Here is a 72,089-nt window from a genome sequence, read left to right as displayed (position 1 = left end):
CAAGGCAATTCACGATAAATGATGAAGTCTATTTTTTCTTCTCCATCAGATGGAGGACTTGATCTAACCAAAGTTTCTGTATGCTCCGACTGACTTGGAGACACATTCTTCAGATGATTGAACATCTATTGACTGACAGAATTCATGGCTAACAGAACAGAAAAATGAACAGATGCCATGGAAGGACATGTGGATTAGTGAATTGTTACTACTGCAAAGTGATAAAATCATGAAAAACTGATAGGTGAGGGTGGTTTAACAGAGTGAACACTGCTTGGTTCACGCCGGGTGTTTCCAAAGCTTACTGCAAATTCAAATCCTCCTCAGGGAAAATACGTCCTCTTGTAGACGGAGTCCTAAGCCAACATCTTCCCAGATGTGTGAAACTCTCCAAGGGCAAGGAAACCCAAAGGTGAAGAGAAAGCCGCACTCCACCCTCACATCCCCAAGCTGCCACAGGTGGCTGAAAGTCTTTTAAAATGTGGGATTCGTGATTCAGGGAGAACTAACATTCCCCAAGCCGTTCCGTTTGACCCTTGACTACACTCGTGTGCTCCCTCACATTTTTCACCAGCACCAAGCAATCCAGAGAGTCTAACAGAGTTCGCCCAGTGAGTTTGCCTGTATGGCCCTGGCTGAAGTTCAGGTGGCCACTCTTTGTTTGCTCATAAGCCTTATAATAATATTATTATTATTATATATAATAATTTATATATTATAATATATAATATACATTTTATATAATAATAGAGAATATATATTTTCTATAATAATAATTATATGTCTTTCAACAAATTAGTAAATAAATCTAAAAAATTATAAAATATAAAAATATAAAGATATGCATTTATAGTCATTTATTTATATTTTTATTATAAACCTATTTTATTTATTACATTTTCCATTATAAACTAACATTCGTTAGTTATCTGTGACTATGAGTAATCCTGCCCCAATTACAATCTGAATGATGGAATTCAGCATGAACACGAAATATATCTTCATTATACCTCTAGAAGGAGCCATAGAGAAGAGTTTTGCAGTACAGGTGCCCTATATATAAATCCACAATAAGTGGCAAGTGGTAGTGTAGTCTGCTTTTCTGTATCTTGGCAATTTGACAGAAGTTGAAACTTGTATGTGATTTTAAATGTTTCTCCTTGAATGACAGTGCAAATCATCTATAAAACGAACTCACAGCGTCCGAGTCTACATAGTTTTTACACATGAAAAGAAAGTTGAGTCAAACCTTTTTAAAAAAGGAAAATATTTTTAAAATAGTTATATATATAACAATCTGAACTCAAGGCTTGGTTTACTGAGAAAAATAAAGATCACAGCCAAGTCTGTGTTTGCAAACAATGTTGACATTTTTAACCAGTCCATCTAAGAGCACAGGGCTTTGTCTTACTAGAAGCTAATTCTTAAGGCCCTTCAAATAAAGCTGTGCACCTCCCCAAAACAGGGGGGAAAGTGATGGTGAGGGTCTGAGAGACGGTTTGACGAGTGAGATCCACAGTCTGGGCTACATCCCATGATGGCAACTCGGACTCCTTTCCCCCTTTTGGAAAAACATAAACCAGCTGTGGGTTCAGAAGGTCAGGATTTGACTCAGTCTCTAGTTTACTACATAAACCTCATCAAATCTATTAGCCTCCAAGTTTATTCATCTGAAATAGGAGTAATCATTGCGGCTTCATCATGATGTATGAGGATTCAGGACCAATCTCAGTTTCATGGCCTCTGTGATTGTTAAAGTCTTATGCAAATATTAATTATCATAATTATTTATATTTACATAATTAAATATATCCTCCTTCCTTACCCCTGGATGAAAAGCCAAAACTTAATTCTTATCAAACTAATTTTTAATAAGTGCTAACCTAATTAAAGCAGCTGCCATAACATTGAGAATGATTTGTAACCCTCAGGAAAGCACATTGACCTGAATAAATGCCAGTTGGTAGGTGGGTAGGAAAAAATACTTTTGTTGCAAGAGGTCTACTGGTTCTCACCTTGTGATGAGAGACCATGACGGAGCCACATTTCCCTCCCTCACTCTTAACTCTCATTCACCAGCACTCCAAATACACCCAACACTCCAAATACACCCAACAAAAAATTTGGCCACCAGGTCCATCAGGAGACGAAATACAAGAAACTAGGAAATTTCCAGCAGCACTCCATCCCTCTGTCCCTGTGCCTACAGGTTTACACTTACCACCTGCAAATGCTTTTATTGATGAAATCAACAGGTTCTGCTACAAAGTCATTAATGGGAGAGAGGAGAATGCCGATATATCAGTTATTTAATATTTTTAAGGTTAATGTGTGTGTGTGGACACCCAAAAATAGAACAATAGCTTGGAATGGTCCTTAGAGTCATGGATTTATTTCCCCCTCTAGCTGGTCAGATGATACAATACATTAGATGGCAGCAGACATATTTTATTATTTTGGCTTCTTCAATATCATAATTCCCACCACAATAACTTAATATATACTCGAGACGTTAACAAAACAGTCATTTTTACCCTTAATATAGTAGGGATGAAAGAAATCCAGAGAGAATAAGTGATTTGCCAAACATAATACCACGAGTAGGATTCTGAACAAAAACCAAACTGCTCCAAGTAGATCTGCTTTACATCACATGTAGTACTTGCAATATGTCACATAATAGTTAAAACATGAAAGGAAGCATGAGAAGAACAGCCAATACGCATGGAGTGCAGGCTATGTGCAGTAGGTACTTCAACCCCAAAGCTTCTTGCATCCCAAAATAAGAGGGACAACATTGGTTCAAAAACGAACAATGAATTAACTGCGCCAGCTTCTTTCAGTAGCTTCAAATGAACTGAGGTCTGAGAGTTAACTTTGGACTTAGTGATGAGGGAGGCTGCCAGTGACCTCGTCAGGATCTGTTTGCTGGAGTTGAGTCTTGGAGAAGGAAGCCTGGTCCAGGGGGACCCAGGAGGTCATTGACTGAGGGGGGTCACATGAGAGGCACAAGAGCATTGAAGACAGTCTGTGAAGACAAACGTTGACTGGACATATCAAAGATAGGAAGGCTGATGTGACTAAGGCAGGTGACATCCCATTTGCTTCATTCTAAGAGGAATTAATCAGTAGAGCAAGAGAGCAGGACAGAGAGGAGACATGAGCTGCAGGCTTATACCTGAGTAGACCAAGACGGAAGCCCCAGGGGCAGGACGGGACTTAGACAGGAAGACAGTTCATCCATTGGGTCAAGAGAGAAGCCCTTGTGTATGGCACAAATCCAGGTAGGTTAGGGGATGTGATAGGCACATGGGTGCAGGTGGAAAGTCTCTGCAGATTGCTTGTAAATTTACAAGAATGAGGAGGAGGGAGGTGGTATCTGAGGCTTTAGGAGAGGGGAGGACAGGTGGGAAGTAGTCTCTAAGAGCCTAGAAAGTGACTGGATTGGCCAGCCATTCTCCGTGGTCTGCAGACCCCTGGGTGCCAAGACAGCTACAGGATATCAGCAAGGTCAAAACCGTTTTCCTCAAAAAATTAATATGCTACTTGCTTTTTTCACTATGCTTAAATTTGCACTGAAGATGCAAAAGCAACGGTGGGCAAAAAGACTGGCCAAGCAGAATGCAAAGCAGAAGCATCAAAACGCTCTAGCAGCCACGGCGTTCTCTGTGCCGTGCGCTTGCAGCTCAGTGTGTGTGTGTGTGTGTGTGTGTGTGTGTGTGTGTGTGTGTGTGTGTGCACGCACGCATGTGCCAGCTGCACCTAAGAGTGCCCTCAATAAGGATGTAGATACGGTTAACATTATTAAGTTTCAGGCTTTATGTCTGTGTCTCCTTCCTCTTCTGTGTGGTAAGCAGAGTGCACACATAAGGCACTTCTACTGGATACCATCTCATGGTGCTTATCACACTTGTGTCAAGGAAAAGAACTTGTCGCGCATTTCAGCTGCTGGCTGAATTAGCGGCTTTTTTCATAGGACAGCATTTTTATTTGAAAGAATGACTGACAGACAAACTGGTCACTCAGACTGAGGTGTTTGGCAGACATTTCCTGGAAAATAAATGAAGTGAGACTGTCACTACAAGAAAAACAGCGGACTGTATTTGTTGCCAATGATAATATGAGAACTTTTCAGTTGAAAATTAGAAATATGGCAAACTTGTATCCATTACTCTGAGCTTGACAGCTTCTCAATACATAAAGACATTTCTAATGAGCGAGGTGGTGATAATAACAAATGTGATTTTCTTTCCTATTATATAATGATGTGTTGACATGTGGAAAATCTGGATAATTCTGAGAACTGAAATTTTCCAAACAAAGCAATGCGTAATGTTAAAAAATCCTGCATCAGTGAAAGATCCCAAGTACAAGATAGATCAGCGCAACAGAGTCCAAAACGTTCACTGATGTGGGTCCAAATTCCACACTGCCACTAACATTTAAGAAACAAACACTGTTCAAGTTATGATGTGCTATCAGAGGAAAATATGCACAATCACCTGAGAAGGCTATTAAAACACTGATCTCTGTCTGAACCTACTTTAACCTAACAATTTACTGCAACAAATTGATGCAGAAGGAGAGATGAGAATCCAGCTACTTTCTATTAAACCTGACATTGACATGATTTGCAAAAATAGTTGCCACTCTTCTCAATAAGTTTCATAAGAATATGTTATCCACACCGTGAACTTTTATTATTTATAAAATTAATAACTATTCTAAAATTTCTATCTTTTAATTACTAACAGAGTACATATCAATAGATATAACCCACATAAACACACACTCTTCGCTGTCCTCAATAACATTTAAGGGCACAAGGAATTCTGAGATCTAAATTGTTGAGAATTGATAGATCATGGAAAGAACCAGACAGGGATTGATGTCTTGTTCCCAGGGTTGATGAGTTGGTCATATTTTCAAGTGTAGGTGGAACGTAAATAGAATTCACTTCATTCATAGACCCCATACTTAATGTCTGTATCCATCATGGTGTTTAGTTGCAAGACACAAAATTAACATCCACTAATTTGAGTCTAAAAGAAATTTAGTTAGGTCACAGAATACCCCAAGATTCTGTAGAGCCAGACCTTGAAGGACAGAGACGACAAGAGGTAAGGTGTCCAGAGATGCAGGCAGGAGCCCCAGGGCTGGAATGGGCAGGAGAGGGCATCTCGGCCTCTGCCATAAGCTGTCACTGCTGGTGCCTGGGCTTCAATGGAGACAGATCAGCCCAGTTCCCGGGTCCTGATTGCTCTGGGTGACAAGTCCTAGACCAGAGCATGGGATTCATGAAGCAGGAGTCATGTACCCCGGTACTGCTGACTGGAAAGTCAGAAAAGTGTTTATGCTGCCCTTTTTTATGGTGTGGTAGGAAATAGGCCCTGCGTCCTACTAAGAAGCAGGACCTCTTCAACACAGGGAAGGTTCAGATTTTACGCTAAAAACTATGCCCCCTGTTCCTGCAAATCCCTTTCTCTGTCATCTTCACCTTCTCCCCACACTCTCTACCTTCCCCTAAGGTCTTGGGACTTTGTAATATTCACACCAAAAAGAAGTCCAGTACTTCTGCTATTGGCTCTGAGATAATATAATTCATAACCAGCTTCCTGGTTAAATTCTGGGGAAAATCCAAGGAAAAGGGAAAGGCAAGGCAGAATACAGGGGAAACTGACACCCTAAGTTAACATTAATTATTACCTTGGGACCCTTTCTGTTCTTGTGACCCACTGTGGCCAAGCCAACCTGGGGTCACAGCCACAGCCATTTGTCCTTGGATCTAATACATACGGAAGCATTCTTTGGTTTACTTTAACGTCCAAGTTCCAAAAGAACCAGGATCATTCATTTGTTTGTTCGTTTTTTGTTTGGTTTTCATAATAAAGTGTGAGAATGTGTGGCCAGCGAATGTGACTTTAAGGCTGAGTTCTGCTGTGGCTTTAATCTACCCACCTAGGAAGATACCAAGATGGTATGTATTTTTTTTTAAGGGGCCAAATTTATAGGAAGCTTCTCCTTTAATGGAAAGGACAAAAATGATTCTGAATGGGTTATGAAGCCCTATTTATGTATGGTATATGTTCTATAGTTTGAATTATCCAAAACTCTATCCCAAAGAATGACAAAATTAATAAGTTAACATTTAGCATCTGAGATTTATATGACCTTTCAGCCGCAAGAGATTTTCTGTACAACACAGACATAAACACAGACATAATTCTGGAAAGATCTTTTCATCTTTAGAACCATATCTTATTAGTTTTCTTCATTTTTTAAAGGTGCATTCTTTTTAAGAAATAATGAAAATGGCCAGCAATAAACCGCCCAGAATCATGCCTTTTTTCTTAGCACCAAATCTCCGCTGAAAGATTGGGTCTCTGTTGATCGGTGTCTTGCTGTAGAGGGAAAGGCAAAGATATGTTATTCTGGGGGAGTTTGAGGCCTCCAGACACTCACACCTGTTCACATAGTAAATCATGCCTGCCTTTTCCTAACATCTTCCTAGCACTGTAGTAAAAACTTGATCTTAACACACACAGTTAGTGTTTGGGGACAATTATGATGGTAGGAAACAAGAATGATCAAAGCTTAAGATCTCCTGTGAACAGATGAAGCAAGGGGAAATCATTTGTCTTTTTATAGAAGATGATAGTGATGGTGACACATAGATGGATGATGGATACATAGATGGATAGAGAGATGATAGATGGGTAGACAATTTAGATAGATAGACAGATGGATAGATAGACATGTGGATAATAGATGATAAATAAATAATAATATAAAAATAGACAATAGATAGATAGATAGATGATAGATAGATAGATAGACAGATGACAGATAACTTACTAGGCAATATCTATGTGCTAGAAGGTAGACCACCATTGGGACAACATGCTACTTGTCTCGAAAGGAACAGAGAAGTCCTGCAATTATACAACAACATTAATTTTCACAGATCCATTAAGTTTGAGCTTTGGAAGGAATATGACAAAACCGTCTGGTCCAACCCCTTTATAGTGGGAAAATGAAGATTCAAAAGTTTTAAGCCAAAGCCAAAAATAAATCCAACTCTTCTTTTTCTTTGCCATTAGATCATTCCCTTATGCCCTCACACACACACAGACACACACACACACACACACACATACACACACAAGCACACACCATACATACTCACACGCTAAGACCACAGCTGGCTAAAAAAGGCAGGAGAAAATGTGTCTCAGGCAATTGGATAGTGTGTAAGGGGGTAATAGATCTAAATCACAGAAGCTGAAGAAAAAAGAAAGACAGAAAGTCTATCTAAATTTCTTATAATGTTTATTTTTTATCATTTTTAAAAGCAGCATCTTGGTTTCATATTAATTGGACACCAAAATTAAAAAATAAACTTCCTCTTATCAAAATCTAAACTTTCTAAACTAAGCTCTGTGTGTTATCCTGATAAACTGAGGCTTAGATTCTCTGTTAACTTATTTGACATTAAGCATGAACCATGCTTAAGACATTTGGTAGGGGAGAGGGGGCAGAGCACAAATCATTACTGGAAAAACTAGTGCTTTAAAGCAACAAACAAACTAGACCTTTTCCTAACAGTACTTAAATGCTTATTTTAACTCTTTATAACAGCCATTGATGGGAAAAGCTTTTTTTTAAAAGCACAACAATGTTGGGATTGAGAAATGCATTGTTCATTTATGTGCCTTCAAAACTGCTTTTCTGTCTCAGCCATTTCATATCAAAATATGCACTGATCTTAGCCCACAAGCCATGTAGAATATTCATTTTTCTTTGTATCATATAAATCTTTCATTATAAACAAAAATTGTGGAAAATCACAGTGTTTTTATGATTCCAAATTTAGAATCTGCAGGCTTGAGAGTGGCATTAAATTTGACTGTATTCTTTTTCATAATCATGACCAAATGTTATCATTAAAAAGATTTTAAAAGCCAGGATCGTTATGTACTGTCCACTGGCATGTGCTCATTTGATGGACTTTTCTGGAAAAAATAGCTGACAAGAAATGTTCAAGATTGAACACTTCTTTTAGCCAGAGTCTTATCTACTTTCTAGACCTCTTTAAGTTAATGAAGCTTAATATAAGCATATACAAAATATTACAATGGATTGATTTTATTACTATTTGTACAGGCAACAATTTTTAAAGCAAAGTGTTGTATTTTTACTCTTTAAAAATGTGATTCTCTTGACATACCAAAATAATGTCATTGTAGAAAGATTATGGGGTTCCTTACTAAGGCCAATATCTTCCATTGGGCTGTTTACAATCAAGTGGTTTAGAGCAGCTGCACCCTCTGCTTTCAGTGGGGCTGAGCACCCCCTGGTGGATTTGTAGAAGCGGTCTTGAACAATTTAGTGGTAAGCCTGTAAGGAGGAGAAGGGAGCTTTTTCCTACTCTGCATTTAGTAAACCCCTCTAACTTGCCTACATTTTTATACTTATCTCTGTAGATGCGAGTTGTATGACAAGACCACATAGCAATTCTCCTAAATCTGAAATCACTGGTCTCCAAAATGAAAACTACAGACTTTTAATTGGGATTCGAGCCAATGTAATTTATTGGCTCACCGGTGTGAAAAACTAGCAAATTTTGTGGGCTTTGTGACACGGAGTTTGGAGGGAAGGTGATGAGACATGACTCCGAACTTCTTCAGACTGTAAAGAAACCCATCCCTGAGGCCTCTTTGTTCTGTCCCACCCTGAGAGAGTCACAGGTGAGGGTACAGAGGACACAGCCCTTCACCACCATTCTCCGGTATAGCAGAAAGTTTAATATTTTTAAAACGACGGATTTCCATCTGCAGATGATGAAGTGATTTATGAACTTAGATTTTTACCTCGTCTACCCTATTTCATAGGTGAGAAAATCCAAAGCCCAGACAGAATACAAGATATTTCTGGTTTAGACAACCAGACAGAATATGAAAAAAGTGCTCAGAGCCCTAGAACGACAACATGATTATGGGTTCCTTGCTGGATTTATCTTGATTTTATTTTCTTTTGAAAAAAAAAAAAAATCCACAGAAGTTTCTTTGAGAATCTATAACCCACATTTCTCATGTCTCTCTAGAGAAGAAAGCTGATGGATTCATGTCCACTGCAACAGAGGGGAAAAAAACAAAAAAGTCTGCTTTGGCTTTACAATTTGGAGAAAAAGCAGATCAAACACTGAAATAAGCTCATTGAAATGGTGTCCTTCGCCCCCAAAAGACCACATTTCGTAAACATCAAATGGGAACACATGGTTTGCCGAGGGGACGCTGCACCTGGGATCAGGGTGTTCTGTGAAATCCAGGACTCTGAATGCCCCGCCCTCAGAGTCACCAGCCACCGTCCCAGGGAGGCGTTTCGTCGGGACAAGAAGAAGCTTGCTCTTCAGTAAATGGCGGGGAGGGGGGAGGGGGCCAGATGAGCAAGGATTAAACAGGAGAGTCCATAAAGCTTCAGGAGGAATGCAGAGGGCTCCTCCTCCCGAGGAAACAATCAGCTGAATTCTCAGAAGCCCCGAGGCTAGGATTTGGAAGTGGGCAAGGGCGCTGCTCTGCTCTGTCTCATAAAATGCGTTTCCAAGTTCGTTTGCTTTCGTCTGCTGAGCTTTCGTCAGGTGTTATTTATTCTGAGAGAAAAAGTAAAGACTGCTGAGCTAAAAGAAGTTTGTATTAAGCAAAGACATATACTTTGCTCTTAGAGTCTATATTCCACATTGTCCAACGAAAAAGGAAAATTGGATATCTGAAAATACAGTGGTATATTCCCTTTGAATAGCAACTGAATGTGTGATATAACAGTCAGTGCTGAACTGAATAGGACACTGAAGAATTTTTTTTTAATCTGTAATTTTATTATATCCCTTGGGGAAAAAGGATCACGAACATTCTAATTTGTTAATATGAAAATATGAGAATGTGGCAGTGTTTAAGGAATAGATGCCCTCACTGTATTTCTAAAATACTAAAAGTCAGAAATATAGAGAGTGCAAAGAAATGAAGGATGGATAAATATGTTTGAGGAAATTAAAATACATGGATTATTTCAAAATATTATTTATGAAGATATCACGAAATAATAGAATGCAAGTTGGAAAATAAATAAAAGAAACAAAGAGTAGTTCTTAGTAAGGTGTTGCGATCTTTAAAATGTGTCTTCAACGTATAAGGGTCTTAAAGACCAAGCCCTAAGACAGACAGGAAAGAGGGCTGTGGGTCTCTGCTGAGCCTGACCTGTGCTGAGTCAGCAGAAACTGGGGGACCACCTGGCATTCTGAGTATCCCTGCCCTTCTCAGGGATGCTCAGTCACAGCACAGGGTGACTGCTGCCGTATTCCGTTTCTATCCCTTTTCCTTGCAGACCTTTGGAGACTTCTGAATACCTGAGGTCTATCTCCTCCTTTAGGGTCTCACATTTCTCCAAATAACCTGCAAATCTGTCCGCTAAAGAAAAATTCCAACTTACATTTTTGCTTCTTCAGCTATGCCTGGATTACACGTCCTTACATGCTCACCTATTGTTTGGGGAAGAGACATTTTCTGATACTTTCAAAAGCAGCCTAAAGAAGGATATATTTATAAGGTGTATTTATAAAGAAACATGTCTTTATGAGAAAGAAAGCCCTTTATTACTTTGCAATAAAGAAGGACTAAAGCCTCTGTTGAAGCAAAAGTAAAATACATCACAGTAACTTGATCCCCGGCTGCACAAACATTGGCATTGCATCTCATAAGGAAATATTGCAGCATTCTGCATCAGGCCCCGCAAAGAGATTTTTGAGAGCTCGTTTTGCTTGCTAAGTCTGACCCTACAGTGCCAAGGTGTAAGAATACATTCCTTGGTGCTTTTCACAAAAGACTTCAGATTCAGGGTGAACTAACAATTCATTAGGAGGCCTCGGCTCTCTCTGTCTCTCTGACATGTGACCATCTTGTAGATGGGACATAGTAGAAATGGTCTGATGGAGGTGCTGTGCTAGTGAGATGCGGCTTATCTTCAGTGAGGGAGACATGCACGGTACAAAGCCTTCTACTAGGAATCAAAGAAATCATTCTGGAAAACATTTGCCTTTTCAGAATGAGATGCCAAGTTTATGCAGAAATATAGTTCTCTCAGGCTCCAGAAGAGCGCAGGGGCTGAGGCAGGCCCTCAGTAGGAGGTGACGAGGAACAGAGAAGAGTGCAGGAGAGAGAAGGCGGGTGGAAGGTGGAGCAGATGAAGAGGGCAGGGTACAAACCCCTAGAACCTACAACAGGCAGAGTGAATGCCAGTGCAGACTGTGGGCTTCAGGGGATGAGGTGTCTGCATAGGTTCATCCATTGGAACTGATGTCCCGCTCTGGTGCAGGGGGAGGGTGGTAATGGGGGAGGATGTGCGGGACAGTGGACAGGGGTTGTACAGGAAATATCTGTACCTTCCTCTCAACTTTGCTCCAAAAGATGCAATCTTTTTAAAAAATAAAGGAAAGGGGAGATATGGGGAAACAAAGGAGATGGCAAAGTAGAAGCTGGAAGAAACTGTAGAGAGAACATAAATTAAATATGTCAGGGTACAGGTCTCCTAGTTCTAAAACACAGCATGGAATAGAAGTCCGGGGCCCTCCCCCAAACTTCCGTCTGTCACTGACGAAAATGTCAACTGACACCAGCTTGAACTTGGGTCGGTGACCTAGTCTCCAAACAGCGCCGCAGGACTCAGCGCTCTGGTTCCTTGGAGATGAAGTTTTTCTTCATCCCCACCATGTCCAACACACTGACAGCTTGCCCAGCAGCTGCTCTCAGTGGGTCATTCATGATTACTGACCAGTGAGTGGACACACAGAGGTTCCTGGGTGGGAAGGAAGTGGCAGACTTTCTCAGACTATCAAACCTTTGAGAGTTCCAACAGGAAGACCAGCTAGCTTCTTTAATTTTTTCCTGATTTTTTATTTGAAGCGTAGGTGATTTACAGTACCACCTTAGTTTCAGGTATACAGTACAGTGATTCAGTTATACATATATATATTCTTTTTCAGGTGTTTTCCCTTATAAGTTATTACAAAATGTAGGTAGTTCCCTGTGCTATACAGTAGGTCCTTGTTGGTTATCTGGTTTATTTATAGTGATATGTATATGCCTTCTAGCTTCTTATCATGGCATTTCCCCATTCTTTGGGTAGTTCAGGTCATAGCATAAAATAAAATAATATATAACATTATAATGAGAATATATGACAACATTATTATAATATATGACAATAGGTAATATTATTATAATACAAATACAATATCCAATGTCATAATAAAATGTGAGAGCAGCAGAGAGCAGAAGGCCCTCTCTGAGCAAACATGGATCTTGTCAAACCTCTAACTAAGTGGGTCCCTTAGAAAGGAGTGCCTGTACCTCTCACAGCCTCGGATGCTCTGTAGCTTGGCACCTGTTCAGAGCTGTGATCCTTACAGCTGTGACGTGATGATGTGTGTTAGGATGATTGCTATGGGTATTATGACTGGTCTTCCCTGGTGCCAAACTCAGTGGGAAGAATTTTAATACTCTGGGATAGAAGGTTGGCTCCTGTGGCTGCTTGAAGAAAACTGATCCAGAGTAATAAATCTGGAATCATCCCAATTCTCATTCTGTCCACAGACCCCTGCTGGAGCTCATCTGCATGTGTCAGACACGCCCCTTTTGATCGCTGCCGTCTTGTCACCCTGGAGCTGGAAGGAATGCTGATGAGTTGGACTTCTCTGCACTCTGGTTAGCAGAGCTACTTGAGAATATGCAGACAGCAGTGTGTTTTCTTCTCTGTCCCCATCCCCCTTAGGTGAGCGACCTGTGCACAGTGGCCTGAGGCTTGCTTTTCTGCATCCAGGCAGGGGACAGCTTTATGCATGAGCCAAGAAGGCAGCTTCATAGAAGTTGTGAGGTAGCACCTGACACTCCAGGCAGAAAGCTCTTCTATGACATCCCCAGATCAAAGCTTTTCTTGCCTTTCAAAACCTTAAAGATGTCAAATTCATGGTTTCATCGGGAAGCTCATTTGGTTTTTACAAAAATTTAAATACTAGAAAAATCTTCCTTATATTAAACTAAAATCGGCCTCTCTCTACCTGTGCCTCTTCATACCTGCACAAGGTAAGTCTTCTAAAACTTTACTCCTTCAAATGTACAGAGATGACCAAACCACTGTATGTGCTATAGTTCAAGTTCACTCATCGTGCTGTGTCCCTCAGTGGTTTATACATATCACAGAGACGTACAATGATCCCTTGTAGGCAGTCCAGCCCTGAAGCAAATAGGATCGCCAAGCCTTCTGCTGGACCCCATTCTTGTTCTATCTCAATATCTAAATATGATTTGATGATTACCATGAGGCAGTAATTACCTCAACTTCCTAGTAGAAAGGGCAGCCACAGTGCTGCTTACACACCCACACACACACACACACACACACACACACACACACACACTTCCATTACCTCAGTAGACGGGTGGGATGGGGGTGGGTGGGAGGGAGGTCCAAGAGGGAGGGGATATATGCATACGTGTAGCTGATTCACTTCGTTGTACAGCAGAAAGTAACACGTTGTAACGTTGTAAAGCAACTGTACCCCACTAAAAAAAAGAAAAGAAAAAACCCCACCTTTAGCATATCATAGGATTGAACCACAAAACTGGAGACTGTTGTCTGGTTGAAATGTACATCTTATTCAAACGACAAAATCTCCCTTTTCTAATCTACCTGTCTACCATCTTATTATTTTATACTTTAGAATCTAATGGAAACGTTTGTTAACTCAAAAGCTTTCTAGAGACAGAAAACCCCAGAGGGGAAGGTATACAATAACGACAGTATTGATTAGGACAAGTTAGTGATTAATGAAAAGAAGTATAATGAAAAAAGCACTGGCTTTGCAAATGATTTCCTTTGTGAAGCTCAAAAATCACTTCTTTCTCTGGGCCTCATTTTCCTCTTAATAAAATCAGAATATTGAACCCATGAACTGAGCTATTCCTTTCAGTTTTTAAATACTCTGGTTACTACAATAGCCTATATTTCAGTGGGGATGGTAAAGAACCACAGAAGAAAAAGTAACATATGTAAGCGCTTAAAAAAATACTTGCTGGCTGGATCCATGAAGACAGTGGTAGACTTCAAAGTTGCATTGAAAGTTAACCTTCCTTTAATTATATATAAGGTATGAGGTAATCCAGTCCCTCTAGGACAATTCTCTGCATCCCTAAAATGCCATTCCTTTAATATCAATTGCCAATTGTTTAATCACTTTGGAAATTTCCTTTTATGTCTTGGTCATAGTTTTATAAATACCCTCTCTGGTAGCAAATGGCATCCCATGCGGATTTGACTGGGCAGGAAGGAGAACTTACGGAGCAAGACTGTGGATATAAATTATGTTTTGCTATTTGGCTGTCATTATTTAATAGAGTCTAAATAAGAAACATTTTTTACATGGTTTTAAGCAATGATGATGGCAGAGTTGAAACAAGTGTTTTACTCTTTAAGGGCAGGGACCGCATCTCAAACTGTACTTCTCTACATGACGTCGAGTCTCATCTCAAAACACCCAGCTGCCAAAGACATGATATTTGAGAAGTTGTCCTGAATGTTAGACATTTGAATGAATACCTTTATTGGCCACCTTCAGAAAACCTCAATTGATATACGGATCGTGACAACATTTCCTTAACTAAAAGTTGTGAATACTTTGGCAATCACAAATGAAAGCATTTGCAAAGAGAATATTTGAGTCTAGAGCTCTCTGGAATCTATGATTGCTACAATTATAAGATTATTTTTATTAGTAAACGTACTTCTATTAGTATGTTTTCTACAGAGTACTATGGATGCATCTGAAGTTTTTGCAAATGATTTTACAAGCTACATGAGCAGAAGAAAGTGTCCGGGAGAGGGTTGGAGGGCAGAGTTTGCAGATGTGATATCTTCCTGGCATTTATGTATCTTATTAGTATGTATGTGCTGAACAACAAGTTCTCACATGAGATCGATGTTAGCAAGTGTATGAGACTATTTTTATCAATAGCAACGTGTATAGTTAATAACATTTAAAAGAATGTTTTCTGCATAATATTGTGTTTCAGGTAAAGTTATAATAAAAAAAAAAAGCAAAATGCCCCCCCTCAATAAAGGAAAACCCCACATGTTTAATCTCTAGCATTCACACAACAAAGTCAGTAGGGGAATAGAAAATGCTGACAAGCAAAGATGTTAAAATGCCAAGAACAAAAACAAAAAAATCATGTCTGTGATGGAGTGGCCTTAGAGGAAGTTGTGAGCTGTGTGCTTGTGTCCATAGGAGGAGAAAGGGGCCCTGGAAACACCACCTTTCTCCATCTCCCCCCAGACAACCTTCACAACCAGAAGTTCCTGAGTGTGACACTTACCACAAGCCCCTAATGACTATTTTGTTAAGGCACTGTAAAGATCTTCCCAGAACCCTGGAGCGGGGCTGAAAAGGTACCCTTCCCTGCCATTCAGCCATTGGGATGGAAGGCCCCTATTGGAGCCCACAGGGCAACATCAGAGCCATCAAGTCTCCACCAAACCTCCCTTGGGAGACAAGGCACCAGCCTTTGTGCCCCAAAGCCTCCTGCAAGGGCCAGGCCCCCCGCCAAATCCTGGCCTGGATCTGTATGTCTGAATGTGACAGGGCTGGAGCTCATTTAGACACCTGTTTCAGGAACCCTAGCTAATATTTCCAAACACTAAACCAAAAGACCACCCTGCCCTTCTGTCTGTAGCCCAAGTTATAGAGACACATGCTAACCCAGGTGAGAAACCCAGTTCATCTAAACTTCCTGACTTCATTGTGGAAAGGACAACAGTACACAGGGCACAGGAAAGAGAGGGGGTGACAAGGTGTATCTTTTAGTTGCAGCAAAATAACTTAGTAAATAAATAAATGAAAGCACAGCGATTCTTTTCCCTTAAAATTGTTTTTAAAGAGAAGATCATACTTACACAGTTTCATGGAAATCACACTTGGGATTTTAAAGCTAAATAAAGTTGTATATTGCTTCTCAAATGTGGGAAAAAGATGGATAGAAATAAAATTTCCAAATCTTGCTACACCAAGACAATTTATCACATCCAAGTAGAAGACAAATGTGAATATAAGAAAAGCTAAAAAAATTCTCATTTGGAAATTTGTTTGAATTTATCTACTTTAAGAATATTATAAGATCTCTGACTTTTTAAGATAAGATTCTTTCTTTAGGCTATCTGTTTTGCAAACATTTTTTAAGCTTAACCTATTAAAACTATAGGACATTATTTTGTCTTGAGTTCTGCTGAAATTAAATGTAACTGCCCCCTATTTGAAATCAGTAAAAGCCAAAAAAGTAATGGGCTTCAGAAATGCCAGATTTCAGAACATAATGGGATTGAAATTGTAACACTCATTCCCTCCTAAAAATTATTTCTGGGAAGAGCTGGATTTCTCAAGTGTTTCTTAGAAAAAAGCTGTCGATGGTAGGCCGGTTCTTTAAGGAGTTTGAGGACCATACCGTCCCTGAGGTGAACATGTAAATTTCTAGAAGATGTTCCATGATTCCGCTCATATGTGCCTTAGCGGGGACTTACCTGAGTGCCTTTGCAGGGCACTGGCACAGACACCCTAGGAACCCAGAGGGGATGGTAAGTCCCCCTGCCTTATAGACCTTCAAATACTAGGGGTAGAAATATACACAGAGCAACCCTTGAAGAGGCATAGTTCACTTTTTTTAAAAAAACAATTTTTAAAACACTTTTAAAAATGTTTTCTTCTTCTTTGTGTCTCCAGGTAGCCCTGCAGAACAGGCCAGGAAATTATTTTTTAAGGCCACTTGACAGATGAAGGGACTGAGCCAAAGCCATTATGTGCCTAAAGTCAGAGAATAAATGCTGATAAACTTGGGATCCAGACAGTGTGGCCACAGTTACAGGTCCCTTCCGTGCCGCGGGCTGCCTTTGAGAAGTAACAGTAAAACTCCTGACTTCTGGAGGTAAGACAGCCCTTTCCTCTGCAGGGCGAGCCTCCCATGATCTCTAGAAGCTAACACCCTACCAGAAGAGGCTGCTTCTCCCTTTCCCACGGTGCCACCAGCTTTCACAGCCCTGTGATAGGTCAACTCTCCAGTAAAGACACTGGTGTAGAAAACAAAACTTTCCAACAGCTTCCAACTCAAAGTGGAAGAAAAAATAACCCATCCTTGCTCACCCCCCAACCCCCTCCGAGGGGCTTCCACTGAGACCCCGGCTGGGACCCGTTCAGCTCCTCCTGCCCTGTGGTTACCACGCTGGGCTCGTGCACATATGTGTGTGTGTGTGTGTGTTTGCACGCTTGGGGACACATCTGTGACCTCCCACATGTCAGCCACCAAACGCTTCCTTCCCCCCACTGAGGGACCTTTGCAAATTCTGATTCAAGCAGGAAGCTTACTGGCCAGGCCACCCAGACGAGACTTTCTATTTTTGCTCAACTTTGTTTTTACACTGGACCCTAGGACCCACTTCTCCTTCCACAGCCATGTCCCTCAGGCCCCATAAGGAAGGCTGGGAGCAGTCATCAGATATCGGTTAGGGAATCAGTGACAAGTTCAAATGCAAAAGATCTCAGTTTAAATTTCAGATGCATGTGTCTGGATGGGTGTGTATGTGGGTGTATACATAATGTGTGTATATGTAATATATATAAAATGTGTGTACAGAATATATAAAATATTATATATAATATAGAATTCGAGTATTATCAAAGTATAATGATAAATAATGTAAATGCAATAACATTATGTATTACCTATAATTATAAAGATATAATATAAATGTATTATATAGTATATAAGTATAGTACATATTAGATATTAGACAATTGTATTATATATTAGATACAGGATAGTTATGTGTACACGTTATAAATATATACACATATATACACACACATATATATTTTAAATATATGCACATTATATATACACATCATCTGAAATTTTAACTGAGATCCTTTGCATTTGGCTTGTTACTCTGATAATCCCATAACAGTTATAAATTACAAATACCATGGCAGCTGTCCAGTGCAAGGGTCACCTCTCTGCAGTATCTACAGCTTACTTGGTAGTCAGCAGATGTTGCTTTGTCGTTCTTGGCAGCTTGCTGTGGAGTGAATTGAAACTAGCTTTAAACTATGAAAAACTGGCTGCTTAAAGCCATCATGCATCAGGAACACTAGAGAATAGATCAGGCGATCTACGCAGTTTAGGAATAATCGCTGGTTTGGTTGATTTTACGCTCTATGGCAATATTCGGTCAACGTGTTTTTAGTGAGCACCTACTGCATCTCATCTGCCCCGCCGCCTGCTGCAGATCCAGACTAACATTCGGCACCTGGCTCCAGTGGTCATGCTCTAAAGGCACAGAAGGAGACATGATTGCAACCCAAGGAGAAAGCCCTGAGATAGCTGTATCGATGACATGTTATAAGACATTGAAGATCAGCCTTCTTGGTTATTAAATACACATAAGAATAAATGCATTTAAGTATCATAAATCTTGAGTTACAAAAATCTTTCTCGTGAATATATTACAAGGACTGTCTTCCTATCCATCCAACCAATAAGCTACTTGCCTTACGTGTGAACTTGACAAGGGGACCTGCTGAATAATGTAGCTTCGACACCATCCTCCCGACACTCACAAAGCTGCGTACCAGGCACCAGGCAGGTTGTCAGATGGACAGTAGCAGAGACCTGGCCCAGCCTCTCATGGAATTTAGAGTGAGAAGAGAAAACAAATCATTAAATAAGCAGTTGTAAGAAAGCACCTAAATGCTGTCATGGCAGAATCACGGGGAAATGGAGAAAAGGAGGCATATGGGCAGACATTTGGGCCTGCGTCTTGTTTTCTTTTTGACAGTGTCCCTTTCCATAGAATAAAGTCCCTTATTTTTGCAAGCAGGTGGCTCCCCAAATACTAAGTACCTTTCCAAGCCTCCCTTGAAGACAGGCACTGTCATGTGGCGAAGTTTGTCCCCTCGGTGAAGGGGAGAAGGCATGTGCGCAACTTGCAGATACCACCCTAGAGGGCCTTTCCCTGAGCGGCCCCCTCCTCCGCACAGGCCAGGCGTTAAACTCAGGAGCTGCTGCCACGGCCACATTCTCAGTATGCTGCCCCACAGCGTGAACCGTTAAGGCAGGGAGAGCTAAACTTGCATCTCACTTAAGCCCTGTGTTTTGGGATCTCTTTGTTACAGTAGCTTAGCCAGGATCTCAGCTAACACAGAGATTGGCCCTTGGAAGGAGGGTGCTTCTATAACAAAAACAAAACCGAACTGAGTGACATGGATTTACTAGTTGGATTCTGGGCCGTGTAGACGCAAATATCACACACAGGGAATCGGGTGTGCCCTGTGATGTTAGGGCAAAAGACCAAAATATCATATTTATCAAATATCAAAAAAATCAGACTGAAGTCATCTGAAGTCATTTGAAAGACTGACAATACTGCCCTAAGAAAAGGTTGGTCAAACTCAGGATGTCTGTGTCTGTTGACTGTTCCTTGCTGCTTTTAGTAACATAGCAAACGACAGAGATATGTTCAGGTTAAAACTGGGCAGTTTTCAAGTAGAGATGAAATGGAATACGGTTCTCCTCTTTGAAATTTCTCTGCCTGTGGCCAGCAGCCTAAACTGATTGGGAGTTCAGAAATCAGGGCTCCTAGACAGTGTAAAAATAGCACATTGGCAATTGTCTAATACTAGTTATGTCTCAGACGCTGTTCTAGGCGGTATAGATATATACTTAACCTTTGCAATTAGTCTTTACTTCCATGCCCTTCACCTTGATAGTAAGAATAATTTATTTGATAAAAATATTGCTCTGTTCAAATAATACAAACAACCCCGCAGAGTCCTTGGAATAGGTAGGATCTCAAAAAATGCATGTTTTATTGGTCCCTATATCTGGCTTTTCCAGGCTATGCCTTGCCTTTGTCCTTTCAGCATACACAGGTTCCAGTACTGAAATCTGATATAATAGCTGAGTTCCTACTTCTGCTTCTAGAAATATCTAACTGAAACCACATGCCTCTATGCACTGGCAGCGTGCCATCTATGGGTACCTCTTTCTAACTTATCCTCAATCCCTGTCTCCAAATTCTCTGTCCCCTCGTATGGACCTGTGTTCTACCACTTCTAACCTCCCAACACTATCACCTTCCTGCGATCCTTCACACTCGGCCACGTTCTCTGCATTATGTGTCTGCCTATGGGCTGTGACTTCCTTTTATCATCAAGGAAAAAAGCACCTGTTCCTCCCTTTGGGATCTGTCTAATTTCAGTGTCCTGGACTCTCCTGGCCAGACTGACCCTATTCCTACAGAGTGCTTTTCTGAGACACGGACCTCAGCTCATTTTAAGGTTTTTGAACATAAAGAATATTGGTCCAGGTCCATCTGGTAACATTGCATATTCAAAGTTCTGGATTATTTGGATAACAAGTGAAGCAGAATAAATTCATCCACTGCCTAAAAACATCTGGTCCCTTTTAATGAAAACCTACCACTTGGCTGTCTGGAAACAAGTCTATTTGTATCCAACAAATATCCTGAGAGTTCTTTGAATATTTTGTTTTCTTTCCCAGCTGCAAAGCCACATAAGTAAACATGCTCTTTCATGTAATTCCCCATTGAAAATGATCTGAAACTATTTCCCAAGTTGTCTGAATAGATTCTGAATTTTCAGGGGACATTTTGCATATTTGAACCAGAAACCTACACTATGTGAAATTGGTGGCTGCTCTCAAAATACCGCCTTTTCACAAATGTCAAAGAGAGCACAAATCCTACAGATTGAGACCTTGAATTGTCAATAAGTCTATGTTAACTGCCTGGTTCCCTCAGTGTCCAAAAGTAAAAGGCATTAGTCTCCTTTCATGTGACAACATTTCCAGCCTTTGGTGATGGATACAAGTTATCACGTAGGACTTCCCATGCTACAGTTTCGCATTTTTATTAAATGTTATGGCTTTCAAAGCATTTCAGATACCTTATCTCACTTGACTCTCTTGACAAACTTCTGAAGTAAGCAGGGCAGATAGCATCATCTCTATAATGGAGAAGAGAAAACTAAAACAAGAAAGATGAAATAACTACAACTCCTTGCTAAGGTGGAGGCAGAGTTCTTTTGACCAACCCCTCTGCTCAAGGCATTTTAACGTGTAAAATATTAGCAGAGAATAACAGTAAGTCACTGCCTTACTCTCAGACAGGGCCCTTGCATTCTCGTGAGGCAGATGTAGAGGTCAACAGGCAAATGCAGCTGGGGCAGGACATTTGCTGGGTTTGGAGATGGGTCAGCCCCCAGGTGTGAAAGGAACCTGTGCCCCCTCCAGTCTTGTTCCTTGATGCCAGATGCCATGTGAAGTCTTTCCTTGTCTTCAAAGGAGCCTGAAAACCAAAGACGGTTGTCAATTCCACCTCCCACAATAGCTTTAAAAAATGTGTCTAGAGAGGGAGAGGACACAGGACAGTCTGTGACAAGGAGCTGCACCAAGACCCCAGGAGCTCATAGTAATTGGAGAAGCGATGTCCCCAGCAACACTGATACAGTCCCCCAGTGACAATTATCAGACATGGTTCTGGACTCTGGGAGGCACAGAAAGCCAGGCAGAGGCAGAAGAAGCTCCACAAACAGGTGAGAGAAAATCACAAAGGGAAAGAGATTCACAAAGTCACTCTACGTGACTACAGACCAAATTATCAGAGCAAGTTAACCATCATTTAATGCTGAGAAACCCAAAGTAAATGATCAGAAGAGGCATTCACTCTAGATGGAGTTAATTCCATAGACTATGGCCTTCAGGTGAATACTCATGAGATATTCAGAGGGATAAAAACTCAACTTTTGTTACAAAGATAAAGATGTTCTTGAACAAAACAAGTTTAAATTTCAAGATTATCTGAACCACTAGATACTAAATTACTATGTATAAAAAAAAAAAAATCACGGGGCTTCCCTGGTGGCGCAGTGGTTGAGAGTCCGCCCGTCGATGCAGGGGACACGGGTTCGTGCCCCGGTTCAGGAAGATCCCACGTGCCATGGAGCGGCTGGGCCCGTGAGCCATGGCCGCTGAGCCTGCGCATCCGGAGCCTGTGCTCCGCAACGGGAGAGGCCACAGCAGTGAGAGGCCCGCGTACTGCAAAAAAACAAACAAACAAAAAACAATTACAAATTTGAGGAAAACAATGTAGACATTTAATTTTTTTCATATAGTCGATAGAGTATTAGTTTCCTATTGGTGCACAACAAATTACCACAAACTTAGCTGCTTAAAACCACACCTTTTAAGGTATAACACAGAAGGCCAGGTGGGCTCTGCTGGTGCTCTGCTCGGGAAATCTCAGGGCAAAATCAATGCGTCTGGAAAAGCATCCATGTCCAAGCTCACTGAGGTGGCAGGCAGAGCCCAATTCCTGGTGCCTATTGGTCGGAGATCCTGTTTACTTGCTGGCCCTCGGCCGGGGCCACTCTCTTCTTGTCGAGGCTGCCAGCCTCCTTCCCACTTGGCCTCCTCCAACCTCTACGCCAGTGATGGCACAGAAAGCCCCTCTCATGTCTCAAATATCTCTGATTCCCTCTTCTGCTAACAACCAGAGGAAACTCTGGGCTTTTAAAGGGTTCAGGTAATTCCACTGGGCCCATGCAGAAAATAGCCCTTTAGCCAAATAATTCATAACTTACATCATTTTCACAGGTTCCACCCACACTCGAAGAGGAGAGGATTTCACAAGCGTCAGGGATCACTGTGGGCCTTTCTTAGAATTCTGCATCCCACACGGGAGGCTGGAAAGAGACAGTTAGTGAAATGGAAGATAGGACTAAAAACTCATTTGAGAAAGTGGCACACAGAAACCCACAGTTTATTATTTTTTAATGAATATTAGAGAAATCAAGAAAAGGTTTCCAACCTATTCTTCTAACAATTGTAGAATGTCTCCAACATTCTTTTAATAAGAATCCCAGATAGAAATGAAGAGAATATCAGAGAGAGAATAGAAATAACTCCTAATTTTTATAAAGAAGTCAAGAAATATATAATTATTTTTCAGAAAGTATACACAAGTACAATAAATAAAAATAAATTACCTCCAAAGAACTACAATTAGACTGATGGCATACTTCTTTTTTTTTTTTTTTTTTTTTGGCAGTACACGGGCCTCTCGTGGCCTCTCCCGTTGCAGAGCACAGGCTCCGGACGCGCAGGCTCAGCGGCCACGGCTCACGGGCCCAGCCACTCCGCGGCATGTGGGATCTTCCCGGACCGGGGCACGAACCCATGTCCCCTGCATCGGCAGGCGGACTCTCAACCATTGTGCCACCAGGGAAACCCCATGCTTCTTATTAGTAGTAATAGATGTCAGTAAGTGCAAATGGGGACTAGTCCTCATGCAGCCAAAGACAGGTCAGCTTAGACTAGTGCGTGCAATTAATGCTCATGCAAAAGTAATGGCGGGCGGAAATGTCTAATTAAGGTGAACAACCAAGAAAGGAATAAAAATAACACAGGAAAGGGAACAATGATTAAAGAACTGCTGCTGAGGAGCCATGAAGCTATTGAAATATGGAACCCAACCCATGTGTATTAACATCAGAGAGCGTACTTTGACGTTATCTCCTTTGAACACTTAAAAAATAATATAACAAATAAACGTCATGAGGAAGGGAGTTCAAGAACAATAATATGTTTAACTACCTTATCTTTCCATCAATAGTGTCAAAAATTCAGACATGAATTTTTTAAAAACTGTAAGTACAAAATAAAGATATTTTCTGATATATACTGACTATGGGAGTTCCCCTCCCTTTATTCCCCCTCCAGGACTCACACCCTCCCCAGAGAAGCTGGGAAAATGACACATCACCATGTGGGAGAGACCACCAGGGAGAGGGTGTGGATGAAAGAACAAGAGTGAGAACATACATTGAATATACTTGTGCTCAATTCATCCTTCAAAGAAAACCATTTCTTATTGTAAAAGACCAAAAATAAACCTCTAAACAACAATGATGTGGTAGGAAGGAATATTCAATGAGTAAAGCAAGGTCAGGAGGAAATACCAAATAACTTTAATCATAAGCACAAAATAGAGTTACCTATATCAGTGATCTACAGGTCCCTTTGAAAGAAGAGAAGTACTTCTTAAGCAGGAAAAAGATGTTGTAGAAGACCATCAATCCAGGAGAAGGCAGTGCAAAAAAAGATAAAAATAGAAAACAATGAAAAAAGACAGGAGAAATAATTCCAAATATATCAATCCATAGTAAATGTAATGGTCTTAAACCATTACAATAAATGTAATGGTCTTAAACTAAGCTATTGGAAGACAGGCTATCAAACTGGATGACTGATAAAGTTAAAACACACAAAATACCAAATGGTAAAAGTTATGCCACGTAAATATTAGGCAAATGTGAACTGGTGTAAAAATCTTAATATTAGGAAAATTAGAATAAAATGAATCCTATGTAATAAGGCAATTATTCGAATACCAAGAACATGTACAATCATATGTTTTACCTCCTTGACACCATAATATCAAAATACATAAAGCACAAAAAATTGAATTACGATCATAGGAGAAGATTTTAACATAGCTACATGTGAAATGAAACGCCAAGAGAGCCAACAAAATTTGTCAGGCCAAAAAATATAGTTCATTTGTTCTTTTCTGATTGACACAGAACCTCGTGATTCTAACAGTGAGACCATTAATCAGTTAGATAAAGATGCCAACATAAACACATAGAGGATGGAACAAGTCTGAAATGAAAGCTGGTGTGGAAATGAGAAGATGCAGCCAGCCCACATGCTCTGCTTACAAGGATAAAGTTGCCAAGGTCTTCTGAAGCTACAGGTGTGTCTACAATTTTAGATGAAGCAGCTACATGGGGTGAAGGTCTCGTGAGGTGCAGGAAGCTGTGCCTTTTCTTTTCAATCTTAATTTTGCTTTATATACCTTTTCATAAATTTCCATATATTTTCTCCATTGCAGATATTTTAGATTCATTAACTGTATGTCTCTCCTTTAATCAATTACCATCCGGTGGTGAGAAAATCTACAAAGATTGACCATACACCAAGCATTCTCAGTGAATCTCAGATGATCCATATCCCACAAACCAAGTCCTTGGACCCCAAGAGAATATAATCGGCAACAATTAAAAAAGGGTTCACAATAACAGAACCACTGACAATAAGAAAAAACCCTGGTCCAGCACGTACAATGTTCCAGGTGTTCGGTCCTCACTGGAGCACTGAGACAGGGGCTATTACTGTCCGCATCAGACTGAGTACTCAACCGAAGTTCAGGGTGGTTGGCTCGCCCCGCATCTCAAAGCTGAGACCTGCTGGATCTGGGACGCCCCTCAGCCACACCTGCAGTGGCCACACAGCTGCTGTTTCTTGACGATGGGACCTACAGTCCAGAGCTCACAAGGGCCCGGTGCTCTGGGTTTAAGGCTCTGCTCTTGTCTTGAAATCCTTAACAATCTTTTCTGTGAATCCGAGCTTTGAAAGAGAAGTTGGTTGGTCCAGCAGAGCACCTCCCAGGGCCTTGGAGCCTTGACTCAGGGATGTCCTACTTCCAGCCACCTCCTTGGGAGGGGATCCTGGCTGCCTGATCCCCACCCCCTGACTCACTGGATCCAACCCAGCCTCCTCCCAGCCCCTGCCCAGACTCCGCTGCTTCAGGGGCCACAGGTGGGAGCCTATGCACAGATTCAGTGGTAGCTACCCTACCCTGGGGGGCAGCCCCACTGCCTTTGGAAGGCAGCTTGGCAGGTCAGCCTCTCACCCACCCTGACCCAGCATGAAAGGCATCCCCATGCGGAGGGTGCAGTCCCTTGACGGGCACAGAGAGTAGGTCCATGCAGCCGGGCGGGGGGGGGGGGGGGGTGGCAGATGACCTGTGTCATCGTGAACCCCAAGTGGCAGACTGGAGGTCTCAGGCACCCCCAGAGTCTGCAGTCACCACACGAAATTCCCACTCCAGAAGGAGAACAACATTAAATTACAAATAAAGAATTTCATATCAGGTAAAGAGAGAGTTGCAGAAAAAAGGAAAGAAAATATATTTTAGTACCTCTAGTTACAATTTTTTCTGTTTTTTTTTAAACAGCCACCCCACTTTTATTTTGCACTGGGATTATTAAATGAGGTAGCCCCTCCTCTATGCTACACTACAAAAGGCCTTAAAAGTCACTGGGTTTATCTTTTCTTCCACATTTTGCACAGTTCTGTCATTCAGAGCCACACTGAATGAGTAAAATCTCTCTATCATACATTGGTAAGCACTTTTTCCCTGACTGTTCTCTTCTCCAGGTAAACATCTTCACCTCTTAAAATGGCATCATTTTTAGGTGACCATAGACGATCCGTGACCACCTCTTTAGATAGGGCATCCGAACCAGTTTGGGTCATACCAAGTTATTTTCACATCTATCAACAAAAGCCCTCAAGGTGTAAAAAAAAACTTAAGGAAAGATGGAAGAGTTCACAGGTGACTCTTCCTGGGAGGGAAAAGTCACAGATGCCAAGATTTAAACACGGATGAGAGAAAAATGTCTCCATGACACATTCTGTCCCCAGATGGAATGGGCTGCATGAGGGGGTGGTGAGCTCCGTATTATAGGACACGCCCAGCAGAGCTGCACAATGGCTGCTGTTGAGGGGTGTCCAGGAGAAGAATGTCCCGTTGGAGTTGGACTCAATGGCCTTATAGCTCTGAGGGCTAGAAATGAATGCAATTACTGTGAAATTACATTTACATGAGTGGACATATTAAACTAGGGTGAAATATATCATCCTCCCTTTTACTCACTAACATATCTAATACTTGGAAACTGTGTTCTGTCTATATCCCAAACTGATTACATAAAGCTTCTTCAAAGACATAGATGAACAAGAGCAAAAAAGCACTATTAAAACCTCTGCAGATCTGAGCTAGGGAGGGAGATCTAGTGAGTTATGAGCAGAAGCTAAGGAAAGATCCCCATGAAAAATTAAGAGAAATACACCTTGTAACCGTTAAGTACTTCATAAATTCTGCTAAGTGTCAACATTCTTATAGTACTCCATGGTTAGTGAATTCTTGAAATAACTACTTTTCTGCCCTCTCCCTCAGCAACAGAAATAACCGTTTCATTCTCAAACTTACAGTTTCTTAGCAAGAAGCCAAGACTATACAATACACCAAGAGAGATGGCTTTTCTGGTAACGTGTGTTTGCAATAAAAGAAAAGTTAGAAAGGAAGTCAGATCTGCATGCTTGAGATTGCTGAAATCCAGTTAATGTTGATTAATGCACAGAAATTACCCAAGATCAGTTCACTAGGGAACATTTGTAATAGAGCCAAGGTAAGTGAGATCTTTCAGGACACACTAGATGCCAAATACACAAATTAAAATTGCTGTAGGATTCGACAATGCCGGAAATCTTTTTTTTTTTTTTTATTTCCACAAGAACTTTCTTTGGGAGAACAGTACACAAAATTTTGCTAACTGGGACCCTTCCTTGAGAGACGCCCATCATATGGCATTTCATTACTTTTATGTCTCACCATGTATGTTCCAAGGTTTGATCTGATAGAAACTTTGCATCAATTATCATGCAAATTCCATGCACTGCAATGAACAGAGCAGCAGCAAGAGCGACACAAAGCTGTCTGTATCAAAAGGTTTGAATAAACGCTAAGTATCGTTAGCAGAGTCTCTCCCTCTTCCCAATCAATTCCCAGAACCCTGATTTCTTTCCAATCTTTCTTTAAAGATGATCTCATCCTGACCTAATGATGCTGATTCACAGACACAGTGAGGTAATGCACTTAAGAATGCATCATCTCGATGGCTCACACAAGTGTAAATATTAAGCAGAATTTCGGTACAGCATTAACTTTTACTGTAACGAGAAACTGAAAACTAATATTACAGAGCAGCCACCAGCACAATGCCATGCTGATAAGATGGCATTAGAAAGTATAGGAGAGGATGATTTTCCCCTCCTCTGTACTATAGGATGTCAACTCATTTTATAGTTTCTTATTTAGAAGAAAAGGGAAAATAACATTTTTAGGTGGTAAATTAAACTTTTTATATAAAAAGCAATGCGTAAATCTGCATGACCCAGTGATAAACCAGGCATTTTTTTTTATCCTGCCATTTTTATAAGCACAAAGAGTTTGAGTTTGTAAATAAATATGTATTAGAAGCACATTTGAAACATCTGGCTACAGAATGAGTTTTTTACTGGTCCTAGTAATAGAAGCCAGACTCTCAGAGAAGTCTCTACAACTTACAGTTGCATTCAGATTACGTTGTGTGTATTTGTGGAGCAAATTGATTTTTCTACTTCAATTTTATATGTATAACCATTATATGCAGTGTGCTTTCTCAAAATGTATGAACATGGGCTGTAATGGAAAGCATAGGGTCTGGGAAAAGGGGACATAAAGTGTCAGAGCTCAAAGGGGTCTTAGGAATTACATCCTCTAACATCGCTGTTTCCTGGGGGATGAAATTAAGATGTAGAGATGGTAGACGATGGGCAATGAATTCATGTGTTTGATCCCCTCAGATACTAACTGAAGGGGTATGGTTAGTGATAGGCTTATGGTGATGAATACGGTTTGGTTCTTGTCCTCAAGTAGCTTTCAGCATAGCAGGAAACTCCAATATGTAAACAACCAATTATACAGGAGGCAGAAGAAACAAATGCTGTGAGAGAAGTGCCACGGGACAGCAGAGAAAAGAGCAACTCACTGCAAATGGGAGTGAGACAGAAAGTGAAGGCTCAGTGGAAACTTAGAGTCTGAGTGGAATGCGGATAATGAAAGAAGGCAAACAAGGAAGAGGGTAGACCAAGGGGACAGCACACACAAAACCCAGAGGAAAGATGGCATTGGGCATGAGCCATCATTTTGATGGAGGGGATACTGGGGATAGTAAAGTGGCCAAGAGTGAAAGTCACCAGAATGGCAGAATCTTGCCAACCAGTTTGGTTAGAAGAATTGTTGCGAGCACAGCAGCACAGCCCGCCAGGTAGTTGGAAGTTATTTATTGGTCCAGAAAGGATTAAAACAGCGGTCTTCTGACTCTAAAGTTCTCCTTCACTACATCATATACCTTTTCATGAATTTTTGTACAATAAAATTGTTTTGTCTGTCAAACAGGAAAAGAAATAAAATAAAACAACAAGATGTAGTGAGTGCACCACCATTACAAAGAATAACATTTTGATAAAGATACTTTTTATTTTGTACCACTTTCTGGTTTACAAAGCAGAATCATGCATATCTTTTCATTTAAACTTCCCATTTTCTCTGGGAGTAGAGCAAGTATTATTTTAATTGTGCAAATGAACAAATTGTGCCTCTAAGAGTTTTCTAACTGGATAACTTGTAGATCTGGGTCAAGTGATATTTCCAATATACTATATTGCTTCTCAAAAATTACATATATATATATATATATATATATATATATATATATATATATATTTGCATAAAGATGTATCTATAAGGCCAGAGTGAAGTTTGAAATGACTGGGAACCCAGAGTTACTTGGGAGAAGAGTCTCCAATCTGACAAGTGTTGCCTCCCCCTGCAGAAGGGTTCTCCTCTCCCCTCTCCTGCCCCTGCTCCCTGAGTCCTAGAAGCCTGGCTTTCATTCTGTTCTTTCAGCAAATTATAATTCCCCAGGGATCAGATCCAGGAACCTTTTCCCTCTTCCAACCTCTTTGATCTCTGCAGCCTTTAAAGCTGGTCATGTCATCATTTCCTCTTCCTGGAGGCTCAAACCATTCCTTCATTTCCAGAGCTGACCTAGCCTTTTTGGACCTGACTTCCCACTTCTCTGCCTGCCCTTTCATCTCTCCTGTGGGTAACACCAGCCTCTGACGAGGGCTCGCCTGTAAGTTTGACCTTCCCCAAGGATGTGAGCTTGGCTCTCTCTTCTATCATGAAAACTCCCCTGGGTGAACTCATCATTCATTCATCACTCATTGGTTCATTTATTTAGTACCTACTCATTTCCATGTAAATAGCTCCTCTGTAAATTTCTACATTGACCAGGAATGAATGGGAAATGTAGCACCATGTTTTCTTTCAAGAATAAGCTTCTCTTTGCAACCACTGAAAACAAACCCTGGGTGGGGTGGGGTGGGGGGGACCTTCTATAGTATATTTTAAAGCTTTAAAAATATTAAAGTGTTTAAACATATTAGTAAAATAATATTTATAATTTTTTTATTTATACATATAACCTCTCAGACATCCTATTCAAACCTGTAATTCTGCACCACACCCCACATTTCCTAACTCCCTTCTCTGATTTTCTTTTTTCCATAGAATTAATTATATTTGATGTCTATGCACTACTTGTTTATGTTATTTTGTTTTTTGTCTCTCTACTTTGGAATATAAACAACATGAGGGCAGGAATTTCGTCTGTTTTGTGCATTGTTGTATCTCTGGTACCTTCAACTTCAAACAGTATTTTGTGGATCCTCAAGAAATATCTGTCAGATGAAGGAAAAAACAGGCTTCAGGGAGTATCCACCCAGTGGAATTTTCCACCATCACCAGCAGGATCAGTTTCAGAAGTTATCTGTGCTGACCTCACCTGTCCTTCAGCAAATATGATGTAAGGAAGTTTATGGGAATGGATATCTCAGCACTATGCAGGCAGCAGGAAAGGACTGTGTTTAGGGGTCTGTGTGATGTTGGGAGTAAAAATGGTACACTGGACTCTGGGATTCTCTGACACATTCATTATCATTCCCCAAAGTGTTAACGGAAAGCCCAATGAGAATTGTGCTCAGCTTTCCCTAGGTCAAGTCCACGTCAGGGCACCTAATGATGATCTTGGATAAGTGTTTCACAAAGTATCCGTGGTTGATCATGTGTTGGGGAGGGTTTCCTTCACTCCTGGGGTTCCAATCAGAGTTGGGTCTTCAAACAGCCTTGTAAGGGTGACAGCCATATTCACTATTATTCTCTGTTGTGCAGTATTTCCGTGTGCCTGTGTTTAAAAAAGAACCTATTAATACCCAAAATTTCCTCAAGGGGTAGCTAAGTTGTAGAAAACAAAAATTCCTCACCTCTCTACAGAGGACAAACATGGCTTTTTTTTTTTTTTTTTTTTTTTTTTTTAATATACCAGATGCCATTTTTTCAAACGGGCATGTAGAATTAAGCCAATTGTCTGTATAGATATTATATCTTTGTTAATTCCAAATGATAACCGTTTGATATAGAGGTATATAAAACTAGGTGCCTGTCTCAATCATAGAGAAACACAAACTCAATTCTTGATTAAGGATTGCTGTTTTAAAAAGCAGTTCTCAAATCAGATATGATAGGACCTTTATCATAGAAACTCTTGGTGTTAAACAGCTGGTCTTCTGCTGTAGCTGTCCTGGTGCCAATGAACTGTCAGGGCAAGGAGTGACTGAATGTTGGCCTCGGTTCCCTGGATCAGGGAGAAGAGGTTGCACATGGGGTGCTGGAAGCCAGCCAGCCTTGACATTCACTTTCTCATCAAAGGAAGGACTGATTTATAAAGGCACCCCTGATGTAAAGAACCCGGGGACTTAAGGACCCAGCAAGTTCCTTCTCCAAGTCAACACCAATATTTGCTGCAGAAAAGAATCCCAACAAGATGATCACCCTTTCCTAGGAGATTACAGAGACGTGATGTCTGGCTCACCCACAAATATCAATGTGTTCTTGACCTTGCTGGAGATGAAAATAAATGAGTTAACTACAGCACGGCTGTCAGGGCTGAGGGAAATGTGAGGAAGCCTGTCTCTATGTAGACACAGAAGAAGAGAGAGGTGGCAGGACTGTGTCCAAGAAAAAGCCAAAGGGATGATTGTAGCATAGTTTAAAAAAAATAGATTATACTCAATAATTTTCAAATAATTAGATATTTCTCTTAAACTCCATTTCAGAGAAACTATTAATTAAATGACAAATGTGTATAAGAGGAAAAAAAATAAAATTACAAAGAACCTCAGATCTTATTTTAGTTTTAGTTGACCAACCAGTGTGGAATACCCCAGACACTTACATTTTGGTTGGAGAGACCTATCCTCCTTTGCTCACCAGCCGCTTGAAGAGACAACAAAATGAAGGTTTCTCTAAGGTTCCTATGTGGGACTATGACCATGGTCTTCCTTCTTTTACTTTGCTACTTTTTTTTTTTTCCTGTAAAGAAGAAACACTCTGAGAGATAAATAGGGAGGGGATGTGAGAAGTGAGAAGAGCATGCCAACAGCGAGAGGGAAGGCAGGACAGAGTTCACTTCTTTCTGTCAGCGGTCAGTGGTGAGGTTTGGGTAGTATTGAGAGAGTGTTAAAGTCAAGACCCACGAGTGTCTGCAGCCAGCCGCCACCCCCAGCTACTGGTCCTCTCTGAGTGATGCATAAGAAACTAGGGCCCTCCACTCTCCCAGTGCTGGGTTAGAGCCGGAGCTCTCATTTGGGACCACTAATCTAAAATGCGGGGGCGGGGGGGAAGGGGTTGGAATGAATTGGGAGATTGGAATTGAAACACACACACTACTCTATACAAAATAAATAACTAAGGAGGACCGACTGTATAGCACAGGGAACCCTACTCAGTGCTCTGTGGTGACCTAAATGGAAAGGAAATCTAAAAAAGAGGGGATATATGTGTACATATAACTGAATCACTTTGCTTCACAGCAGAAACTAACACCAAATTGTAAAGAAACTATACGCCAATAAAAATTAATAAAAAAAGGAAGAAGAACAGGAAAGCAAAGAGGTCTCCATCCCTCTTGGCAACCCATGTGCAGGTAGGAGCTGAAAATGAGAAGAGTTCCCCCATGTAAGATGCTTGGCTCCCATCACGTGTGGATTGAATGGGACCACAAAGGATGCCTTGAAGTTGGAGCTGAGTGAGCACCAAGAGATGGGGTCAGACAGGCAGGGTAGGTTGGGGGAAGCCTGAGCTCTTGTGCTTGACTTTGCATGAAGTGGAAGAGGAGGGACAGAATCGGACTTAGTTTTCAAAGGGTCCCCCTAGCTGCCCTGTTGGGACCCAGTGGAAATTGTCTCAGGACAGAAGTAGGGGGGCATTCAGGAGGCTGAGACAATGACCCAGGGGAGAGACCATGGTGGCTGGGAGTGTGAGCTCTGTTTCCATTCTTTTCCACCACTTCCACACCAATTTTGGTGGCTTCCTATGTTTTTCCTGCAGTTTTCACCCCTCACTCCTTCCTTTTTCCCAATATCCACACTTTTCATTTATTCTCTTGGTCACGCTACCAAACTGCATCCATGATAGAGCATTTCCTCTTGTACTTCTTATCTAGATCTTTTCTTTTTTTTTAATATAGCTCATTTTTATGCTAAAATACGAGTCTCCATTGATTTCCAGTAAGCATTTATCAATATTTGATAAACTATATAATATATATAATATAGATATTATTTATATATATATATATATATATAAATCATCTTCTAAAGGTGAGACTGCCTTTATGAAGTGAAATATAGTTTAAAAATATATAGAAATTCTTATTTTATATATGAATTTATACACACATGTAGAAAGATCAGCCTTTAATATTATTGTCCTTTCTTTCTAAGTCAGCAGAAGAGTTAAAATTCTTCTCAGTGTGGAAATTGCATTTCTTGTGCTTACACATATTCCTCTCAGCTATACCTCCAAGCCACGCAGCTCATTCTGTATCTGGCTTTCCTTATTTGTTCTTTTATTCCCATATTTAATGAGCATATTTAGCATGGGTTATGTCCCAGACATTATGCTAAATTTAAGGGATCAAAGATGAATTGATTCATCCCATGCCCTTAAGGAGTTTGCAGATGAATGGGGAAGGTACACTTAAAAATCACAAACTTTGTAAAAGTGCAGAAATGTACAAAGGCACACGGTGTGTTTGAATAGGTGTGACCAGGCAATTTCTCAAATAAAACTTAAATGTCCAAGAGACAGAGAGTAGTATTATGTACATAGTCCTAAACTAGGCTGTTTATAGAATGCATTCAAACATGGGAAAACTGACTTGTAAGTTACCAAATTGTGCATATCTCGCTCTTGACAAAATAAACCCAAAATTGTTCACTGAGGATTTTAGATGAATTTCTTTCTATTGCTAGTATTTCTGAACCTCTGGCAGCTACACATAGCCTGACTTACATTACTAAATATGCAGCATACGTGGAAATAATGCTTTTCATCCAAAAATAAAGTATTTACTCCTTTTACCTCATCTTGATATTATTTCTAAGCCTACACAGTTCCTGCCAAACGGGAAAAGGGTGCAGATTCATTTGCATCCGAAACAAGCACTAGTTGCTCTCAAATTGTAAATCTGTTTCCTTTCAAGCCCTATCACTCCTATCAAATAAGTAAATCCAAATCCTTCATATTTTAAAACCTTGTAAAAATAAAAGATGAGAAAGGCCTAAAGTTGATCCAGGTTGCAAAAAGAGCTTCCTTACTCTGTTCTTATATCCTGTAATTCGCTGAAGCTTGGGTTTCAACTCCAACAATACCGTGTTGGACAGTGAAAGAGGGAACACGTTAGCTTCAGTTTCATAATTAAAGCAGTAGAACCACCACTGTGGGAATGGCCTTGATGTCTCCCTCATTTTGCTTGCTCTCTGGAAAGAAGATGCGACCAGAGAAGTATTAGCCTCATTTTCTGAAGCCTCAAGAGGGGGAGGTCCACGCATTTTTCACTATTTGCCTTCCTGACGTTTATCCTGGGCCCTGCCTGCCCCCAGCCCACGAGTTTATGGACCTTAAGCAAGGTCAGTTTAACAGTTTACACCTCTCTTCCCTGGAAGAAGAGCCTTCACTTACCCAATGACAGGACCTCGGTCCTGCCTTTCAGTCTACTGGTTTCTGGTGTCCCAGTGGCCATGGGGACCCACAAGCAGTTGAGCTGCAGACTCCTCCACCACCCTCCTGTTCCAGTTGTGAATCTTACCCATGTTATCTTCTGGTCCAGATGCTACCCATTTCACCCAAATTGGCTTCTGAAGTCAACATCAGTCCTACTGCATCCAGAGCACCATCTCAATCTTAAGTCTTTGCCACCAATCACCAGTACTTTCACCCTCCCAGGCCCCTAGTTCCCAGCATTTAGGATCACCGGTATTGCAGATCCTACATTTGGGTCACATCTAAGATGACAGTAAAACTCCCTTGATCAGTGGTGGTTCTGGAGCACCATCATCACCTGACTCTAGAAGCATCTATGATGGGGTCAAAGGTAGGGATTAAGGATGGATCCTATCTGTCAAGGAGTTTGAGTCCTTGTGATATCGTTCCAGGTACCTTCGGGCAGTTTCCTTAGATGCAGAGCCTGAGATAGGGATTGTTATGCAAATAATTCATTGGGGAAGCTTTCCTGGGAGAGGGGGCATATAGAAGGCATCAAATGAAACTAGAGAAAGAGGTAGTGTCTGGTGAGTTTAGACTCAGGATGACACCACAGGGAGCTCAATGGCACCAAGGAAACCAATGTTATTTTATCTTTAGGCAATAAAATCTGGATCTGTGCTCCCTTTTCAGTCAGTGACAGTCTATGGGTGTGGGGTCACCCTCCATGTATCTACGGGCTAGGTTGTCAATATTCTTGTCTGCTGAGAGATGGATATGCCAGTTGGTAGAAGACCCCTGGGCAGAGCACCAACAGCTCCTATTATGCAGGCTTTCTGCCACCACAAGTGCCTCTAGGGGCTGGTACAGGGTACATTTAGTACAGCTCCCACTCTACTAGGCAGAAATAGTATTTAATTTCCCCTTTAATATGACTGTTAGATTAAGATCTCTCTCATTAAAGACATTTTTTTTAGAAACCTCATCTTACATCTGTGCAATGGCATTTTTTATGCTTCTGCCAGTATATTGGACTTGTCCTTTTTTTGATCAACTCTCATTTTCAGACTGGTTTCGATCTCTGTTCTATGGGAAACTCATGGTTCCATACAAACCAAGGGATATGTTAGGGCTACTAATTTAGAACAAGGGGATCTTAAATCCAAGGAAAGAGTCAAAAAGTGTTCAGATGTTCATCTTCCTTGCGTATGTAGAAAGGCTTGACTTCCAATATAATGTCTATTCCTGCACAAAATGTACAAGTACCTGATGAAAACTAGATGTAATAGCTAACTATCAGGGTTTTACTGAGGTTTACAGGCTGACATGGCAGAGGCTCACTTCTAGCCTGACCTACTATGATTGACTTAGGGATAGAAACCAGCCAGAAGTGACCAATTGCTCCCAACCTATGGTCAGTGGCAGTGGCAGAGACACTAGCTTCTCACCAAACTCGACTTCCTCTGCTTCCTGAGCCCAAAGCTGGACAATGTTCTCAACCCCCTTGACCACATTTCTCAGAGTCGAGACAGGCTATGTGACAAGGTTCCAAGGAATGTGATGTGAGCTGTGCCATTTCAGGTCCAGTTCATAGAAGAGCCGGCATGAATTTCTTCATACTTTATTTTCCTTCCAGGCAACACCCCAGGGCACACTTGTGTTGAAGATAGAAGAGTCCGTGTCATCCTTGATTCTGGAATGGCAAGTGTGACCGCCTTGAACTCTTTCTTGAGTGAGAAATGAAAGTTACGGTTGAGCCAATATCCACCTATAACTCAGCATAGTAATAGAAATCAGGTAGCACACTCAAATTAGGGTAATTTGAGGACAGTTTATGTGCAAAGGGACCAATGGCATTGGTCTGGGCAGAGTGGAGGGGACCCACGTGAGACAGTGCAGTAGCCCAGGTCTGGCAGAGGCCTGAAGGATAAGGGAAGAAAATGCTATTGGAAACCAAAAAGGGGCCTGGAGCCAGTTCCCTTGAGAAAAGTGATGTTCTGTCAAGGACACGACCAGCCCAAGATGACTCCCTAGGGAGGGAACTGGACAATAATGCCTTGCCCTCCCTCTGGTCTCCTCTGGTCCAGATGGTCCACTCCATCTCACTCCTCTGGTCCACTCCCTCCCTCTGGTCTCCCCAGGGGCTCCCTCTTGGGGGAAACCAAAGGGAATCCAGGGGTCATGGGATTGATAGGTCAGCCTTCTGGGGCAAAGGGCAGGATTGAACAGGGAATCTTAGGCAAATGGCATTTATCAACAAATTGCACTTTGGAATTTGTTTGTTATATCAATTATTCTACCACAACTAATACAGTCTCTAAGTAATGGGGTGAGGAAGAAGTACAGATTATCTCAGATGCTAAAAGGGATCATCTCACATGAATATTCAATGAGAGGAAGCTAATAATCTCATGGAAATTTTTTATTGTTAGAAATTCTATCTATTACTGTGTCAAACCTAATTTCCTACATCTTCCATCCACTGGACATCTGCCTTCTCTGTGTTACATAGAATAAACCTAAACTCTCCGGCACAGTACAATCCTGCAAACATTTGAAGGCAGTTGTCATATTCCTCTCACACTGTTGTTGTTGTTGTTTTCTCTACAGGAACTCCAGACCCTCAGTTCCTTGTACACCATGGTTTCTGAATCCTTCAATACGTTGTTTCCTCTGTGTGATCACTAGCTTGAGGGTCCTCCTCATAAACTGAACGGCCAAGAGCTGAAGAAAGTAATCCCAGGATGACCCACTTATTTTACATACAAAGAATCTATTTCCAGAACTATCCCTTAATTAAATAAAGTAAAAATGACTCGAGTTTTTAAAGTCATCATCTCATAGAGTGGATCTGATTGACTTTGATAACCATGACATCCTCTAGGTCAGAGGTCAACAATCTTCTTCTGTAAACAGCCAGATAATGAATAGTTGAGGCTTTGTGAGCCAGACAGTCTCTGAGAAAACTACCCCACTCTGTGTTCCAGCAGGAAAGAAGCCACAGACCAGATGTAAACGAATGTGTGTGGCTGGCTTCCAATGTGTTTGTAGGAACCAGCCAGGCCACTGGGCAGATTTGACCCATTGACCAGAGTTTGCTGACACCTACTCTAGGTCAGAGGTTCTCAAACTTCGCTTCATCCTAAAATTTCTGAGGAAGATTTTAAAATCCTGATTCCAGAGCACACTCAGAGCAATATTCAACCACATTACCTGGGCAGGGGAGGGCTGGCTAGGGCAGTAAGTTTTGGCTCCCAAACATCTCCACTAACCCAGTGGGGCGGACTGCCTTGGCTCCCTATGTGCCTCCTCTGACACCCAGGAGAGCAGCTGAGGCAGCTCATTATAGGCTGGTGACAGGCAAGAGTGGAGGTCTGGGCCTCCCCATGCAGAGTTTGCTGGTTTTGCAGGGGTCAGACTGCAAATCTTCCTCTTGCATTTTTCTGGAGTAAAGCAGGCATTGTCTAAACATTTTCTGTCTTGCTAGGCTGCCCTTCTCTTGGTCCTTTGGCTGGAGACAAAAGGCTTTTTCTGGTTTGTTTTTTTGCTTTTTGTTTTTTTGTCTGCTCTTTGGCATTTTTAGGTTGCCAATGTCTTCAGGTCCAAGTCTGGAACATACAGGGCTTACATCCTTACCAGGACACTGAGTTCCAAGTCCTCTCACTTGTCTGCATTCTTTTTTCAGAAAGAAACACCTTTCAGAGTCCCTTATGTTTGTTTTATTTAGATTGCCCAGGGTTTTAATTCTACCTAGTGGGAGGAATAGGGAAACCTGTTCCATCTTCCTGGTAGTGAAGTCCCTCTGGGTTGTTTTTTAACATTAAATGCTGGTAGGCTTGTTTCCTTCCATATTTTACCTGAGCCATTGAATTTTTACCTAAGAGTAAGGCAGTATGGCCCTCAGCTAGGCAGTTCACACTGGGAAGCAATCAGGAACCACATTAAATGTGGTTCTTTCAACAGGAAACTAGGGAGAGCATTGCTTGAATTTGTGAAGGTCTTTCCTGCAGACCTAGATGTTCTGTGGATCACAGGGTTGGAAGTTCCAGGCTCATCCTGCACATGAAGACCTTCGAGCGGACTCTGTGCTTGAAGGTGTAGGATATTTTCACTATGTCTTTTTCTTCAGTATCACATTCTCTAATCCAAGGGGTCTCCAGACCTGCAGCAGCTCCTTGCTAGTAAGGCCATTCTTTGGCACCACCAAGAACTACAGAACAGAAACCCTGTTTGAGAATCACTGCCCTAATCTACTAACACTCCAACCCGTTAATATTATTTCGATTCATTTTACTTACTGAGTATTTTCACTCAGTAGTTCTCAACATTTCCTGTCCATTGGAATCACATGAGAAACTTCAAAGCAAGCCGGTCTGCCTTTGTCACCTCTGGAAACTGTGAGTTAATTGGTCTGGGGTGTGGTCCAGTTTTCAGAAACCTTAAAGGGTCCTAAGATGCAGTAAATAATGATCACTTCCCCCCAGAACCTTTCATCCCCCCTTCAATAGGAGCACCATCTTGTTTTACAATCAGTTAATTAGCGAGTGCTGCCAATTTGATTTTGATCAAGCAGATCCAGTGGACCCAGGGACTGCATTTTTACAAGAATTTCAAGTCATCTGTTGCAGAGATCTTTTTTGAATAACACTGGCTAGAAATATCTGCCTTTATCCCCAAAGGATGTGAAATAGAAATGCCACTGGCAGAGAGAAAATCATTGACTGTCTGCATGTCTTGGAGATGATTCTACAGAACCCAGAGATTCTGGGTCATCTCCGTTTGAGACAGATTCCTTCACCACAACCTCCTGGTACTTCCTTCAACCTGCCGCTGTGTCTGTGACATTATTTTCCAGTACCTGTTTCTCAGAGGGCTTGTAGCTGCAAGAGGTTTTCTGAAAATAAACCTTTGAGTCAACTTGGCTACTTTCTGCCTAGGCTTTCAGTTACCTCTGGTGATCCCCCAGGAGTTGGTAGTGAGAATTAATTTGCACTAGCTTCACATCAAGACTCATTCTCTTCTGCAAACACTATATTTCATTCACCTTTCCCACTACTTTCGCCACAATATTTACCAGAGGATACCTCTCGAACACGATAACAGTATAAAAACATGTCTGTACACCCAAACAAATCCCAGATGGGTTAAAGATGGAAATGTTAAAAACAAGAAACTGAAGCATATAAGCCTCAGAAATAATTCTTTAATCTTGAGGTTAATGATCTGGCAAAACTCCAATATCAATATCTTTATGCTTTCCTCTGGAGCCTGTCACATTCCTCAGAGAAGGCTGGCAGTCCTGCCCGCCCACCCAGTGGGAGTCCATGGGCAGGGCCCCCAGAACACTGGTGTCCAGGCTCCTACATTCTCCAATCACCTTGCCTTTAGGGTGGGTCCAGGCTGCACTCCACCTGAGGTCTCAGGCCAGGAGACACGATATTGTAACACATGTGAGAACAGACTGCTGGGTTCCTGCACGTGGGGAATTTCAAGTGGCCCAGATGCACAGGGAGAGAGGCTAGCCCCATCTAACTGTCTTAACAAGCTCTCAGCCCTTCTTCTCTGAATTCACTCCAATTTCACAGTGTCCACTTCTGCCAGTCCCCACAGCTGTGGGGATCGTTATGGTCAAGGTGACCCCCTCACATGCTCCTCATTGTGGACTCAGCACACCACTCTTCAAGGTCCTGTGGTCCTTTTCTCCTTCTCTACTTGTTTCCAGCTCCTGAATGTTGTTCCACTTGTACTCAACGCCCTGGCAGATTTATGACCATTTACTCTAGTTTTCATAGGCTTTGAAGAGAGATAAAAAGGAGATGTATATATTCCAGTGGTCATTTTTACCTGGAGAAGATGATGATCTATTTTTAATGCTTTTAAATAGGGAATAAATACAACAGTCCTGTGAAAGGCATCGAGAGTAAGTATTTTTTTAAAAAAAGAAAGAAAACTTCGAAGTACCTCAAATTAGAGAAGTGTGGTCACAACAGAGAACCAATCCTCGTGAATGTCCACCTGGGTAGAGGGTGCTCAGCCCTGCTACTAAGTTGCTCAGAGGCTGGCAGGAAAACAAGAGCTGCTCCTCTGTCCAGATAACCTTTGCTCCCAGGAAGGCCCACCCATGAACGTGACAGTGGGGAGTGTCCTCCCACCTTCAGCACCCTGCAAAAAAAATAAGTCCTCTTGCAAAGAAAACTCTAGGTTTCTTCAGTCACATGCTACTATTTTAAAACCTATCTATCTTGGCAGAAAAATCCTTCCCTAAGTTTAAATAAAAGTCTTCATGCATAAACTCAAATCTAGCTTTGCTCAGTGGGCCAGTTTCTTTTCTAACAGTCTGTTGATTATATAAAGCCTGTTATTAGGTCTCCTCTGCATTGTCTCTCTGACAAATGAAGATTAAATAATCCTTAAAACTTGCTTGTTCTTATTTCCAAGTTTTACTTCACCTCAGGTTTTTTTCCCTCAACCTCCCCCAAGCTGTGTGCCACTTCTTGAGTTGGTAGTGCCTGAACTATACTAAGGTCATGGCCATAAGCTGACCAACAAGGTTCCCCACTTTTCCCACACATTTACTGTTATTTTTGCACCTTAATATATTGGTGCCCCAGATATTGCTAATGAGTGTTTCCTTTATCACCCATTATGACTTTCAGACTTTTGCACCAAATTTACTCACCATTTATCCTTTGGTTAGTGTTTATGCTTTTTCTTTCTCTCTTAATTTACAGGTACCACATCAGAGGATCTTAGCATTTTTTCAAAGCTGAAGTGGTGATGGTAACACATGGCTTGATGAGAATCAAGGATTAAAAAGCATACTATAGAGCCAAAATATACTTTTGTTTCATTAGTTTGTAATGAATTTCATTTGTATTTACGTAGCATTACCGAATCAAATATTGGTTGGTGGGGGGAGGGAGAGTTGATTAGACTTTCCTTCTTTCTAGTCAGAAGCCAGTGCTGAAGAATATCTGTCAGAGCACTGGTGGCCCAGGAGACCTGTCCTGATTGAAAGGGTCACAGAAGACAAAGCCGTTTTGACTTCATTGAAGAAAGTGCTGAGAGACGGAGAGGCTGCTTCTATGTAGCCCTGGTAAGAAATATTAGAAAAAACTTGGGTAGTGATAAATAATAACTTAAATTCAGTTAATAAAGCTGTGATATAATACCTGTTGATATAGTTGCTCTATTTTGTCTTGACTTATAATTGTAATATAAATTAAATACAATACATAATGATGTGTATCAGTAAGTTGATCATAATGTTTATCTCCAGTTCAACATTCTTTGAGAGTGAAAGAATATGCTATCCATAGTTATGCAGGGTCAACAGAAATAAACCAGGACTATCTTGGGAAAATGGCACCAACTGGCCATGCTTTTTATGAAGAGTGGCATTGTTGAAGAAAGCACAATTGACTGAATTGTGCTCTAAATGCCCCAACACTGACTTGGCCATGGTGGAAGAAAATCACATCAACTTTCCCTTTCTTTGTAACTGACAGCTGTTCTTCAAATCCGAGAATATCACAGAGCAGAGAAGGACACTGCTGTGTGGGGCTGTTTTGAAATCATGAGAAGCATCACTGGGGGGCTGGAGCTAGTTTGTGGGTGGCTCATCTTCTTCTATCAAGATCTAGTGAGGACATGTGGCCTGACATGTCTGTGACTCCATGTAGCTGGAGCTCCTTCTGCATAGCTGCTGCACAGTGTTCCAAACGTGCAAAGCCAAGAGAACATTGAAAACACAGATGAAAAATTAAGCAAGCGCTCAACAATGCCATTTTTCTAGAAATCAGGCAAAGTCAAGTGGCTGTTTCATCCTTCAGTTCACACCCTATGTGTGTTCTCAGAAGTGTTGGATTTCTTTTGCTCTTAAAGTCTTTTGCAGACAGGGCATTATTTCCCTTTGTTGCTGATAAGGGGACAAGATGCACAGAGAACTGACCAAGGTTCCATAGGATCTGGTGAAGCTCCTCACCACTGGATGCCCTGTGACTCCAAATCCCATACACTTTCTGCTAAACCAGTGGCTTTTCATACTGTGCTCCTGAATTTTAAGGATTCTTCATACCATGCCAGGAGCTATGGGGAAGGTGTGAGGGGGGCCTGGCGGGGGGAGGAAGGCTGACCTGGTGGGGTTGAAGCCACCACCTGACTCCAACCAGCCCTGCATTCCTACAATCTGTTCTGTAGACTGAATGTCTTAGAAGCTGACTTGAAAAAGTGTTCTGCTGCTTAAAAAGATTTGAAAACAAGTGCCTTAAGTCATGATGTCTCAACGTTCTACCTGCAAACACATAGGCATACGCACCTACCCACCTACCCAGACTATGAAAGAGGGAAGGGCAGCAAGATTCCGAGGAAATAACATCAGAGCAATACTTCTGCCATTTGGGGAGTTTTTCTAGGGAGCATGACCTCTTCATGATGTCCTGCCACCGCTACTGCCCTGGGCCTCCAGGACCACATGTGTGGTCCAGCTCTGCCAGGCCAGCTCATGGCCAAAGCCTCCATTTCCACAGAATAAGGAAGAGGGAGAAAGGTCAGAACAAAGAGGAAAATCAGTCTCCGGCCTTCTCAGCCTCCATTAACACTGCACAACCTAAGCCTGGGCTGCAGCTCTCAGGTATGGGCAGGTATGTCAGGTGGAGTTGTTTCTATAGAGCATCTCAAGTTGCCTCTTAGTGATGCATGGAACTGAGGTGGGTTGTTCAGGAAGGAGTCGCAGGGTCAGGGGAGGCTGTGATGCAGCAGGAAAAGAGAAGGAGACATGGGAAGCCAGGCTGGTCTGATTTTCACTAAGTGAAGCTGTGGAGAGTTTCAGCCCACTCCGTCTGTCTTCCTGACCTGATTCTGTAACAGTGCTGACTTCTCATCTAAGAAACCATGCACAGCAGAAGCAGCTCCGGCCATTCTTCACTCTGACACTAACCCCTGAGTAGCTCCAAAGGAGGGAGAAGCTCAGGCTGAAATGCATGATTGGGTTTACCTTTATTTTCAGTAGGAGAGCCAAGGCCTCACTAGCACAAGAGGGCCAGGATGTAAGCCAAAGGAGTTCGCTCTAATTTCTCACAAAGAACCGGTCCAAAGTAGCCCTAAAACTAACATGACTCTGAGGCTACATCGCCTCATTCAGGACAGAAAGAGAATATAACTACCTTTGATACATATGCAACTGTTCCAAAACCTGCATGAGCAATGCAGAGGGCATGCAGTGAAGGAAAAGTTACTATAATGCTTCTAACTCCGAAAATTCAGGAACATGGTTCTTCAGTGCCCAACCGTTATCAAATTGGTGACTGGCATACAGGTAAATTTTCTGAGAGATAGACCAGTTAGTTGTTGTATGCCTCTCCCAGTGTGGGTCACGCTGGAAAATAAGCCTGGGGAGTCAACAGAGTGCTGGGAATAGGGTGTGTGTGCTGGCAGTCCTGAGTGTGTTCTTGTTCACTGATGTAACCATCACAGAGCAAGACACCAAACATAACTCGGCATACACTTTCACACTTCCCAGCACCCATCCTAAATCCCAAGTCACCATAGGACAAAAAAACACATTTTCTTACATTCTCTTTTAGAAATTCTTTCTCTTCTCACCATGCCATTCCCAACTTGCAAGCATTTTTAAAATGTTTAATAAGTATAAATAAATAAAATGTAATCTATTTAATAAAATAGATTTATTTTATTATGATAAAATAAATCTATTTAACAGGAGAGATGGTCAAAGACGTCCAGTATATATGACAACATGAAATCATTAAAAAATAGGGATTAGACAGTATGCAATATATATATATATATATATATATATATATATATATATATATATATATGGAGGTCTGTTCATCATAAATATTTTGATAACTCATTTGAGAATTATTTTAAACAAATTAAAAATATAGTTAGATAATTCTTATCAGACCATTAGTAGGATTGGTTGAAAAAATATGACCTAATCAGGAACCATGAAGCCAGTGAAGAGGTTCTTTTAGAGCTAAATCATTGTCAAATGTCCATGGATAAAACTTTGCAATTTCCAAACTTTGCAATTGCTTTTGATTTTAAGTGTTGAGGTAATACTAAGACCTAGTCAATGAATCACGGTTCTACTAGAAATTTTAAGTTACTTTTATATTAATTACATATTTAATTTATTTCTATCTATATATATCTAATATGTACTTGATACTTTGCAAAAAGCCTTTAAAAATAAGACAATTTTTACAAAATATGAATAACATTTTTGTTTAGAAAAACTTTCTGACATCTAGGTTTATGCTTTTATGATTATTTTTAGAGAAAATAAACAATATTACTTTTAATTATGGACATTTTAAATCTAATATATATCTGTCTAGAGTATATTTATACATGAATAGGCTTGAAGAATTAGTGGAAAAATACACCATGTTTTCTTCATTTTGTCAAAAAAATTTAAATGTCTATTTAGAGCTTGCAGTGCTATTTGGATGGATGTTCTCATTGTGCTTATTTGTAACACTTTTATGAAAAAACAGAATTACTCATTAAGTGCTATTTCACAGAGAAATGAAAAATTAAGTAAAATAGTTTTGATGATAATAGTTTAAAGCTGTTGCTTGTGTATGAGCACAAAGATAGAGACTTCAAATGACTGTTGCTTTCCATCCGTTTGAAGCAAGTCACTCCACGTGAACATGAGACATACGTGTATAAAACAGGTGCTTTGAAATATATTTAGGTGACTGCAGATTTCTTTGCCTATATATTCCGTTTAGGTATTTACTTTTTATGGCAGTATTATCCTTTAGTTTTAATATAATGTCTTAATGGCAGTTTTCATATTCTTCAATACAAATCTACACGAAGTCTTTCTATCCATTTATAGATAGATAGCCTGTAATAGCACTTAGAAAATGACACAAAGGTATCTGTCCATTTAAAACATTTTTCTATACATCCAATTCCCTGAATGTCAGTAATAGACCCCAGGGAGGTTTTAAATGTGTAACATTGACCCGATTGGAAGACTTCTAAAAATCCACTTTCTTATTGGACACACATAAGGGCAGCACTGGCTCTGGAGTCAGGGTCTTTCCTGCCCCCTGGAACTGGCTAAAATACTTGGTGGTCTGCCAAGCATTAACATGAGAAAGTGTAGTGGCTTTTTTGAAACCATTGTAAGCTATTGGGTCAAAGCATGTTTCAGTAAGACAATTTTGCTTCTTCTGCAGTCAGGCAGGTCTGCCAGATCAGGCAAGACACCCAAAACCTAATGAAATATTTAAGAAGGGCCTTCCTCCGTGCAAACACAAATCAGTCTTCCCAATCACATGGCTGAGGCACTTTTAAATGTTGAGGTTGGGGAGGTAAGAAGCAAATAATAAGATGGAATAACAAAATCAAGCAAACAGAACATCTCAGATGAAAGAAATAGGTAGAATGTCTGTCAGTATATAGTAATTCTGTGAATGTGTGGGTCTTATAGGGCTGTTAATGATGCAACCTTATCAGTGATCTTGGGTGGTGCTGAATGAGGGGTCGGGGGGTGGAGTGTAATACAAACACAGTTATAAGTCTTCATTCTTTGCTTGAGAAACACCTACACGGACCCTGAGACTTAGGGAGCCTGACGGTCTGTTCAAAAACATGCCTATCTAAACGATTGCATTTGTCCAAGAATTTATAAAAGATATAAAAGATCATTTGACAATCCCAGCTTTGTGAAAACCACTGCAAAACGGGAAGCGCTGTGAATGTTTCTGTCTAGTTTATACTCACCATGTTTTCTGAAGAGAGAGAACCAGACCAAGTCAGCAATCTTGTCTCTCTGGTCAGATGCTTCTCTGACATTCAACCTGCTCCTTGACCTTAAGGATTTTGTCTCTGTAATAGGCAAAGAGATAACAAAGACACCTATTACCTATGGAAAGGAAGAAGCATGAAGTCTATACAAGGCTGCGTTGGTTCTGCCTATGATTTCTGGGCTTTGAAAAAGCAGCAAACTGGATTTCTCAAAGGCAAAGAGGACCACACTAATAATGCTTTCTGTCTTTCTTCTTGTAAAATGGAAATGAGAGATAGTCCAAGAGCAGGCTCTGGCTTTCAGAAGCAGGAACGCTTGGCCACCCCTCCCCTCCCCCATGTGTCCCCCACCCATCTCCCCTACCCTCACTCTGCATTCATTCTAGCCCAGCCGTCTTATGATAAAAGAAGGATGCCATGCAGGGAAAATTCAGTCGGATTGTCAATGTATCCATACACATTCTCAGTCTCTGTTCAATGTTCCATGACAACAAGGTGAGACGGCAGAGGTTATCCGAACAGCTGCTGCCTAAGCTGGAAATTCCAGGCATTGAGCACCATCTGCCTATACATTCACAGATGTATAGAAGAGCCATCTATCAGACTGCAGCACGCAGCTGCCTCCCCATCAGGCCTGCTTCCTTTCTAGGCGAGGAACAATGAGAGCTAGTTCTTCACTTTGTGTCACACAGAATGGCTGATTTGATTAAGTCCCCAACTCTCATTATGCTAGGTAGGGGTGTAGAATTTCAATGATAATCCATAATGCATGACCAGTTTGTCACCATGGCAACATAAATTCAAGGTTACTAGCTCAGACGCATAATTGGGTGTGCATTGAGTGCTGAGAAGGGCTGTTAAAATTCTTGTCATAGAAAAGTCGCATCCATCATACTGTCTGAAATTGCAAAGTACTCATAATCAGACAGAAAAATCCTTGGAGAAAAATGTTAATAAAATAACTATTACAGTCTAATAAAATTATTAAGTTTAACCACTGTCGTTTTTAAAGTATTTCAGCTAAGAAGAATGAAAGAGACACCTCATTAAACACTGAAGACTTCGATTTTACCTCTCCCCCCCAATATTTGCATTGAAATATGGATCTAAAGAATTTTTCTTCTCAGTGTGATTGATTGATCAAAATAAATCCCATATAATAAAATATGCCACCACACATATTTATTTCATTTCTGTATTTCATATTGTATTTTTCTTAGCTGTGAGAATATTTCCTTAATAAAATGCCCTGGGGAAAACTAAATCTACTTCTTTGCTTTAATGTTCAAAATTAAATTATGCATGCTATTTGCTGTATCTCTCAAAGTAGAGACATGAAAACTAAGGTGATGACAAGAAAATGAAAAAGAGTCAAAAAGAGACAAGAATTTGTTAAATTATCAGCCCATCCCACTAAGAGTTCATTTTGGTATTTATAATTATTCATAATAAAATTTTTACTCAAATGTACGTGGCTAATAAAAATCCAACACGAAATAAAACGTGTACTCTATAAAAGGATTTCATCTTGGACCAAAATAATTATGGTAATTACTTGTTTTGGTGTCTGCCTTTGCCAATGAAGTAGAACCAGGCAGAGTTATAAATGAGTCCTGTATAAATGGTTGAGAATTAAGCACAGAGTGTTATTGGAGGAGGCACAGCATGGCTCGTTGAAGATTTCCCCCCATTTTCTTTGATTGAGTATAACCAATGCCTCCCCATGTTGTTGCCTCTTTGGATTTTAATTTAAGATGCTTTGCTCTGTGGTATTATTGGCTAGGATTTTTCATAAAACATAACCCATTTTAAATATGTGTCCTTTCACCACATAACACAGTAGTGCATATATTTTTAAAACTCAAATCTATTCTTTGTTACTGAGATTCAGCTTTTCTTTAATTCTGTTGAAGAAATGTAAGATCCATTGACTTAAGTGATAAGAGAATTCCTGCCAAATAAAAGCAGACATGGCCACAGGAGCATGGAAACGCTGCTGTGCTTTTGCATAGACGTCGTAGGAAGAGAGATTACTTGATCCCACATTTCTCTCATATTATATTTCGTGTTTTCTTCTCTGACTACACTCCAGGATATGCACAAAATCAGTTATTTTCCTTGGTATCAAATCTGCTATCATTATAGAATAACTAAAATATGAAGTAAAGGCACAAACAAAACTAATTTTTAGGCAGCTGACGTTATGTTGTTTACATCGTTTACCTTCTAGAATTTCTCGTGCTGTCCTCAATTTTCTACAAAGCCAAGTGAGATTCCATGATGTTTTAAAGTGAAAAGCAATGATTTATTCTTTAAATGAAGATCACATACCCAGGACCTTTGCAAATGTTTTAAAGTCAAAAATAAGAGAAAAGCAAGAATCAAAATCAGACGACCTAATTCAGAATATAGATGTAATTTTATATTTTTTTTACGTTGTGTCTAATCATCCTAATGGCTGTGTCCTTTGGAATTTTTTTTTTTTAATTGAAGATACTTTGTGCACTGCACTTTCATTTGAAATATGAAGGGGTTTTCGTCTGAAAGAGCTTGCTTACAAAAGTCACATCTGGAAGTATATTCAGACCCAACTGCACACATGTAACTCCAATTAACATCACGAAAGCGCAGGAAAATATACCCGCCAGCCGGCGGAGGGGGAAGGGCAAGGAACCGAAGAAAGAGGTTTGTGTCTCCGATTTAAATACAAGTGACTTTGTGGAGAACTCCAGCATGGGTTCAAATGAACTCCTATTGTGGAGAGCACTGGGTCTCCAGACAGACCTGCATTTCTGATGTGATGTTCAGTGAAGTGCAGCTGTAATCAGGACCAAATACTGAGCTGGGATGCGTCAACCAGAGGAAAACTCTCCAAACTGTTAGGTGTGTGTCAGGTTGAGTTTTGAAAGCCTCTAAGGTAATTTAAAACTTTATTATTTGAGGAGTTTGGCTTTAGTAGATTGAAGGAAACAAACTGATCAGCACTAATATATACTCATTCAAAACATCCTATCGGCTATTATTCAAAATATTTTATGCCATATACACTCATTATAAGAAAACAGCATGTTTAATTAAACCAAAAGTGTAAGCCTCAATAATATGGATTTCATTATAAAGTATTCTTTAAAAAGATGAATGGCAATCCATAATGTTTTCTGTTTATAGAATTAGAGACACAGTAGGGAGATTACAATGAGTCTTATATCCCTTGTGCCTCAAAATTTTCATCAGAAAAATCTAAATTTCCAATTTGAAAATGTGCTGCAGTTAATTTTCATTTTTAACAAGCTACAATTTGATTTTAGTCAATCACTCCAAGTCTGAAATGATTATGAAATTAACACATGGTAAATATCTATGAATAATAATGTATTAAACCTCTAAATAAATTATGGGACAGGAAGATAGAAATTCTTGGTGTGTTTAAATCAGGAAGGGATTCCAATGCTCTCAGTACTGGTTATGTAAAGATACATATCAGCCCAAAAGAGCAACCATGTAAATGAGTTGCTCCTGGAGTCCACTATGTACACACTGGAGTCTGGCCTTCCTCCTTCACATTGCTTCCTTCTGCACATACTGATTGTTGCTTTTGATCACTTCATATTCTGATGCTTTTCCCTTCATTGGTTAGCTTTACAGAATTCAGAAGAACTAACACCCAATATAGCTGGATATACTTGCTCTGAAAACCTGGTAAATGTGTGAATTATATTTTTTATACATATGATGAAGACTGTTAACAAGTTGTTCTCTGTGAGATGTACTTTAGTAATATGATATTTTAAAACTTTTGGAAGCCGTTATCTAGAGCACTTCCAGAGGATGTGTTATATTCAAGTTAACAAAAAATATATCCCCCAGTGTATATGCACATATGAGTATGTACATAGTTTATCTATGCATATATGTATAATCTATGTATGCACGCAAATCTAAGACCATTGCTGCTTCTCCTTTATTCTCATGATATCCATTTACACTTGTATCTCTCTTGTGTTAATTCTGTGGTAATTAGATAAAAAGTTAAGTGGAGCAATCTGAGGACTAGTTTTGATTCATACCTGTCTCCTTTTCTTTCAAGTTACAATTGCAAACAGGTACTAGTAGCCCCTGATCCTTCATTTTTTGTGTAACATTCAGTATCGTCTCTACAATGTGGTAGCCAATCATGCTGTATTGGGCAAGAATCCCTGCCACGGTATACAGGACAGCTGCTGTGACAAACCCTGTGCCAATGTACCCCCCTCAGAATAACAAAGTGCACTTAACTACCATCTTAAACAATTATCATGCAGTCATGCAGAAAAACATCAACCAAAAATCTGATTTTTAATTCAATTTTTTGAAATCACAAAAAAACTACAAATATATGTGATACTCTTACTAGACCATATTACAGAAATATATCAAAATTGCTGACCAATATATATCCAACAAGAACCAATTAGATATGTGAAAGTATAGTAAATGTGTGATGAAAAGGAAATGGGTAATAAAGAGAAAGATATATTCTGTATATATTCCATACTTTCAAACAATTACCATACAATAAAATCATCATTTAAAACCTTGCTGAGTATAGTTTATTTCCAATGTTAAAAGGCATTAAGTGTCTTGAAGAACATTTGACTCACAGAACTTTTGGTCTGAAATTGCTTCAAAGTTTATCTGCATTAGTACATTAAATACATTAAATATTTGAACCTACTATTTTAAACCTCCAAAATTGACCCTCTAACTTATATATGAACATTTGCAGTGATGAATAACTTATCATTTCTTAAGGAAAGTCAAGGTTGCACCCATCACAATGCCCGGAATATATTAGTATCCAGCAAACATTAGTTAACTGAATAAAAAATGATTGAAATATGTGAATTGTTATAGCACCCTGATTCTATCATTGAAAATGTTTCCAAAACACGGCTCTTCCATTTCTCCTTGAGGTTTTTTATCCTCTCTTTAGCCACAGGGTCTTCCCACAGCACTGCTACAAAAAAGACCCCAGGACACACCTACAACGATACTGTTTGCAATGGCCCCCCTCCTAACAGCATTCTGATACAAAAAATGGAGTTAGAATCTGCAAAGGACTCAATGGAACAATAGGGTTTTTAGTATTTCCCAGAATCAGGTAGAGAAGAGGAGAGAAGAATTACAAGATAAGATGAGATAATTTGCCTACTCAGGTATTCTACAGTTCTTGAAAAGTTTCCAAGTAATGAAAAAGAATTAACAATCCTTTTCGGACCAAACCCGTGGAATAGTCGAGAGTATCAGACTCCCACTTTTGATCTGAAATAGTTTCTTTCTGTTGGGTCACATGCATGGAAACCATGAGGTAACTGAAGACCAGCATATGTCTTTCAGGTGTTCCCCTGACCCACTTCACATCCAGTGTCAACTAGGGTTCAGATCCCTCATGAGGTGATGGAGGGACACGAACTTATTCCTGCAGGAAGCCACAGTGAAGGTGGGGATACACAATGTAAACAGTAGTTACGAGAGAGATTACCTACGTGCTGCAACAGAAGTAAGTACCAGGCACTGCAGCAGCAGAGAGGGAAAAGCAAAGAACCAAGAAGGACGTCGGGCAGGGAAGAGGGCACAGGATGAGCCATGAGGCCAAGTGAAGAGGAGAAGAGGGAGCAGGAATTCCAGGCTGAAGAGAAGGATAAGAACAAGAATATGGACATGTGGAGAACTCCTTTTCCTTGGGAACGATTAGGAGTGAGCTGATTGTGGTTGGTGAACAGGATGGGCAGGGGAGCAAGTGTGAGACTGCAAAAGACAGGTTGGCCCCCAAGTGGGGCAAGTCTCGGGCAGGCAGTGAGGAGCTGGGAAACATTTAGGACTGTGGCTATGGGTCATTTCAGGCAGGATCAAGGGCTCATCCACTGCATGTCCCAGCAGGACCACAGAGCCAAGCACTTGGAGCAACCAGCACAATCTATGTTAATGCAGAAGAGCACGGAAGATGTTTTTTCCTGGTGATGTAGCAGCAAGCTCTAAGATATTCTCAGTTCAAAAACACGTATGCAAAGGTTTTTCACCAAGTACATCCTGAAGAGATTTAAAACCTGTAAAAAAAGATGGTATTGATCAAGATGACCTCCAAGTTCCCTTCCAATTTCCACAATCTCAAAGTGTTAGTTCCCCACGAGAACAGCAATGACTTTCACACATGTGGCACTGTAGTCTTACTGCCTCACTGGTCTTGTCTACACTTGGTTTTGTTCTGTTGTACATTTGAGTCTGAAAGTATTATTCTCAGAACTACAACTGTTTGCAACCTTGGCAAACTCTGAGATCAAGGAAATGAATTTAAATAAAACCTCTTTTTGTTTTGCTCCTGAAAATATGTACAACTAACCTCTAGTAGTAATATAAAATACCTATTCTTCGGATTCAAACTTGGGGTTGCTCTAGTTTACCTGTATAATTAAAGGGTTTGGGTCTACTAAATATTTGGTATTAATCATTTTCTAATCGGTGTAATCCTAAAAAGCGTGAGGTGTTCCGCAGACAGTTTTGCTGGGGAAGGATTACGGAAATGATATTTTTATTCCGATACTCAGTTGCTCTCAGTTCATGGTAAGGTGAATTGGTGTAGAGTTAAATTTAGATTTTCTTTATGGGTTATTCATAATAGGCTACAAAATTAGCAGCCATGCCTTGGGCTAATCTAGCACCTCTCATAGCACATTATCTCCGCTTTTTTATCCCATTGGTTCTCACCACATCCCTGTGAGAAATGGTGATCACGGATTAGGAAGCTGAAGGAAGAGAGTTACATTACCAAGTTGAGCAACATCACAGATGAGGCTGATCTTTAACACCGAGTACTGTCAAATGGTTCTTTCCCCTTTAGAAAATGGTACACATGAAAGCTATATCCTTCGTTTACACTGTCATGTCTCCTGACACAGTTTGGCCTCCATGAGTGATTCTAAGTTCTAAGTTAACTCATCCTGAGAGAACTTCTCCAGTGATCTCACATAGGGGAAGCTCACATGAACTGCTTATAGCAGAAATCACAGTGTTTATGTAGCTAAGTCCCAATTAAGCAATTTGTGCCTGCTGCCTTTTCCTATAGGAGTACTATCATTTCCTATGGAATACCCAAGGTTTAAATACTGTAATTAGAGATCAATTACTCACTCAATAGTCACTGAGTGTCTGTGGAGCTGAGGAGGGGCTTTGTGCAGACCCTACTATGGAAAGAGCACTGCACTTTCAGTTTGTGTACCCTGGGCATCAGAACCTTGAGCACAAGGGTCAGCTAGTTTTTTTTCCTCTCTGTAACAGTTCTCGAAGTGGCTCCACTTTTCACTAGGTTTATAATGTGCATAAAAAAGGTTAATTGAGAAGTAAGTTTCACAATGTCCTAAATAACAAAATCATAAATGCATAAACTGTAATGAAAACTAAGCAGCTAGAGCTTTAGCCTGATTCTGATGTCAGTATAAACTAAGGTGTGGGTGTCGCTTCTGAAAGTTGAGTCTAAAATAAATATTTCAGCCCGTTCCTGGCTGACTCTTTCTATTCTCCTATTAAACAATTCTGAGTAGTTAGGTGATTTTCTACATAATAACCTGGTTCCCATTCCCTTGCAATTTCCTTGTCTGAGGGCAAGTATAAACTGGACAAAATTTTCAATCTCTTTGTAAGCAATCGTTGGGAGGATAGGTTTTAAAATGCAAAGTCTTATCAAATACATTTTGACAAATTTACCTATATGTCATTTCCTAGATGTGAGCTGACCTAGAGGATGGAGGAGTGAGGTTCTCCTCAATTCAGTAGGACGTCCGAGGAATTTGTCTCCTTTTACATAGCTGGGGTATATATTTTATATGCTCTTTGGGGAAATAGGAGAACAAATTCCAGGTTAACTTCTCACTCAAAATCTAGAAAGTGAATCAGAAAAAGGATTGAATTCACCCTGTAAAATGGTGGGCTTTAGTTACTGAGGTGGGAGAATCTTCTTAAATGAAAAAAAAAATCCAGGACCAATAAAAAAAGAAGCTGAACTAGTTGACTACAAAGCAAAAAAAAAAAAAAAAACACAACTAAGCAAAGGATGCAAAGGATAAGAGCAGGACATTTCCAGAAGAAAATATACAAAGTAATAAATATATGCTCAGTCTCATCTTGTCAGGGAAATGCCAATTAAAAATAATAAGATGCAATTTATTTGCCTATCAGACTTATAAAAATTAACATCTTTGACAGCAACCAGCATTTACAAGAGTGTAGACAAATAAGTGCTACTGAAGAAGTTAATTTACTGCAGCCTTTTGAGAGCAAAGTTTAGAATCATTGATTAAAAGCGTAAATGTCTTCATTTTTGACCTGGAATTTTTCCTTTCAGTATCTACCTTACAAAAATTTTGCAATTATGTATGAAGAAGCACATGTGGAAAGATGTTTAACACAACATTTATTGTAAAAGAAAAAAAAACTGTAGGCAACTAAAGTCTTTGAAAAAGCAGGTGCTCAAAAAATGAAATGTTTCTGTTATGAAATAGCATGAAACTATTTAAAAGGTTTATATATACTGAAAAAGAAGGTGTTCTGAGATATACATTTTTGGAAAGAGAAACACATAGCAGACTATTTTATAGAGTATCATCTTAATATTTTATACAATAGAAAGAAGAAAGAAATAATAAAGTGTTTATCTATATTCCTATAGATAGGAATAACTATCTATAGGAATGTAAAAGCCAAAGGGATGCTGCTAAGATACACTCAAAATTGTTAAAGTTAAACTCTCTGGGGAGGCAAGTGGATTGGGGCTAGTAGGAACAGTGGTCGAGGGTCAAGAGGGGAATGAAAAAAGACCATCAATTTTTATTTTATATGCTTCTGTACTGAGTACATTGTTTTACAAGTAGAAGATGAACTATAGCATCTTCTGATGGTGATTGAGTTGGTTTTATTTTTTACTACCCAATAGTTCAGAATATTCACAAAACCAAGAACATTCACAAAATCAATCAGGCCCATAGTGATAAGCTCCTAGAAACTAAAAAGCTAATAAGAGCTTCCAAAGTGTTTGGGGAAGAATCAAATACCCTTGGACACTAAGAATCGAACAAATTCAATTTCTACAATTTATTGACAGCTAGTATATTTGAGTAGATCTGTTTTGTTTATGAATAAATAAATAGGAGAGAATAAACATAAGTGAAAGATCTCAACAAAAAGAAAATAGATTGATCACAAACTTCAGTAAAGCTCAGGAGAAACCACCTCAGAGGAAAAAAAATTGCCATAATAAAAATTTTCAAAAGTCTTGTCTTCATTGGGGAAGTCCAAGAAGTTAACAGTACATTATTTTTTTAAAAAGTACAAAGCCTTTAAGAATCAAATGACAAAAATAAAAAATAAAGAAGAATAGGAAATGGGTGTAATAAGGCAAATCTGAAGGACCAGAAGTACACTTACCAAGGGTATTCATATGTCAACATCTTTATAAATCAGATACATACACAGAATCGGTAAGTAAAAATTATGTACACCACACAATAAAAACACTCAAAGGAAATAATAATGGAGCTGGAAGCACATTTATTAATAGGCAAACTCTCCACAGTTGAGCCAATCTTCATCCCCACAATCCAATTATACACTGTTTGTAAGAGACACACCTACAACTGAGTGGCAACCACTTTTATCAAAAGGCTAATGACCAAAGTATGAGAGTTACAGCCCTGGTCCCCAGCTGGGACTTGGAGACTGAATAAGAGCTCCTGTCAACCTGCTGAAGTATGGATACTTCTTTCCATTATATGCCCCAATGCATTTTCTCACCTGACACTCCCAATAACTCTTGAATGTAGAGAAGACAGATGGTTTCCTCAAGGTCAAACAGCTAGTGGATTACATAGTGGGGGGCTCAAACCCAGGGCTTCTGATGTTAAATCTAGAGCTTATGTCCTTGCGCTGAACAGCAGGAGTGCTGTCATTTCTACCATCTTGCTCAACATTCCACCAGATTTGGTGTCATGCCTGAGATTCAATGGTTTCAGAATCAGTATGCTTTCAAAATATTTCCAGGTGAAGTTGGGCCAATTTCTTACAGATCTGTAAATTGTCATACACATCCTCTTCAGTTAGAGGGCACAGCTTGGGAGTGTGGATGAAGAATGTCACCTGCCTTATCAGTAAATAAAGGATATTGAGGCCATCAAGACATCAGCCACTGTAGCCGCCCGCCCCCCAAACTGTACACTCTGAGGGGACTCAGGATGGAGAAAAGCAGGATCCTGGCCCCAGATAATTAAGGTGCAGATCAACGGAATGGTTTCAGTAAGCCCAGATTCTTGCATCTTCCTGTACATAAAAAAGTGCTAAATTCATTAACTTGAGATATCTGGGTTTTCTGTAATTAACAGTAGTATTTTGATGTTCCAACTACCTGGGGTTTTGTTTGCAAAAAAACTCCTATATGTCCTGGCTCCTCCCTGACCTCTTTGGAGCCGTCCCTCAGAGCTCTGAGAGCCTGTCTCCCGGGCTTATGTCCTCTGTAAGTCCACCAGATGAAATACAATTCTCAACTTTAGGTTGTTTAAAAGGGTAATGATGAACTTCAGGCAGATCTAGGAGTGAGTTTCTCAGGTACCATTATTCACTCTGGCAAAATTACTAAGCAGACAAAATTGAAGAAGGAATATATCCTGGCATTGTTGAGATATTCCATTGTGAAGTAGGCTGAATTTGCAAGATACCCACTCTGGAGGTAAATATCCTTTCCTAAACACAGAAAGTAGCTTAGACTCAACTGGTAGACAAAGTCCAGGTGCATCTTATTATTGTTGGAGAGGAACCTTCCTTCCTCCATAACAAATTAAGATGTTTCTACCGAAATATGGAGTTCTTTAGTCAAATCAGATCCTCACTATTGACTAAATGTATAATTACTTTCGCTTGCACCCTGAGTAAAATTCCCTTTGTAGTGAAAATGTAGCCTCGTCAGCTTTCTGAATTTAACCACTTTTCCCTTCTTTTCTCAAGATTTGGTGCTGATTCATATGGCCAGTAACTCTGCACTAAAGGACAAGCTTTTCTTTTCATATTTTTCTTCTAAATGAGCCCCGCCCAACCAAAATGAAACAATTGACAGTCTCAAAGAGAACCATAAAGTCTTATTTGTACTATTAAAATTACAAACATCTACTCCATTAATTTAATAGCATTTACTTTTACAGTGGAAAACAACCAAACCAAGCAATCTAGCTTCATTTTGCCAGGGGGCCAAGTCCTCCAAAGTCAAGGGAAATTGACAGCTCTTGTATGTCAATGGGCTGTATCTCACCCTAAAGCCCATTTGCATGTGAGCCCCGAAGATGCTGCCGAGTCTAAAGGTTCTAAAATCTCAGATCCATTCCCGTATGATCTAGTGGAACACATCCTTGTGTTTTCATGAAAAATAAACCCTTTATTTCAAAATAAAATTGAAATTGAGTGTTTCAAAAATGCTATGCCTTAGTCAATGTTAAAGCATCACAAAGGGACTGAGCATATTCAGAAATAATCTCCTAGGAAGCCGAGTGTTCTTGCACATGAACATTCCACCTCGATTGAATCCATATCAGCATGCAAATGTGTTCAGAGCACCCTCCCAGAGCTTAGGACAAGGATGCACTTGAACATTTAGAATGATTCAGAATGTTTTATTTCTATATGCAATGCAATGACACCTAATTTTTAGATATTTACTTGAGCACAGTGAGAATTCAAGTTTATCAATTTTATCTGATGTCAGAAAAATGCAAGTGAATCATTTGGATTCACAAGGAATATGAATTTAGCAGCCCAGTGTTACAAATGTCCTTACTCTGCTTTCTTTTACGTGCATCTGTATCTATATCTATACCTGCACCTGTGTCTACACACAGACGTAAATATAGTATGTATATTACATTGCCTGCAAATGACAAGTAAAATTGGCATGTTAAGGTCATGAAACAAAGCTGCTATTTCATATTTTCTCCCATAAGCACCAGGACCAGTAAGAATTCCGATGTGTAAAATACAAGTCTCTGCAGAAAAGTTATCGTTTAAACTTTTTGCTGTGAAATCAGGCACACTCAGGAAAATCCATAAAACGTAAAGGCATACTTTAACAAATAATTGTAAACACCCTGTAACCATTACCCACAGAATAAATTCGAGCACTGCTGGGACCACAGGAGCCCCTGGATCTTCCTGCTTCCCTTCTTGTCCTAACTCTTCCCACTGGTATACCCACTATCCTGACCTAATGATAATCATTCCTTTCTTTCTTAATATTCTTGTCATCCACCTGTGTATCCCTACATACTACATTTCAGTTTGGCTTATTTTTTAACTTTGTATAAATGGAATTGTACAGCACATATTTTTGTCACTTGCTTCTTTTACTCAACAATATAACTTTAATTGGTCCATGTCCCAAGTGATGCAGTCTTTTCATTTCTGTGTTGAATTCCATTGAATATTCACAAGGTGTTTTCCAATTAGGCTGCTGATGTTGACTTGAATTCTTTCCAGGTTTTAACTATCTATGAACATTGCTGCAATAAACATTTTTGTACATGTATCTGGCTGTACTTGGTTATACTTAACTTTCTGCTGAGTACACATATGATCAGAAAGGGAATTGCTGCTTCATAGTATATACATGTTTTCACTCTGATAGAGATAACCCAACTGTTTTCCCAACAACAGAGACTGTGTTCCCAGAGCTCTGTGCACCTCACTCAGCAACATTTTGTTTTGCCATTTGTTTTATTTTTTCCAGCCCAGTGAATATGTACTATCTCATTTTCTAGTAACACTGAACACCTTTTCACATGTTCTTTGGACATGTATCTGCTCCTCTCTGAAGTGTCTGCTTATATCTTTTTCCTATTTTTCTTTTAGGTTGTTTGCTTTGTAATAATAACAACGATAACAATAACAATAGAATCACTTGTGAAAGTTCATTAGATATGAGTCTTTTTGCAAGATAAATTAGTTGCGAATGTACTCCCCCATTCTGTGGCTCGTTTTGTTTCTCTCTCTTTAATTACTCTCATATATAAAATTGTTTATTTTTAATTTATTGCAACTTATCAATCTTTTGCTTTAATCTATGTCCCTTTGTGTCTTTTTAAAAAATATATTTGAGGTAGTAAAACTGTCCTATATTTGCATCTCAAATTTTATCTCATTTTATTTTATTGTGCCCTTTACATTTAGGTGAACAATTTTTCTAGAGTAGATGCATATTTGAGATAGCAGTCCACATATGTTTTGTTTTTCTGTATGGACCCCTACTGACTGAGTTCCATGTATTGAGAAAACTGTCCCTTCCAGTTGATTTCTGAACCTGCTGTTGTCATTTGTTCTGATCACATGCACTGCGGTCTATTTCTGGACTCTCCCTTCTTGCCCTTTGGTCTGTCTGTCTCTGGGTCAGTTACCACACTGTACTTGTTACTATACCTTTGTAAAAAGCTTTGATAGCAGGCATATTACTATCTCCCTGCTTCGTTGTTAAAAGTGTCAAAACTATTTCGATTATGTGAATTTTCATAATCCATGAAGCTGAATCACAAAATTTGTTTTTTAATCCTTTTGGGTTTTTGTTTGGAATTACACTAAATACATATATTTCAATTGGGGAAAACTGGCATCTTTATAATATACTACCATGTCTACCAGTCCAGGGATATGATGGGTCTCTCTATTAGTGCTCTTTAATGTCATTAATGAAGGTTTATATTTTTTTACACTGAGATCTCGCACTTTTTTGCTGTTGGTAGTGGTAAAATTGTCTCTTGTCTTATGGATTTGGGGATTTTATCGTAAGTGGTATTTTTTTCTCAATTTTAGTTGTTACAGGTATAGAGAAATGCAGTTTTTAACATTGATTTTATTTTCCTCAGCTTTGGTAAAATCTTATGAATTCTTTTAACTTTTCTATAGATCCTTTTGGAGAATTTCCTTCAGAGCATCTACAAATAATTACAGTTTTGTTTCTTCCTTTTGAATAATTTATTTTTCAACTCTTGTACCTTTCAATTTATTTACTTAACACACTGGATAGTATTAATTTATAACGCTTAATGCACTGGATAGAAGCTCCATACGCTACTGAAAAGAAACGGTGGTGGAGGACAAGTCTCCTTCTGTTAGAACCTAAGAGGGCCAGCTAACATTTCGCTGTTAGTAAGATATCTGCTGTTGTTTTGTTAAACACTTTTATCAGTAAAGGGAATGTTTTTCTGCTCTGAATCTGCCAAGTGATGTTTATTATGAATGGATTTTAAATTTCATGGAATGCCATTATGCATCCATTTAAATGAATGTATCAGAGTGTTCTCCTTGAATAACCAGTTTTGAATTGAAATGCATGGAGAGATTTTCTAAAGATAACCCAATCTTGAATTACATTGTAAACTCGATGGGTCATGCTTTAGAGTTTAGATTTAGCCAGCTAATGTTTTGTTTTATATTTCTTTTTTATCTCTATTCATTAGAGAGGTGGTGTGTAATTTTCTCTCCTTTACCTTTTTTTAACAGATTAATTAGTGCAAAAATTAAATACTCGAAGCAATCATGTATAATTGGAGTTGTATATTAAAAATTTGGGGAAAGCTTGGTTGTAAGACCGTCTGGATCTAAAATTATCTTAGTGGAGTGGATTTTTTGTTTGTGTTTTAGAAATTTAGTTCCTTATGTAAGGATTACTCCCATTTTCTATGCTGAGGAGAGAGCAATTTGGGTGAATTAGATATTTCTAGGATATTTTGTCCATAACAAGTAAATTGTTTGTTCTATTGGCTTAAAGTTGTTTATAATTTACTTTATTATCTTTCTGATAGCTGCCTGGTCTATAGAGGCTGATTCTTTTGGTCCATGAAATTAGTTATTTGGGTCTTCTTTCTTCTTTTCTCCACTAGTCTCACCAGAGGTTTGTCAATTTTGGTCATTTTAAAGAACCACTGTTTGGATTTGTCTGGATTTGTTGAACTCTGAATTTTTTTTCTACTTTAATAACTTCTGTCCTGGTTTTAATTTTTTGTGTTCTCTTCTTTCTTGTTTCTTTGGGTTTATTTTGTCAGTCTCTTTTTCTCTTAAGTTTTTGAGATAGATATTTAGTTCATTAATTTATAGACATTTCTATATTTAAGATTATAAATTTTTCTCTAAGTACTGCTTTAGTTGTAGCCCACAAATTCTTATGTATAGAATTTTTATTATAATCCAAGTCAAAATATTTTATTTTCATGATTATTTCTGCTTTGATCAATGGGTTACTTAGAAGTGTCTTTCTTAATTTCCAAAAGTAAGCATATTTTGTTGTACCTTTTTTGTTATTTATTTCCAGCTTAATTGCATGGTTGTCAAAAAACATACTCTGTGTAACTTGAAACTTTTGAAATGTGTTGAGAGTTCCTTATGGACTAGGATGTGTTAAATTTTGGAAAAAATATTCCAAACATGCTGGAAAAAGTGTGTATTCTGCAGTTGAGTTTGATTTCTTTTCCTTCCTTCCTCCCATCTTTTCTTCTCTCTCTCTCTCTTTCTCCATTGCGTTAGATATTTATTTGTTTAAATCTCTATATCCTTCATGAGTTTTTATCTGCTTATTCTTTTAACTATTGAGGGTGGTATTGCAAAATCTCCCACGGTGATTATGGTTTATTTTATTTTCTCTTATGATTGTGTCAGGTTTTCTTTCTCTTTTCATGTTTTGAGGTCATAAATTTGCATGAAATCTATGCATTGTTATGTCTTCCTAGTAAATTGGAACTTTTATCATTTGAAACTTTCATTACTACCTCTTTATTTCTAGTGATACTTTGCCATAAAGTCAATTTTCTCTGATAATGAAATAGCTACACCGGTTTCTTTTGGTTCGTATTTCCTTGGTATATCTTTTGCTTTCTGTCCTTTCATTTCAGCCTTATGTTTTACATATACATTATGTTTTAGATATATTTCTCATAAATTACATATAGTTGGAATTTTATTATACTCACTCCATTTTTGCTTTTAACCAGAGCCACTAGTTTTTAGTTCTTGCTTTTAAATGGAAACTTTAGTTCATTATTACATTTATATATTTATTAGATACAGTTTATCTCATGGAAGAACTCAGGTAATGAAAAATTCTAAGTTGAGCAGAAAAAAATTTTCTGTGTAGGATTTTCACAATATTCATTCACTATTGACTTTCCATTTGAAGAAACTAGACAAATAAATTGAGATATGGTGGAGAAAATGGAGCCTCTAGTGGAAACCACTGTTCACAGTTGACTCAGGTGAATATAACTGCTTAGAGGAAGCACCTTTTCCTAGAACAGGAAATATCAGCATTTAACCTCCTCAGGTTTTATATTTAGGAGATAATAGAGGAATGAAGTTGAATACTTGAATTGTGGTATTTGGAAACTAAATTATATTGGGAACAATAAATATTTTAATCAAAACATCAACAATTAAATAGCATAGCTATAAAGGAGGCAAGGGAAGAAATTTTTAGTGATGTACAACAGAAAGAGTAAAACACAAAAATAAATAAAGCATATATTTAAAGCCATTACTAATAAACATTCCATTGCTGTGTAGCTAAGTGGGTGTGTTTGGAGAATGGGAAGTAATTTAGCACAGATTCCATATCCCCAAGGCAATTTCACGAGTGCACAATTGACTATTCGTCTAGAAAAGCTTCCAAGTTGTTCAATGTCTGGGCATTGAGAATCCTTTGCAAGCTTGCATTAATTTCCACTCCAGCTGCAAAAAATAAAAATGAAAATGAGGTCTTTTTTTTTTTTCTTTTAACATCTTTATTGGAGTAGAATTGCTTTACATTGTTGTGTTAGTTTCTGCTGTATAACAAAGTGAATCAGCTATACATATACATATATCCCCATGTCTCCTCCCTCTTGTGTCTCCCTCCAACCCTTCCTATTCCACCCCTCTAGGTGGACCCAAAGCACTGAGCTGATCTCCCTGTGCTATGTGGCTGCTTCCCACTAGCTATTTTACATTTGGTAGTGTATATATGTCCATGCCACTCTCTCACTTTGTCCCAGCTTACCCTTCCCCCTCCCCGTGTCTTCAAGTCCATTCTCTACGTCTGCGTCTTTATTCCTGTTCTGCCCCTAGGTTCTTCAGAACCCTTTTTTTTTTTTTTTTTTTTTTAGATTCCATATATATGTGTTAGCATACAGTGTTTGTTTTGCTCTTTCTGACTTACTTCACTCTGTATGACAGACTCTAGGTCCATCCACCTCACTACAAATAACTCAATTTCGTTTCTTTTTATGGCTGAGTAATATCCCATTGTATATATGTGCCACATCTTCTTTACCCATTCATCTGTCTATGGACACTTAGGTTGCTTTCATGTCTTGGCTATTGTAAATAGTGCTTCAATGAACATTGTGGTACACGACTCTTTTTGAATTATGGTTTTCTCAGGGTATATGCCCAGTATTGGGTCATATGGTAATTCTATTTTTAGTTTTCTAAGGAAACTCCATACTGTTCTTCCTAGTGGCTGTATCAATTTACCTTCCCACCAACAGTGCAAGAAGATTCCCTTTTCTCCACACCCTTTCCAGTGTTTATCGTTTGTAGATTTATTGATGATGGCCATTCTGACCCATGTGAGGTGATACCTCATTGTAGTTTTGATTTGCATTTCTCTAATGATTAGTGATGTTGAGCATACTTTCATGGGTTTGTTGGCAAACTGTATGTCTTCTTTGGAGAAATGTCTATTTAGATCTTCTGCCCATTTTTGGATTGGATTGTTTGTTTTTTGATATTGAACTGCATGAGCTGCTTGTATATTTTGGAGATTAATCCTTTGTAAGTTGCTTCATTTGCAAATATTTTCTCCCATTCTGAGGGCTGTCTTTTCATCTTGTTTCCTTTGCTGTGCAAAAGCTTTGAAGTTTCATTAGGTCCCATTTGTTTATTTTTGTTTTTATTTCCATTTCTCAAGGAGGTGGGTCAAAAAGGATCTTGTTATGATTTATGTCAAAGAGTGTTCTGCTTATGTTTTCCTCTAAGAGTTTTACAGTGCCTGGCCTTATATTTAGGTCTTTAATCCATTTTGAGTTTAGAAAATGAGGTCTTTTCAGTTTTGTGAAGTAAGTGATAGAAGCTGGTAGAGATTGAGAGCTTTCACACAATATGTGATCAATATTAACACTGGAACTCTTTTATGACTCAACAATGATCTAAAATGTGTAGCACTCACTAGAATTTTTTGTAAACATTGTTCAAACGTAGAGGAAAAAACCTGAGTATGGCATAACTGAGAATAAAAACAGGAGAGAGAAACCAGGTTGCTTTCTCTTTTCCTTTCCCGTTGGCTATGACATTCCTTCTTTTCAGAGGTAGTTTGCCTGTGTTCACATAATCACCTTCCTGTACCGACAATGTCATGGGAAGTCTTATAAACAGTTTCATTATTTCACAGGCTATACTAAATGGATGTGACACTGGATACTTTCCAATTGATGATACTACTGATAATCCAATGCACAACCTTTCTTTCATGACTTTTTGCAGACCAGTATTTCAGGATCTATTTAAATGCTTTCTTCATACCTAAAGCCAACCAAACTACAAAAGAAACACACACACACACACACATATTTTGAAAATTCAAATTATATATCTTTGGGAAATATGAACAAAGTCTAATTTGGCAACATTCAATTTTATTTTTGAGCATATTCTGAATACATTTATTTAATTGTAGTTCCCAAATATTAAACCAGACTAATAAAGGCATGTTTGTCTAAGCAACAGACATTCAGCTGACTTTTTCAAGGTTTAAAATGTAGACCTTTTTTCAGACAAGATATGATGACATACCAAGTTTATAATAAAAAATATATATACAGTAATGTTATAAAAGTTTTTATGTTTTTAATCAAATAATTGTAGTTCCACTTAGGAAAGAATGGTAAAATCCAGTGAAGCCAGGCCATATCAAAAAAAAGGTGAGAATGACTTTAATGTTGCTTTCAGCTGAATTTTTGTAGGTGTTATCAATATGCATTTTGATTTTGTTCAGTACCTGTAAGTGAAAAACTTCTAAAGTCATTTTCTACCTGAGAAAAAATTCTTGAGATGTCACTTTCAAATATAAAATTATACCTCTTGGCAAGCTTTTGTGAGTGTGTGTGTATTTGCATGCATACAAACTCATATATGTTTAAATTCTTTTACCCCTCCCCAAAGAAGTTGGAAATCTCCATAATATTACAAATGTCAGATTAAGTCTAAAAATATACATTTGATTTAAAGCTAATAAATAAAAGCTCCAAGAAGAATTTAAGCCAGATTTGTTTAATTTTATGTCACATAAATTTGAAGATAAAATAGCATTACCTCTTTCCTACTCTTGCATAATGTAATTTTGTCTAGTCTTGCATATTTTTATTCTAGAAACATTAATCAGTTACCTATACTATTATGAAAGACACTCAAAGTGCTCTGAAGAACTTTCAGTAGCTAGCACACTTCTCTCATGTGCCAAGAATATTGCTGGCAGCTGGTTTAGACGGTTTCTGTTGCCATCGATAAGAAATCCAACTGAAACCAGCTTAAGAACAAACAGAAAAAGAGTCCTGGGGAAAGACAGGACCCCAGTCTCAAACAGTGTTAACAGGGCAAGTTTTCCCCCTCACATCTCAGCTCTGCTGCCTCTGGGTTGAGCTATCTGAGGTCGCATCCCCATAAGGAAGCTGCAGCAGTCCTAGTGTGTCCCCCGCAAGTTCTCTACAGAGAACAACTGTTCACTTTCCAGGGGGCACACATAAAATTCTGGAATGGAGTCTCACTGGCAAAGAGGGGCTGGGTTTAGGTCCTGTGTTTCTATCTGGACTCCATGACTGGTAAGGGAACTAAATGTATCCATTAGGCCAAATGCCCCATCTTTGCAACCTTAACATTTGCATTGATTGAACACAGGAGCGGGGTTGTTTTCGGAGGGCTTTGGGCATGCTTATTTGAGGAGTAATGGGCAGGTTGATGCTATGAGACAAAAATAACAGCCAGTGTCCAATCCACCTTTTTGCAACTGCCTGTTCCCATCCATTCACATCTAACAAAATGCCCTGTGCTTGTGAAACACACCACATCCTAAATTAAGACCAAGTTTCACCATACTTAAGCTCTAGGTCCAGATTAAGGCTCTCTGACATGCAATTCTTTGGGTTAGTCTTAATCTAGCTCCTCCTGTTTGGTGGTCTATGGCCAAATGATAAATTAAACCATTCCCAATGCACCCGATACACAAAAATAGAGCCAGGTTTGTGTGGGGCTGAGGGACAACTTCCCTTTGGGGGAATGGAAAACAAAGCTCAGAGGTAACTGTTCTGCAAAGTTTTTCTGGTCCATGGGGCCAGGACTCCACGGCTGGTGGTGGCCTTTCCTCATTGGTCGCTTTGGCTGCTCTGACTTTGTTCTCTGGGAGAATCACCTTTGTCTGTTGTCCTCCAGGGCTCCATGGGAGCTCATTTAGGTAGATATCCTCTCTGGAGCTGTTCCACTTTAACATCATCTTTTATTTTTATATAGGGTCAGAGGTCTGTGGATCGTCTTAGGGTTGACCTCTATTCTTTTAAAAACTTTTAATTTTATATAGGAGTAGAGTTGATTAACAATGCTGTGTTAGCTTGAGGTGTATAGCAGAGCAGTTCAGTTACACATATACAGGTATCTATTCTTTTTCAAAATATTTTCCTATTTAGGTTTTTACATGATATTGAGCAGGGTCCCTCCCCTGTGCTAGATAATAGTAGGTCATTGTTTGTTATCCGTTTTAAACACAGCAGTGTGTACATATCAGTTGCAAACTCCCTAACTAGCCTCTCCCAATCCTTTATTTTTAGCCATTCTAGGAGTTACTCCAGTTATACAGCTCTTTAAAAAACTTATAAGCCCTTAACCCATTTTTAATTAGCTTATTAGTCATGTTACTATTAAGTTGTAGGAGTTTTTATTTGTTTTGGAGATTAACCTCTTATCAGATATATGGTTTGCAACTATTTTCTCCTGTTTTACAGGTTGCCTACTCCCTCGATTCATTTTTTTTTTTCCTTTGTCGTACAGAAGCTTTATATTTTGATGTTGTCCCATTTGTTTATTTTTGGTTTGGTTGATGGATGGACTCAGTTGTAATAACATTTTATTTTACAAAATATATCCAAAATACTGCCCCTTCAATGTGTAAACAATATAAAAGTTACTAATGAGCTTATTCTACATTCTTATTCTTCTATTAAGTCTTTCAATCTAATGTGTGTTTTGTAATTACAGCACATCCCCGTTTGGACTAAACCATTTCAAGTGCCCAGTCCTTGCATGTGCCTAGTGGTACCATATTGAGCAACACGGGTAGGCAATGGAGAACTAAGAAGGATTTCAAGCAAATGAAAAGAATGCAGTTGGATTTCAATTTCATCTGTCATTTCTGATGGTTTGTATAGTATGAATCCATTGAACAGGGTGGCTAAAATCAACAGGAGTTGATAATTTCAGTTACAACCTTTAAGGAAATTCCCTAACGGTTCAGTGGTTAGGACTCTGCCCTTCCACTTCAGGAGGCACTGGTTCAATCCCTGGTGGGGGAACTAAGATCCCTCAAGCTGCGTGGTGTGACCAGTTTTTTCCCCAGTTGCTTATATGTGTTGCACATTAAAAGTGCTTTATTTATCCCTTCATTCTATGGCTGAGGCTATGGTGGAGAGGACTCTGGAAAATAATCTGTGCAATGCTGAGTTTAGCCATCTCTGTTTAGAGCCAGTGAGCAAAGTTTTATGTACCGAAGCATTCCAAGGAGACCGCAGACTAGACCACATGTATTGTGAGCTTCCCACATAACAGAGACTCTTTCCCATATAATAGACACTCAGATTGCTCCTCGGTATTTAACTGGTAGCTGCGGGTTCAAGGTGCCCTGCACCACTTTGTCTCACCTAGTGCTAGGGAATTCAGGTGTTTTGAATACTTACCTCTTTCACTCCAGGATTTCTCACAGCATTCTAGCTCCACCAGTTTTGTTTTTTTGTTTTTTTGGAGTATAATTGCTGTACAATGTTGTGTTCGTTTCTGCTGTACAATGAAGTGAATCAGCTATATGTATACATACATCTCCTCCCTCTTGAACCTCCCTCCCCTCCCATCCCACCCATGTAGGTTATCACAGAGCACCGAGCTGAGCTCCCTGTGCTGTACAGCAGGTTCCCACTAGCTGTCTGTCTTACACATGGTAGTGTATATATGTCAGTCCTAACCTCCCAGTTCGTCCCTCCCTCCCCTTCCTCCCACCCCTGCGTCCACCACTTCTTAACTGTGTGGCATTAGGCAAGTGAGTTACTTTCTCTTATTCTTTGTTTCAAACCCAGGAAACAATATAATAACGCTCGCCTTACCTGGTCCTCGTAGTAACAAGTTAGGGGTATGAAGTGCCAACATCATGCTTGGCATAGAGTAGGTGCTCAACATTATTACCAATATTAACATTAATAGTAGTTGTAGTGGAAAATCTAATGACTTACAAATGTTGATGGGAAATTTTCTCCAGGACATAACCTCTGAATGAAAAAAATGATCCATACACAATTCAAAGCTTAATATTGAATTGGGGAGGAGAAGAATGAGAGGAGTTGAAAATGATTTAAATGACATCTCATAATACAAAAAAACAAATTGAAAAAACCTGAATGTTGCTATATGGTATCAATCCACGTGCGAAAATATCAAGAGATTAGTGACCTGGTTTTATAAAGAATGTGGAAGCAAATACAAGCAAAAATACACAGCGACACTGTGAAGAACATGACAAACCTATTGTTTCTTCCTCTCTAACCAGATGGCACCAGCTTGCTACCCTCCTCCCACCAACTCCCCAGGCCCCGTTCCGAGATCTCTATGACATCATCACCCATGAGGGATGGCCTGACGTTTGTTTACTGATGTGCTGCGGCTTGTCACCATACAGCATGATGTCACACGGGTCAAAGAAACACGCTCTGATTCTTTTCTTTCAGTAGGCACATGTTTGTGACAAAATATATTCTGTTTGCTGCTGAAAAAGTCATTGTGAATCCTGACATGTCAACGTGTTTTAAGAAATACATTTGAGCTCTTGCAGGGCATCTTCTGAGACAAAGTGCTTCAAGGATCTTCCTCTCTGCTCACAGGCTCTGTATTCTTATTTTCCAGGCTTCTAATTGGTTTTCTAAATCCTTGTTGTAAACAAAATTTTCCAGGTTAAATTAAGGTACCAATCTAAGCAAATGGATTCTCTCTCTCTCTCTCTCTTTTTTTTTTTTTAAACATGAAATGATGGTAAGTCTGAGTTAGTTGTATCAGAGCTGAAAGCTGGGTGAGAGCTTCTGGTCTACAGCCAGGAACCCAAGGTAGCCTCCTTCAGATAGACACATCTCAGCTCTTCTCCTTCCCTTCAGTATAGTTATGACCATTGAGGAGCTGTGTGGTCAGGAGCAGATGACTTGGGCAACAAAATCTCTCTCTCTTTCGCCCTGTCTTTGCCTTTCTCATTTTCTCTCATTGTGATTTTTATAGTATCTGCAATAACTTCCTTTGTACCATCCCCCCAACACCACAATATTTGAAGGGAACGGATGTAAAGTCTTACACATTCTCATTCAAATGTCACAGTGTGGCATGTCATTACACTGTGGCCTGAAACCCAACATGAACCATGACAAGTGGCAACCTCATGGGCTGTGCTGTTTCTGTGGTCCCCTCCCTCCAAGCGCAGGGACCTATGAACGATGGGAACTGGCCCAAAGGGCTGCCCAAATAAGCGTGAATTTCATTATCATCCTAAATGCAATCGGGCTGCTCAGAGCCCATCCCTGTGGGCACACAGACACACACTGTTGGGATCTTTGGGGGGATGTTTCTGATCCAGGATTCTGGGCTTTGCATGAACAACGGGGAAGGTGACACATGAACTTCAAAATCAGTGTTTTTAAATTTAGTAACTTGAATAACACAGTCCTTTTCTTTAAGGAGAATTTTTTCGAGGTGCCCAGCAACTGAAATTCTGGTATAAACCTGTTGAGGGTTTTCTCCTTTGCTTGCCATGACTGCTGAGGTGAGGAGGAATATCAGACCCAAAAACGTGTGCCTACAATGGATGGGATGACTCTAACTAACCTGTATCTAGACTGACCATGGGGAGATCAGATGCTTTGGAATCAGAAAATATATGTAGGATTTCTGGCAAGTTACCTAGGTAGTCTCAATCTCAGATCTGTGAAATGGAGATGTTATGTCCAGTCTTACAAGGTTGTGAAGACAGTGATGCAATTATCCAACTTTCCTGAGGACTGGTTTGGTTTGTATAATATTTGGCAGATTTTAGGTGGCACAGAGATGAACTTTATAAAATTGTACTCGTGTATTTGGCCATGCACGTATTTCTTCACCTTGCATTTATGACAAATGATATTGATTTCCTCCTTTTTCTAATTTAAAGATTTCCTTTTTCATTCATTCTTTTCAATGAAAGGGTGAGTTTATCACGCAAGAGTATGGAGAGAAAGCAAGCACCCTTATTATGGTCCTGTGTGAAATGCTGAAATTTGAAAAATGTTTGACACTTGGGATACGTGAAAACCCAGCCCCAGCACCTGGAACATGGTGATGGGCTTTGTCATCATTATGTTATTACAGAGGAAATATCTTGAGTCTGTCTTTAATGGTGAGATCCTCAAGACTGATCCCATTCACAACCGCCACGGAGCAGGGCTCCAGCCTGGCCGGAGGTTCAGGAGCCAGGGTGGTGTCCCCCCTCCTCCCCAGGCCCCACAGTGCATCCGCTCTGGGAACCTCTCAGCTCTTGTCAGAGTCACAGGGGCAGACAGCTGTCTTCTGCTCTCAAATCCTTTCTATCTCAGGTCGCAGTGCTTCCCTGAGAGTCAGAGATGATACAAAATTTAGAAGTTAATTTACCGTGCCAGTGAAACAGACGATTTTTCACAAGTTGGAGGTAGGTAGGGTTTTAGGAAAAGGTGTGCCATAATGGTTCAGACCTTAAGATTTTAGCCGACTGGAGTTAAAAATCCTAATTGTGGTTGGTTTTTTTAAAATTTATTTTCCATGTGATAAGGAAGGTTTTTCATCCGTAAGGCTCAGTTTTCTCTTCTGCAATATCAGGCTAAAGGTACCCACTGTACGGAGTGTTGTAATAATTAAATCGAAAGATGCATGTGAGTGCTTCACCAGGTATCTGGTAGCGTCAGCTCAGTAAGTGATGACTTATCAGGTGTTTTGACATACTAGTGGTTAATTCTCATTGACAATTCAGA

Source organism: Phocoena phocoena, chromosome 14, assembly GCF_963924675.1.
Source record: "Phocoena phocoena chromosome 14, mPhoPho1.1, whole genome shotgun sequence".
NCBI lineage: Eukaryota > Metazoa > Chordata > Mammalia > Artiodactyla > Phocoenidae > Phocoena > Phocoena phocoena.
This window is presented reverse-complemented; position numbering follows the sequence as displayed.